Below are 72,089 nucleotides of genomic sequence, written 5' to 3'. Positions count from 1 at the left end.
AGTCTAAATCCATTCATCTTCATCTAAGCCTGCATCTTTCATAATTCTTAGAGAGGGAATCTGAACTTCCACTGGTAAAATGGCTTCCATTCCGTAGACTAAAGAGAAAGGAGTTTCCCCTGTCGAAGTGCGTACTGAAGTGCGATAACCATGAAGAGCAAATGGTAACATCTCATGCCAGTCTTTGTATGTTACTGTCATCTTTTGTATAATCTTCTTAATATTCTTATTAGCAGCCTCTACGGCGTCATTCATCTTTAGCCGGTACGGAGAAGAGTTATGGTGTTTTATTTTGAACTGCGTGCAGAGTTCAGTAATCATCTTGTTGTTCAAATTAGTACCATTATCAGTGATAACTCTTTCAGGGATGCCATACCGACAAATAAGACTATTCTTGATGAATCGTGCCACCATATTCTTGGTGATAGAAGCAAATGAGGCTGCCTCTACCCACTTTGTAAAGTAATCAATAGCAACAAGAATGAAACGATGTCCATTAGAAGCAGTAGGTTTAATCTCTCCAATCATATCAATGCCCCACATTGTAAAGGGCCAAGGGGCTGTCAACACGTTCAATGGAGCAGGAGGTACATGTACTTTGTCCGCATAGATCTGGCACTTGTGACAAGTTCTGGAGTGATGGTGGCAATCAGCTTCCATGGTAGACCAATAATACCCTGATCTCAGAATCTTCTTGGCCATCGTATGTCCACTAGAATGAATCCCAAAAATACCGTCATGCATGTCTTCCATAATCTTTTCTGCTTCCTTTTTATCCACACAGCGAAGCAAAGTCGAATCATGATTACGTTTGTATAATACTCCATTACTCAACAAGAATTTAGCGGAGAACTTCCTCAGAAATTTTCTGTCATTGATGGATGCCCCTTCAGGGTATTCCTGAGTTTCTAAATATCTTTTTACTTCGTGGAACCAAGGTTTCTCTTCTACTTCATCAGTATTAAGTTCATAACAATATGATGGTTCATCTAATCGTTCAATGGTGATCATGGGAGCTTCATTGTCCCATCTGACTCTGAACATAGATGACATGGTAGCCAATGCGTCTGCCAACTGATTCTCTTCTCGTGGAATATGTTCGAATGTAATCTCTTCAAAGTATGGGATTAATGTCAACACCCTCTCTCGATAAGGGATGAGATTCGGATGTTTAGTGTCCCATTCTCCTTTGATCTGACTGATTACTAAGGCTGAGTCTCCGTACACACTCAAAAACTTGATTCTCAGGTCTATAGCAGCTCTGAGTCCCAAAATACATGCTTCATACTCAGCCATATTGTTGGTACAATCAAAACATAGTCTAGCAGTGAAAGGCGTATGGCAACCCTTGGGAGAAATAATTACAACACCAACACCATTGCCCAATGCATTAGAAGATCCATCAAAAACCATATTCCATCGGGATCCCAGTTCGGGTCCTTCATCCGGTCCAGGTTCTTCATAATCAGTAACAAGCATAAAATCCTCATCAGGGAACTCAAAATTCATAGATTGGTAATCATCAACTGCTTGATGATCCAAATGATCAGCTAACACGCTTCCTTTGATAGCTTTCTGCGTAGTATACTGGATATCATACTCTGTTAAAATCATCTGCCATCTTGCTATTCTTCCGGAGAGAGCAGGTTTCTTAAATATATCTTTGATAGGATCCATCTTAGAAATCAATAAAGTGGTATGATTCAACATATACTGTCTTAGTCGACGAGCAGCCCAAGCCAAAGCACATCAAGTTTTCTCAAGCAGTGAGTATCTTGTTTCACAGTCGGTAAACTTTTTGCTAAGGTAGTATATTGCATGCTCTTTTCGACCAGACTCGTCATGTTACCCCAGCACACACCCTATTGAATTTTCTAACACAGTCAAATACATGATTAGAGGTCTTCCTTCAACTGGTGGCATCAGAATTGAAGGTTCTTGGAGATACTTCTTGATTTTGTCAAAAGCTTCTTGACATTCATCATTTCATATTATCTCTTGATTTTTCCTCAGTAATTTGAAGATGGGTTTGCAAGTAGCAGTCAAATGGGAGATAAATCGGGCAATGTAATTCGAGCGTCCCAAGAAACCTCTGACTTCTTTATCTGTACGGGGAACTGGCATTTCTTAAATAGCTCTCACCTTAGACGGGTCAACCTCAATTCCTTTACCACTGACAATAAAGCCCAAGAGTTTACCGGATCTTACTCCAAAGGTGCATTTGTTCGGGTTCAATCTCAACTTGTATTTCTTCAACCTCTCAAACAGTTTGTATAAATGATCGAGATGTTCTTCTTCAGTATGAGATCTGGCTATCATGTCATCCACATATACCTCTATTTCATGATGGATCATATCATGGAACAAAACCACCATAGCACGCTGGTATGTTGCCCCTGCATTCTTTAAACCGAATGGCATTACTTTGTAACAGAAAGTGCCCCATTGCGTCACAGACGTAGTTTTCTCCCTGTCTTCAGGTGCCATCTTAATCTGGTTATAACCTGAGAATCCATCCATGAATGAGAATACCTTGTGTTTAGCGGTGTTATCTACCAGAACATTGATGTGCGGAAGTGGAAAGTCATCTTTGGGACTTGCCTTATTCAAATCTCTGTAATCTACACACATTCGCACCTTACCATCCTTCTTTGGCACTGGTACCACATTAGCAACCCATTGAGGATAAGAAGTAACAGCTAGAAAACCTGCATTAAATTGTTTCATAACCTCGGCTTTGATTTTCTCAGACATTTCAGGATGCATGCGACGAACCTTTTGCTTAACAGGATGACAATCTTCCTTCATCGGCAAACGATGTACTACTATATCAGTATCCAGTCCTGGCATGTCTTCATAAGACCAAGCAAAAATCTCTACATAGTCATGTAACATCTGAATCAATCTTTCTTTGACACTGTTTTCCAAGCCTGCTCCTATTTTAACTTCTTTCTTGTCTACTTCAGTACCCAGATTTATAATTTCAATTGATTCCTCATGCGGCTATATAGTCTTTTCTTCTTGCAGTAATAGTCTGGCAAGCTCTTCAGGCACTTCGCAATCTTCCTCACTTCCATCCTCGGCTTGGTAGATCGGATTTTTAAAGCCATAATTAACAGTAGCAGAATTATTATCAACAGGATCCAGAGTGGATATGGATCTGCAATTTGTTACGTGAGTGTGTGTAAGAAAACATAACTTATTTGAAAGATGACAGGAAAGATAAAGAGCGCAATATTTGAATGCAAAAAGTCCATTGATTTATTGAATGTGAATATGCTTATGAAAATGACAAAACCCTTAACAAATTAGCTATTGTGCCCCGGGCATAGACACAATGCTTTAAGAAGTTCAATTGTTCATAATAAAAATTACAAAATTTGAAACACTAAAATAAGCAATAACAATTACTCCTGACGAAAGGAAATCGGGATAGTGTCTTCAGCCTTCCAATTATTGAGTCCGTCACCAATTGTTGGGAAAATCCAGCTATCCAAGTCGCAATCGCTATCAGCATCTTCTACAGTATTAATCTGATCTTTGACTATCTTTTCAGAGCTAAACCCCAGGCCAAATTTATCAGACTTGTACGGTACATCGATCAGTTGACCCCAGCCAGTACGACCACCATCTTCAACCACGGCTTGAGCATCTTTAAGAGAAATCATAGCAGGAGGAGCACGAATAACCTTGGGCACACGGGACGTTGGCTTAAGGATAGGACTGGTCGGAGGAACTACTTCAAATGACTGAGAAGGAGTCTCAAAGAATTCACCATCCATCTCGACGTATCTGAAGGTATGCACACTACTGGCAATATACTCTTCTTCTCCACACACAGTGGCAATCTTGCCCTCTATTGGATACCTCAGCTTTTGATGGAGAGACGAAGCTACAACACTTGCCCCATGGATCCAAGGGCGTCCCAGCAAGCAGGAATAGGCAGGACGAATGTTCATTACGTAACAGGTAGTGTTGAAGACTTGAGGTCCTATCTTGATAGGGAGAACCACTTCACCATGGACAACACTTTTCGCACCATCGTAAGCACGCACCACAACGTCACTAGGTTTCAGTTCAATGCTTTTACAGTCAAGCTTATCGAGCACAGCTTTCGGTAGCACATTCAAAGAAGAGCCATTGTCGATCAACACATGAGACAAGGTGATCCCCTTAAACTCAATGGAGATATGCAGAGCTTTATTGTGATTCTTTCCTGCTGGTGTCAGGTCAACATCAGAAAAGCCTATGCCATTATCAACAGCCAAGTTAGCAACATAATTTTCTAACTGATCGACAGATGTCTCCTGAGGTACATGAGCGGTCTTCAAGAATTTTATCAACGCATTGGCATGAGATTCAGAAGATAACAACAAGGATAACATCGAAATTTTAGATGGAGTATGCCCCAGCTGTTCTACCACATCAAAATCACTCTTACGGATGATTTTCAGCATTTCTTCCATTTCCTGCTTGGCAACATCTTCGGTAGTAACTTCGATTGGTGTCTTTGACTGAGAAGGATTGATTACTGGTCCCTTTCCTCGAGTTTCAGGGGCAGGAGGTGAGATTTCTGGAGAGAAGATCCTTCCACTTCGAGTAATTTTACTAGTCCCAACAATGTCAACGTCATTAGGATTAGCAGAATTATCATCTTGCTTTATGCCGTGGATGTAAACATCACCTCCATAATTCCACGTAATGGCTTTGCTTGAGGAATACGGTACTGGGCCAGGTGCAGTAATAATTAGGGGAGCTACCTTGGGCTCAACAGTAATCTTCACAGGCACTCTAGTAGCGGTAATCTTCACTGGAACTTTGGACCTAGCAATCACAGATATTTCTTCAATAGGGTTTTCCACCTTAGGAATCTTTTCAAAGAGAATTGTACGATCATCCATCAGCCATTGAATACCATTCCTCAACTTCAAGCAATCATTGGGTCGGAGTATACAGAGATCGCAATTTTCAGCACAACTTGGAAATAAACCAGCTTGCAATAAATTCTTCTTGATGATCAGGAGAGGAGATGCTAAGTCAGCTACATTAGTAATGTGAGATTTGTCATCCACAGCATTAACAGTCTTGTCATGATTAGGCATAGGAGCAGTGATGACATTAGGAGTCTCCAGAGGATCAAATTCAATTTCTCCAGCGTCGATCATATCCTGAATCTTATTCTTCAACAACCAACAATCGTTTGTATCATGCCGGGGGCTATCGGAGTGATATGCACACCTGGCATTGGGATTATAACGAGGATAAGTAGTGTTGGGATTTGCAGGAGGATCTCTGAGGGTAATTAAATTTGCTTTTAGCATACCCTGCAGTGCTTGTGCTAAAGTCATATTGATCTTGGTAAACTGCCTTCTTGGCCCGTCTTGTCTGTGTTGGAAGTTTTGAGATGGCGGTGCTGCAATTGTAACTGCTCCAACAGTATGGTCACGATTTTTCTTGTTATGACCCATTTGACCGTACACAACATTTGATTCATTCTTCCCCTGATAGGACTTTTTGGTGCTTGCAGAGGTAGCCGCCTGTATCTTTCCACTCCGAATGCCGCTTTCAACACGTTCACCCATCAATATAAGTTCAGTGAAACCCGATGAGGAACTTCCCAATAGATGGTTGTAGAATGGGCCAGTCAGTGTACCCATGAACATGTCCACTAATTCTCGATCAGTCATAGGGGGTTTGACTCTGCCAGCCAAGTCTCTCCATTTTTGAGCATATTCTTTGAAGCTTTCTTTAGAGGCCATAGTCATATTCTGCAGCTGTAGCCGAGTAGGTGCTAATTCAGAATTATACTGGTAGTGCTTGTAGAAAGCTATCGCTAAATCAGTCCAGGTGCGGATGCTAGAGCTCTCGAGTTGATAATACCACTCTAACTATGTGCCAGACAGACTCTCTTGGAAGAAATGGATCCATAGCTTCCTATCAGTGGTATACGGCTGGATCTTTCTCACATAAGCTCTCAGATGCATTTGAGGACAAGACGCACCATCATACTTAGTGAAAGCGGGGACCTTGAATTTGCGAGGAATGACCACATCAGAGACCAGACCTAAGCTTTCGAAATCCAGACCGGGCGCCTTCTGACCCTCCATAGCTAGCATACGTTCTTCCAGCAACTTATACTTATCATCTTTCGGAGAGTACTGTTCATTTTCATAATTTTCATAGTCGTCCTCATGGTTGAAGGGATCAGCATTCTCATCTTCCGAATCATTTTCTGTCTCATCTTCTTTATCCTTCGGAATTCCAATCTTGACTCCTGGAGCCTGTCCTTTAAGCCTTCTTCCCAGGTTAATATAACTCACAGATTCCTTGTCTTTCTTCTTCTCGAGCAATAGAGTCTTCAGTTCCTCCTGCCCCTTGGATAAGTTCAAGATCATCTCTTGGAATTGAGCATTCTGAGCCTGGAGATCCTTGACAGTTTGTTCGAGGGCCATTTTTCTGTTTGAGAGGAAGACCGTGAGAACATTGATCCTTTAGAGTACCTGTTATGCAATGTTATGTTATGCTATGTAATGTATGAAATGTTTTCAAGGACTTTTGGAATTTAACTTTGCGTAAACCACCAAAAAGGGGAACTTTTATTAATAATTTCTTTAATCAATGTTCATTACAAGAAAAAATGAAAGCTCAAGTCTCCCAGGGACGACTTCTTTTTGGGCGGAGATATGCATTGAGACTTCGTTCCTCATTAAGCTGGCTGGTGAGCTCTAATACTTTCTTCCTTTCAGCACAGAGCTGAGCTTCAAAAGTATCCCTTTCCTCTCTCAACTGGATCCAAGATTTCTTCAATTCTTCATTATTGGTAGGCATATCTGGATAAGGAATGATCTGAGGGGTACCTCCTTCAACTTTTGGTTAAACAATTAGAGGTCCGATTGCAAGATATGGCATGATAAGCTCACGAGCTCTGGCGCGTACCCATTTGAGATAAGGTTCCATAGGAATAGAGTTTTTCTATCCTAAAGTACTTCTTTTCACCATGTCCCAAGCTCGTACAAACCTTTGACGGAGACCTTGAGAATCGTTGTCATAGTCAAACACAGTGCCTTGGATAATTATTTCATGTGGACCATCTCTTCGAGCATAACTAAACTGACGTAGGGCTAAAGCAGGATTATAAGTAATACCTCCTCTTATCCCCAGGAGTGGTACGTTAGAGAATTCTCCACAACGGTCAATGATGATAACATTTTCTTTGGGTTGGGGACACCAATGGATGTCTGAATGGGAGAGCGACATTATCCTTTGAGACCATTTCAAATTTTGCTCATTCTTCAAGACTGATTGAGGAAGGTGCAAAATAAACCACCTAGATAATAAAGGTACACAGCACATGAGAGTCCCTTGCCTTTTTATAGTACGAGTGTGAAGGGAATGCAAAATGTCTCCAAGCAAGGTGGGCACAGGGTTATGAGTGAGAAATATCTTAACAGCATTCATGTCTATGAATTGATCCGGATTAGGAAATAACACCAAACCATAGATTAGTAATGCTAGAACATCTTCGAAAGCGTGGACACTCATAGCTTTTAGGAATTCTCGGGCCTTATTTATCAGAAATTTGGCAAGTAAACTCTTAACTTCACTTCTTGTTACCCAATTACTTTCAATGTCGGACTTTGTCATGTGTAAAGCCGCGGCAACCTCTTCAGACCTCAGAATCTTTTCTAAACCACTGAAAGGTGTTTGATCAAGGATAGGTATCCCAAGCAACCTGGAAAATTCTTCTAATGTGGGTACCAACTGATAATCTGGGAAAGTGAAGCAATGATGTTTAGGATCGAAGAACTGGAATAGAACTCTCATCATATCTTCCTTGAAACCGGTGGTAACTAAATTGAGGAGATAGCTATGTTTCTTGATGAACTGAGCATGATCGGGAAGTTTTGACACTAAATCCTTGAGTTGAGGAGAGGTCGCTACAAAATTGATCCGGATGGTCTTCCTGGAAGCCACAGCCCTACAAAACAGAGCAAAGTTAAATCCCTAAGTCCTCGAAATGGTTAGTACAATGCCATGATGTCATGATGTTATGATGTTATGATGTCAAGTAAGTAACAAGCACAAACAAGTCACACCACAACCATTCCTAGGTTTTAAGGCTTGCATGAGTTCCATAGGTAAGTACCCTCCCCACTGAAGTTTGGTTGGTTCAACCTGTCCTAGAATAGTAACCGGGTTCTAGAAGGATCTCAAATCATTGACCTTTCCTTAAGTCCACTTCAGTGCAACACCAAGCGGTTGACCAAAATTTCCCTAAAGTCCAATCTCAAAGAGTGTAGTATCGAGTATCAACCAACCCCAGTCGGAACCGAAGTCAGTTATCTCACTACTTTCTAATGGCTAGGATGAGTCAATTAGGGTTCTAACGGTCTGGTTAATGCTTTGATGACACCACGCAGACGCCAAATTTTTCCTCAAGTAAACATGAGGAAGATCAGAACATCCAAAGTGTCACATTAACCGTAGCCATCATTTTAACCATTCCAGTATATGCTGGACAGTCGCGATGATCTCTTGCTACTTACCTAAGGTACACTAGATCCGGGTGTAGGATCTTTCGCTCAAGCATAGAATACCCAAACAATCCCTTAAAAGTAAATCAGACAAAGAAACAATTCGAAAACATAAGTGATCTTATCTTTAAGGTAACCTCACTTTTTAAGAGTCCCCAGCAGAGTCGCCAGTTCTGTGATACGGTGAACTGACTTTGTGTTTTTGCTTTGAAAAGCAATGTTGCGGACAGCAAGAGTCGCCACCGACTTTTCTTTTATCCAATAAGGAAAGGCGGAAAAGAACATGAAAGACCTTGATTAGATTTTGAGTTTGGGAGGTACATTATACAAAGGGAAGGTGTTAGTACCCTTTGCATCCATAGTTATCCATGGGCTCTTAATTGCTTAACTCACTTATGTTTTCCTTGTTTGAGAAAGTGTTTGAGAAATGTGGTGTGTTTAGAAAATATTTTGAAAGGAGAGTTTAACTTTGTAATGATTCTTGTACGAATGTATACAAAGTGTATATCTCGTTTGATTTTGAAAGATGTTTAGAAAAATATAACTCGGCGATGATTCTGGTGCGAATGTATACCAAGTGGTGATTTTCTAAAAGATGTTTTGAAAAGTGTGAGGTGTGAAAAGTATTTTAAGCTGTGAGCAAGCATTTAAGAGTTATACCTAACCAAGGTCTTTATAGGTATTTCCTATCCTTAGGAGGGTAAAATTGTCCTTACTATTGAGAAGTAAGTAGTCTTATCCTTTGGATGTAAAGGGACATCGTGGGGTCGTCGATTGGTCATTGAAGGCAACATTTGTAAGGATACCTTAGCATTCGAAGGGACGATCATCATTTAATCGTAGGCTACAACGAAGGGTCATCGAGGGACAAAGTCATATATTCGAAGGCAACGTTCGAGGGACAAGGTCATATATTCGAAGGCAATGTTCGAGGGACTATGATTTATCTTGTAGGGACATTGACCTTTTGATCGAAGGGACTATGACTTATCTGTTTATGGATGATGATGATTTAATCGAAAGGGTCTTTGTTAAGGGTATCCCCACATTCGCGGGACATGACCGTAATATCGTAAGGCAACAAAGAGAGGGTTACCCTAGAGGTGCAAGTGTGGAAATGATTGGATTCGGATATATTATCTTGAATTAATTTATCTAAGTTCGATTATTTATCTTTCCATGCAATCCTATTAGCATACATCTAGACAGTTATATTCACAGTACGGAAAAATTAAAGTGCAAAGAATAAGACTACGCTATTACATGGCTTCGGGATGGGGGTACATAATTTAAAAGGGGATATAAAATATCTAAATCTTAATTAACGAATACAAAATTAAAAGGGCATACAAAAATAATAAAACCTAATTAAACTAAAAAGAAAGAAATACAAAAAAATCCAGATTAAATCTATTACATAGAAAGTTCATGACAAATGAAATAAATAAACTAGATTTAAGAATGAATTAACAATATTTTTAGTCTATAATAATAGAAACTTTTTTTTTATGAATTTATGGAAAAACTTAGACTAAATTGATAGAACTTTGAAAAGAAAAGAGAAAAAGAAAAATATAATTAGATTTTTATTATTCAAAATAGCCCATTTTAATTAATTAAGTGATATATGAAAATTTAATTAATAAACTAGATTACTAATATAATATATTAATTAGAAAATTAATTAATGGGTTTTATTTTAATAATAGAAAAATAGTGGTGAATTAATTATAGTGGAAAGGGAGTAAACATAGTAAAAACACTGAAAAGCTAAAAAATAGGTCCTGGGGGCTCAAACCCAAACCTCTACATTGCAATGAGGGGGGAGCTACCAACGAGCCATATTAGTCCATTCGTTATTTATTCGCCTTCATTAAAATATATATTAATTCTACATGGATTTTTTCGACACAACACTACCATGCATGTTACAGCTTTCTCTCTTACGGCAAGCTACTTTATTTTTTCTCATGTTGTTTCTTTCATGTGAATACAACAAACCTGTAACTTCATCTTATATCAAACCACACACATAAAAAAAGATCATATGTAATCATCATGAAATAATAAAAATAGCCATGCACAAATCAACAAGCTTATATTATTTTACTCATGTATTAGTTCTCTTTACTACAAGTTGTAACACCTCAAAATTTGCCCTCCTCTCTTGGGACTAGCATTATCATTATACATATCATTTTAGGGCATTAGGCATCTCATATTGCATATCATGTGGTTACATTGTGTAAGCCATCTTCCCGAGTCTTGATCAGAAGATGAGGAAGTCAGAAGGTGTAAGCCTAGGGTTTATTGATAGATCATGGCCATCTGAGGATTGGGCTGTGAATTAGGGTTTCATGATTCTCAAGGGAGATTGGTCTTCATCTTGATTTAATTGATACGTCATCATCATCATGGTTGGATGTCATCAGGAGATTGGAGAAGATTCCTTGAGATTAGGGTTTTGACCACTGGTCAACCCTAATCAGTTGTATTGGGCCAATCAGGGCTGGATCAGGAGATGGGGTTTATGAAGGAGATGAGGATCATTTTGTGACTATATGGTGCTTATGGAGGCTAGGGTATCACCCTTGAGCCATTTCAGTTGAAGATTGGGGCTCAGTTTGATCTATGCATTGCCAGATTCATCTATCAGATGAAAAGTCAACTGTGGTCAACTGTACATGATCTGGTGGATTTGGAGGTGGAAATGAGTTAGACACACTTCATTCATGTTGGAACAAGTGTTATATGACATCTCAAAGCTTAAGAATGAAGAAAATCAAGTCAGGACAAAAACTGCCAAAAATAGAAAGTGACTTGTAGCTGAAGTTTCCAAAAATGGAAAGTTTTTGACCTCAAAAACAGAAGTCCAAGGAAGCTTCAAATGAAAAATTGTTCAACATGACAGATGTAGATCTTGTTCTCACCTTTCCAAAAAGTCCAAGAACTTGAAAATCCAATGTACGGTTTGCAAAATATGGCTCAGTGAATTTCAGAAAAGATCCGTAATCAGGAGGCCATAACTACCACATACTTTGTCCAAATTGCAAGTTCTTTATATGCACAAACTCCATTTGACATGTACTTTGAGGGTGCATCATTGGATTTTCCCAAAAATGGCCAAGGCAAAAAGTCACTTTTCAACTGGACAGCTGAATTGGACCAGGGGCAAAATCGTCCAAATGTCAAAATAATTGGAATTTTTGAATGGGACTTTTTCCAACACCTCAGGAATGGCATTTAGAGTGTGTTTGAATATTCATTTCATGGCTAAGGCATGAGAATTGGATTTTGGCTTGAAAAGTGAAATGATGAAAATTGGTCATTTTGCATACACATGTGATTTTGAGAAATACTCCACCAATTGGAATGAAACAAGTTTCTACACATTACATATGTCATTTGGAGTTTGCATGAGCTGTCAAAACAGCTGGCAATGAGCTGTACATGGAAATTCCACTTTTGCCCTTATTTGCAAAATAACCACTTTCATTAACAAAGCCAATTTGCATAATTACTTGATTAGAGTTGGATTAAGCTTCCATATATATTCATAATCTCTTGCTAATCACAACAGAATTCACACACTCCAAGATTGGATCTCAAAACCATTCCAATTCTCTCAACTTTTATCAAGAACACAAAAACTTCAATTCCAAGATTCATCACCAATTCTTGATGAATCTCCAAAATTCTTTTTGCATTGAACTCCATTCACCTTCATCCAGATCTGTTTTGGTAGTTTGAGGAGAAAGAAGCCTTGAATCTCGACTGTTCCAAGAAGCATCTTCCATGGTGAATCGCGGATTCGTGCGCTAGGAGTGGAATTGATGGAACCTGAGCATGGCATTCGATTTACTGAAGTTTGTTTCGCACCTGTTTGAAGGAAAAAACACACGAAGGACACCGATTGCAGCACTGCCATCGCCGGTATGTCGAAAATTCGAATCTCCTGTTTTGTTCGATTGATAGGTGCTTTGTGTAGTGCGTTTCATGTAGAATCCAATGGTGCTTGTGGTTTATAGAATGGTGAATCGTAGGTTACGAAATCGAGATTTAAAGTTTCGAACTAGAACCCTAAGTGAGTCGATCCGTGCGATTTAGGAACTTTTAGGTTGTAATAATGTGATATTCGTGTTGTGCTCGATGAGACGGTTCCAACGGATCCTTGTTTGCTAATTTCCATTGAGTTTTGATGTTCATCATGATTTTGCAATTTCTGGAAATTTTTCAATGAAAACGATGCTGAAAGTGATGCTAGATCCGTTTTTCTATTTGAATTTTTGAAACTTGTGTTTCCCGCCAGCGCCAATTATAATTACTCATAATTTTCTGATATTTCATTTTAATGCTTAAAAAATATTTAACACTTTAAAAATTCATGAAAAATAGTAAAAAAAATCAGAAAAATATGAAAAAAATTGTGTTGACTTTGTCTTTGAGTGTAGGATTTTTTTGACCTATTGGTCAAAGTTGTGCATGGTATATTTTTGGTTTGACCTAAGGTTCTTTCACATGTATGACATTTCGACACACTGTACCATTTTAATTGTGAAATGCACATGCTTGCAAATAAATTCTTGAAAATTTTTGTGGTGGTTCTTGACTCATTGAGGATTATTTATATGTAAATTTCATGAATTTTTGATACCTGGTTAGAGAGCAGCAAATTCTGGAACTTAGGTGTGACAATTTGTGTCACACCTCTTGATGTCAACTTGTTGAATTTAATTGGATGACCTATGCATGTTGGAATTGGCTGAAATTTTGCATGATGACTTGTTGATATGTTAGGATGTTGTATGAATTTTTGTAGAATTTTTCACTGCCTTTTCTAATTGATCATGATTTTTCATTTCTGGTGATTGAAATTGCAAGCTCATGTGATACATGTTGGTAGATTGATTGGGAAATCCTCATATTGTATTGTATGGCCATGAAATTTGATATGCATGAACTAGACACATTGTGTGACCTCCCTGTTTTGGTCTCATCCATTTCTTTGTTGTTTTCAATGAGATATGAATTTTTGAATTGGATGTATGCATTGATGGTGTGAATTGAAGCATGAAATTGTGTCTGTTTTTGTTGATTTTCATTGACGTGGTTCCATTTGCCCAATTAAGCCCAAATTTGACATGGTAGACCTTGATTATCCCCTATTTAGGTGTATTTAATTTGAGAATTTTTGGATGTATTTTGATAGGGATTTGAATGCAATACTTCTGTTTGTATGTTTGGTGCTTCATTTGAACCAATATGGATTGTTTTGTGCATGAATTGAACATGATGGATGATATAAACATGAGACCAATGATGTTTGCTTGTGTTTGATGATAATTTGATGTTGGATGGTGGATACCTTGCTGTTTTAATTTTTTTTCTTGCTTTGGGACCCTAGGCTTGGCCTAGTGGTCTAGTTGCTAATATTTGCTTGATTTTTCAGGATCAAAAAAGCAATGTACATGGATAATGATACAAGTTGGTTTTAATTGATGTTGTGGATGTTTGTACACTAACATAGCATTGTTTTGTAGGTGTTGGAGCTTGGGCTTAAGCCTTGAGCTTGCTTTGTGTTGTATTGTTTAAACTGTTTGATTGTTTGCTGTATAGTTTGTCTGATTGAGTACTAACTGTGTTTGACTGTTTCCAGGTACTTTAGTTGCTCAGTTCCTTGTGAACTATTGCTTTGCTTTGCTTAAGCAATTGGCATTGAGGTAAGTCTTTTTGACTTCATGTAGTCTGGAGACCCGGCTGTTACCGGGCCGGGCAAATAAATGTCTGAAGTCCTCCTTAAGAGGCAATGATTGTGTATGTTTATTTTTCAAGCCCAAGCAGGAAAAGCCCTTCAAGTAAGGCAATTGGTGGAAGGTAGGGACAAGCAACCTGTCCCCCACTATTCAGTGAGTCTTCTCCTTGCTCCCATTACATGGTTGTAGCATTGAGATCAAAAGCCCAAGATCCGTGCAGTGCACAATTGAGTCGGAGTCATCGAGTATAGAAGGGTTCCCCTATTCTGGACCCATGCTCATTTGTCAGCTCTCCCTGGTTAGGGATAAGAGCTGTGAGGTCTGATCCTCACTTCACCCATCATCTGCTTCACCTTAGCCTCGTGATGGCAAGGTTAAGAGCAAACATAGCCTGTACAGACGATTGCTTAGGCAGTCAAACCTGATTGATTGAGCCCCTTGTTTGGCTATAGTGCGTGTTATGTGGATATCTGATTGACATGATTGTGTGAGATGCCTGTTCTCATTTGATGTATGTTGATTGGTATGCTTGTATGCTTGTGTGCTAGCTTCTTTCCTGGTTAGGTTAGTTTGCTGATGCGAGTAGGATAGAAAACCGAACTTAGGGCGACTTTGCATGACAACATTAGGCTCGAGTCTCAGCTCCCTAGTCGTGTGTCTTTCCCCGGTTTCTGGTTAGCAATTTAGTCCCTTTCAGGGGAACTACATCGCCCTGATCCTTGTTCCAGACAAGGTATGTAGGCAGGTGGTCGTGCGAGACCACTCCGGGCAACCTTTTTTCTTTTTGCGTGTGTTAACTTGCTATTGATTGCTTTGGGTTCGGATGCCGACGTAAGCCCAGTGATTGGCAGTCGGGCTCCACGTTTGCCCTTTTGAGTGTGTCTTGGTTCGGATGCCGACGTAATTCCATCCAGTGGTTGTCGGGCTCCATGTTTGCCACCCTTGCTTGTTTGTATGTTTTGTGTTGTTTGGCGTGCGTAAGCCGAACTACAGTGGCTCTGATTCTTGTTCCAGACAAGATATGTAGGCATAAGGTGCGATACCTTATCGAGCCCGTTCCTCTTAACCCCACCTGCGTTCCCCGTGTGTGTGTGATGTTTAGCAACCTTTTCTTTATTCTAGGACGTGGATCCCGTCGAGTACGACGGACGTGAGGGGTGCTAATACCTTCCCCTCGCGTAACCGACTCCCGAACCTTTTCTCTCTGGTCGCGAGACCATGTCTTTCCAGGTTTCTCTGAGCGTTTCCTTTCCCTATCTTGGGATAAATAACGTTTAGTGGCGGCTCTGTGTGTTTTATTTTTAGGCTCGCCGGTTGATTTTTCGCAGGATGCGACAGCTGGCGACTCTGCTGGGGATCGTCTGGATGTAGACCTATGCTGGTCCATCGTCCCTAAGCGAGTCCTTCCTAGCGTTCTAGGATTGGTTTTGGTTGCTTGTTTTGTGTTATTTATTGCATTTATTATTCTAACCTGTGTATATATTTACATTAATGTTTGCATGCATCATACTATCATGCTGTTGCCGTCCTCTATGCAGGTGGTTCTGTTATTTGGGGTGGGTGTTCTGAGTGGGGCTAAAACCCAGGCCCGAGTGTACACCTAGGATTAGCGTGGTCTCATGTCGCTCATGTGTCGGTTGGGCATATTGTTGCGACGTGACATACCACAAGTCGGACGAGGTTCATCTGAGAAGTGCTCTTCCAGTGGGGTTCTCCACTTTGGTTGGGTTATCTCTTTTGGGCTGTTGACTCTGGTGACCGATCATTTCCCGGATCTTTGGTTTAGACGATCTCAGGAGAGCTACAATGGCAGACCCGCAAGGGCAAACCCATTGAGTATCTCCGCCCGATTGTCGAGACTATTATCCGCCTTAGGATGACCTGTTTAGAATTTACCTGTGAGGGGAGGGCTGATTCTTTCAGATGCATGTTCAGATGGTGATTCAGATGGTGACTATTTGTTCCGTGGGTCCTATTTATGAGTCGGATTTATGGTTATTTGTTGCCGTGACGCCGGAGTGCTGTCCGAGATTTATCAGTGGGGATTCGTTTATTTCGGATTCCCCGGGCCGAGGTATTTATCAGTGGGGACCCGTTTATTTCGGATTCCCTGGGCCGATTCAGATGGTGATGGTGTGTCTGATCAGAGACCAGTGGTGATGATGATGTATCTGTCTTCCGTTTATTTCGGAACCCGTGGGTCAGAATTGTGATTGTGTATTCCTCAGATGGTTATGATCAGTTCAGAGCCCAGATTCAGTGCAGATGATCAGATGGCTTGGAGGATGGCAACGCATTGCATTCATTCATCAGCATCATTGCATCTTGCATTAATTACATCTAACACATGTTTACCCATATGCAGGGACCCTTTGGATCGAGATCTTGGCTGAGAGACTTTCTATTCAGAGATGAGAAGACCCGGCTTGAAGGATGATGTTGCTTACAGTTTCTTTGACCCGGATATCAGTGTGCTGAAGGATATGATAGCGTTGATTACACCTGACCATGTGGGGTTGTTTCGTGAGGTGTATGGGGGTATTCTGAAGACAGTTTTCAGGCTCATGGACAGAGACAGGAGCGCCATCCATACTCTACTTCAGTTTTACGATCCCGAGCTGAGATGTTTTGTCTTCCCAGATTATGTGCTAGGGCCGATGTTGGAGGATTACGCTGATATTTTGGGTATCCAGATCAGGGATCAGGTTCCTTTCCGTGTTACTAAGGAAGAACCTGATATTGGTGGGATTTCTCGTGCCTTCTATCTGAGTCCAGAGGAAGTGAAGAGTAATCTGAAGGAGAAGGGTAAGCTGCCTGGTTTTCATCTGAGTTTCCTAGAGGCTAAGGCTAAAGAGCAGTCAGAATTGGGGAATTGGGAAGCTGTTTGTGCTTTGGTTGCTGCGAGCATTTATGGGATCATTCTGTTTCCGAACCAGAAGAACTTTGTGGACATCAATGCCATCCGCTTGTTTATTCGAAGGAATCCTATCCCTACATTGATTGGAGATGTCTATTATTCGGTTCATAACCGGAATGAGAAGAGGCGTGGGGGTTTGATTCGATGCTGTGCGCAGTTATTATTCAAGTGGTTTATGGGTTACTTACCATCCAAGGGTGCTTTTGCTCTTCTAGGTCAGAATGTTAATTGGGCGACCAAGCTGATGGGTTTGAGGGCTAAGGACATAGATTGGACTCACAGTAGTGGGGTTGGCCAAGATTTCATATGCAGTTGCAGGGGTTTTCCCAATGTGCCGCTTATAGGGATCCAGGGTTGCATTAATTACAACCCGACACTCCTTAAGAGGCAGATGGGATTCGCTATGGAGCTTCCACCATACAAGAGTGATGTTCAGGAATCTGTGTACTTCCCAGTTGAGGGTAATCAGGATAGGGTGAAGCAGATAGCTGAGGCATGGCGCAGTATTCAAAGGAAAGGCAAGGCTTCTTGGGGTAGAGCTAACAACAGATCTTTTCCTCCGTTCGATGATTGGCTCAGAAAGAGAGTGGAGCTTACTTGTCTACCATTTCCTATGGTCGATCCGTGGTATCCGTTGGTTGAGGAGACTCCTTCTACTGTTAGTATGGATGAGTTCTTAGAGATGAAGCGGGAACGAGATCAGCTACTTGCAGAGAAGACGGAATTGGAGATGAGTGTTGCTCGGGTTCAGAGAGCTAATCAGGAGCTCAAGGCAAAGATGGAAGATCAGAATAAGCGGCATGCTTTGGAGACCAAGCGATTTGAGATGGATACAGCCTACTATGGGAAGATCAGCCAGGCTTTAGCATCATCCAACCGGGAGCATGACATCACAAAGGAGAAGCTGTTCAGAGCATCCCAGGTTATTGAAGATGAGAAGAGGAGGCAGATCCTTGTCAGAGAACAGAGGGATGAGAGAGCCAGAGTACTTGCTGCAGAGTGGGAAGCAGAGAAAGCAAAGATCAGGGCTGAGAGAGATCATTACCTAGCTGAGAGAGATCATTACTTCAGGCAGATGAAGATTCATCAGAAGGAAGTTGGAAGACTACAGCAGGAGAACACCGAGCTCAGGTTCGCCGTAGAGTTCGCGAGGATGGAAGGCGAGATGGGGCCACCTGCGGGACCCTCATCTGGATAGATCTTTCATTTGTGTTGAATTACCGTCAGGCTTGTTGACGGAATTCACTTGTCTGTATTTCTTTCCTATTTTGGAGGATTGTATTTGATATTTGATCTGATGTATGACTATTGCACTGATTGTGCACTCTTTTGGTTATGTGATGGCGATTTTCATTCAGTGATTGGTTTTCAAGCTTTATTTGCTTGGCCGTATGCACTTACACAAGCACACACATGGTTGGGGGTATTCTTGTTAAATCACATATCTCCGATCTGCACAACAAAATCAAACACTGCTAATCAGAATGTTAATGCCGGCTTATTATTTGTCTCAATGATGCCAGGGTCGAGAGACAAAGTGTCCTTCATATGGATAGACACTGCATCCATGCATTAATCATAATAACTGTGCTTTATTTTGCAGGTGTTTGTTACTAACGTGTTTGTTTGTAAACAGGAATCATTGCTCGCGCTCGAAGAGTAGTACCCTTGCACTCAACTCGCCCTCACAGATATTACACAAGAAGAAACACTCCCAGACTCATGGAGCTTCCCAGTGCTGATATGCTGGAATTGAAGGAGAAAATGACCGAACTGATCAATATAATGCAAGGTTTTGCCATTGGTCAGAAGGCTCTCGCAGATAAAGTTGAGAAACTCGAGCGAGTTTCTGCTCAGAACAGTGGGGTCAACCTGGATGGAGTCTCCAACCAGGGGCAGGGATCTCGTGATGGTGGAAAGAGGACAACAGTTGGTCTGGTGAATAATGCTGGTGCTGCTGGTCAACCTGGGCCTAGTCAGAACATGAAAGACAACTTTGTGCCTCCGTTTTATGGGTTTGATGAAGATCAGGAGGAAGATAGAGAGGCTGACCAGTTCTCTATGCGAAATGAGCCTTTTGTGCCTTACGACATTCCTCCTCAGAATAAGGAAATCCAGCTGCTGGCTGAGAAGATAAAAGTGCTTGAGAGCTATGCCACTCCTGGGGTGGTAAACATGTCCAACATGGGATTGGTGGAGGGAATTGTGATCCCTCAGAAATTCAAGGCGCCCGCATTCGACAAATACAATGGCAGTTCTTGCCCGGAAACTCATCTCCAGGCATTTGTCCGCAAAATCTCAGCATACACCGCGGATCAAAAACTGTGGATGTACTTTTTCCAGGACAGCCTGTCTGGAGGCTCCTTGGAATGGTACACCAAACTTAAATCCTCCGACATCAAGAGCTGGCAGGATCTGGGAGATGCTTTCTTTAAGCAATACCAATTTAATGCAGACATGGCTCCGAGCCGTACCCAGCTGCAGGGTATGTCTCAGAAACATAATGAGGGCTTTAAGGAATATGCGCAAAGGTGGAGGGAACTGGCGGCGAGAGTCCAGCCTCCGCTTGTCGATCGGGAAATGTCGGATCTGTTCATGGGGACCCTGCAGGGGCCATTTGCTGAGAGGATGGTAGGTTGTCCTGTCACCAACTTCTCCGATATAGTGATAGCTGGGGAGCGTATTGAGAGTTGGCTGAAGATGGGCAAAATTCAAGGTAGTGCGTCTTCTTCTTCTTCTGGTACGAAGAAACCATTCGGCAATAATGGTGGGCAGAGAAAGAAGGAAGGAGACACCAGCGCAGTGTACACGCAGCGAGGACCCGGTAGGGAACGTTACTTCCAGCACAATGCTGCAGTAACAATTCCTGCTGAGTCTCAGTCAGCACAACCGCAACAACAACAGCAGCAACAAAGACAACCGTTCCAACAGAGGCCCCAGAGGGCTGGATACCAGGTCAGGGGCAGAGCAAATGATAGACAATTCGACAGGCCTCCGGTGACTTATTCGTTTCTGTTGAAGAAGCTTCTGGATCTCGGGCTGGTGCAACTGAGGACGCTGGCGCCTCTGAGACCTGATCAGAGACCGCCCAGTTACAATGAAAATGCTAAGTGCGAATTCCACTCGGGTGCGCCCGGACATAATGTTGAGGACTGCAAAGCTTTTAAGCACGTAGTCCAGGACCTAGTGGATTCCAAAGCGATCAACTTTGCGCCTTCTCCCAATGTAAATGCAAATCCCATGCCTGCGCATGGTCAGAGGGGAGTAAATGCTATTTCTGTGGAAGATAGAGTGGGGCTGTATGAGGTTGATCAGTTGAAGACGCCTTTGGCTGAGTTGAAAAGACAACTGCTGATGAATGGGGTTTACCCGGGCTGTGGGTTAGAGTGTGTTGAGTGCACTATTTATGCAAATGGTTGTGAGCTTCTGCGGAAGCATGTCCAGGGTCTGATGGACACAGGGGTCGTTATGATTGAAAGGGCTGAAGGAAAGAATGAAGAGGTCTCCACCATAACTATATACTATGATCCGGTGGATTTGTCAAATCTGGTGGAGGAGGCTCCGGTTACCATCACGATACCTGGACCGATTCCATATGACAAAGATGATGCCGTGCCATGGCATTATGGGGGAGAGGTCTACTGTAACGGTGAGAAAGTTGAAGAGCAATCTGCTAGTGAGACCACCGTGCTAAAGGTGGATAATGCCGGTCCCAGCGGTTTCACGCGCAGTGGAAGATTGTTTGCTCCTGATGCTTTGAGGAGGGGGGAGGAAGAAAAAGATAAGAAAGAAAAGGCCGAGGCTTTAGCCAGGGCAAAAGGAAAATCTGTGGTGAATAATGAAGGTACTCCTGTGACGACACCGACGCCTGCGGGGTCGGATAATAAATTTGATGATGAAGCTGAGGAATTTCTGAGGATCATCAAGAAGTCAGAGTATAAATTGGTGGATCACTTGCAGCAAACTCCTTCTAAGATCTCGATTCTTTCACTGCTGTTGAGTTCAGAGGGGCATAGGGAGGCCTTATTGAAAATTCTGAAGAAGGCATATGTTCCTCAAGAGATCACCATCAATCAGTTGGAGACGGTCGTATCCAACGTGCATGCCAGCCATGGGTTGGGCTTTACTGATATGGATTTGACCGTGGATGGGAGAAATCATAATCGAGCTTTACACATTGCAATGGAGTGTAAAGGAGCCGTGCTTTCGCATGTGCTGGTTGATACCGGCTCCTCTTTGAATGTGTTGCCTAAGAAGGCCCTGGCAAAGCTAAACTGTGATGGGCTGATTTTGACCCCGACTGATCTGATTGTGCGGGCATTTGATGGGTCAAAGCGGGCTGTATTTGGGGAGGTGGAATTGCCAGTAAAGATTGGCCCGGAAGTGTTTAAGTCGACCTTTTATGTTATGGACATCCAGCCAGCCTACAGTTGTTTGTTGGGTAGGCCGTGGATCCATGCTGCGGGAGCAGTTACATCGACTTTGCACCAGAAACTGAAATATGTCTGGGGAAGCCAAGTCGTTACTGTCTGCGGAGAGGAGGACATTTTTGTCAGCCACCTGTCTTCGTTCAAGTACGTGGAGATGGACGGCGAGATCTGGGAAACGCCGAGCCAGGCATTTGAAACCGTCAGGGTGGAGAATGCTCTGTTTGCAAAGCAAGAGGAAGAGAAACCGTCCATCGCTTCCTATAAGCAGGCTGCTGAGGTAGTCAAGAGCGGAGAAGCTCCAGGCTGGGGCAGAGTAATGGAGGTTCCCGAGAAGAAGGACCGGTTTGGGGTTGGATATAAGCCGAGCCGAGGCTCTGGGCCGAGCAGAGGGGGTCGTGTGCCTGTGACTTTCACCAGTGCTGGAATGCTAGATCCAGACCACATCTGCATGATGGGTGAAGATACTGACAGCGACTGTGATATGGATCGATGGATAACGCCGTGCGAACCAGGGATGGAAATCCACAACTGGAAGGCCGAAGAAATCATCCGGGTCACTCTCCTCGAAGAGTAATATTTTTCTTGTTTTCTTTCTTATTTGCATGCAAACCATACGTGTTGCCCGACACGTAATGGTCCATTGTAAGGGCCCCCTCATGTCATAAAATTGCAAAATTTTGCATCATAAATAAAAGGATGTTTTTTCAGTTAAAAGCAGTGTTCCCTGTTTTTCATTTATTTTTGCAGTTTAAAAAATAAAAACAAATAAAAATGGCAATGTTTTCATTTTTCTTCTTTTCAAATTTTTCACACCGGTTCTAAAGCAATGCATGAATCAACATTCATGCAGATGCGATTCCTCTCCGGATCTCAGTGATAACAATCCTGTTACACCCTTGTATGACTTCGACAATCCGATCTATCTTGCTGAAGAAGAAGACGAAGAAGATTGTGAACTGCCAGGGGAATTAGCCAGGTTGTTAAAACAAGAGGAGAAGGTGATTCAGCCGCATGAAGAACAGATTGAGGTTGTAAATCTGGGTACCGACGAGGTTAAGAAAGAAGTGAAAATCGGGGCTGCTTTGGAGGAAAGTGTCAAGAGCCGAATGGTGGCGTTGTTGAAAGAGTATGTCGACATCTTTGCCTGGTCTTATCAAGATATGCCAGGGTTGGATACCGATATCGTTGTGCACAAGCTACCGTTGAGAACAGATTGTCCTCCAGTAAAGCAGAAGTTGCGCAGAACTCGACCTGACATGGCGATGAAGATTAAGGAAGAAGTGCAGAAGCAGTGGGATGCTGGTTTCCTTGCTGTCACTAATTATCCGCCATGGGTTGCGAACATCGTGCCAGTCCCGAAGAAAGATGGGAAAGTGAGAATGTGTGTGGACTACCGAGATCTGAACAGAGCTAGCCCGAAGGATGATTTTCCACTACCTCACATTGACATGTTGGTAGATAATACAGCTCAATTCTCGGTGTTTTCCTTCATGGATGGCTTTTCTGGCTATAATCAGATCAAAATGTCGCCAGATGATATGGAGAAAACAACGTTCATTACACCATGGGGTACCTTTTGTTATAAGGTGATGCCATTCGGTCTCAAGAATGCCGGTGCTACTTATCAGAGAGCCATGGTGACTTTGTTTCATGATATGATTCATCATGAAATTGAATGCTATGTTGATGACATGATAGCAAAGTCCCAGACAGAAGAGGGGCACTTGGTAGATTTGGCCAAACTGTTTGACCGGTTGAGACTGTTCAGACTGAGGTTGAATCCGAATAAGTGCACGTTCGGAGTGCGGTCCGGTAAATTGCTGGGGTTCATTGTAAGCGAGAAAGGAATCGAGGTTGATCCTGCAAAGGTAAAAGCGATAAAAGAAATGCCTGAACCGAGAACAGAGAAGGAAGTTCGTGGTTTCTTAGGTAGATTGAACTACATTTCACGGTTCATATCTCATCTAACAGCCACGTGCGAACCGATTTTCAAGTTGCTGAGAAAAGATCAAACGGTTAGGTGGAATGAGGATTGCCAAGCGGCATTTGAAAAAATAAAGGAATATTTGCAGGAGCCTCCGATTCTGATGCCTCCTGTGGAGGGAAGACCGTTAATTTTGTACCTGACAGTCCTCGAGGGGTCTATGGGGTGTGTATTGGGGCAGCATGACGAGTCTGGTCGAAAAGAGCATGCCATATACTACCTTAGCAAAAAGTTTACCGACTGTGAAACAAGATATTCACTGCTCGAGAAAACTTGCTGTGCTTTGGTTTGGGCTGCTCGCCGACTAAGGCAGTACCTGCTGGTTCATACCACTTTATTGATTTCCAAGATGGATCCAATCAAGTACATTTTCGAAAAGCCAGCATTGACCGGACGGGTTGCGAGGTGGCAAATGATTTTGACAGAATATGACATACAGTACACCTCTCAGAAAGCAATTAAGGGGAGTGTATTGTCTGATTACCTCGCCCAGCAACCCATTGATGATTATCAACCGATGAAGTTTGAATTCCCTGATGAGGACATCATGTTTCTCAAATCGAAAGATTGCGAGGAACCAATCCCGGAGGAGGGGCCTGACCCTGAATCCGAATGGATTCTGATGTTTGATGGGGCCGTTAACGTGAATGGAAGCGGTGTTGGTGTTGTTTTGGTTACGCCGAAAGGATCTCATATTCCTTTTGCTGCCCGGCTAACATTTGAGTGCACCAACAACGTAGCTGAATATGAAGCTTGCATATTGGGTATCGAGGAGGCGATTGATTTGAGAATCAAGAACCTCGTGATATATGGAGATTCAGCTCTGGTGATAAATCAGGTTAACGGAAAATGGTATACGCATCAATCTCATTTGGTTCCGTATCGAGATTATACGAGGAGATTGTTGACGTTTTTCACCGAGGTGAAGTTGCATCATGTGCCCAGAGAGGAGAATCCTTTGGCGGATGCTTTGGCTACTCTAGCTGCCTTGATTAAGGTGCAGAGGTGGAATCAGTTCCCCAGTGTTGAAGTGGGACGTCTGGATAGGCCGGCTTATGTGTTTGCTGTTGATACAGCGCCTGATGATGAGAAGCCGTGGTATTTTGATATCAAACGCTATCTTGAGACGCAAGAGTATCCTGAGGGAGCATCTAAGAAAGATAGAAAGACTCTGCGGAGGTTAGCCATGGTGTTTTATCTGAATAAGGATGGGGTTTTGTACAAAAGAAATTTTGATTGGGTCTTGCTCAGATGTGTTGATGATGCAGAAGCAAGCCAGTTGATGAAAGAGGTTCATGAGGGATCGTTCGGTACCCATGCCAGTGGGAATGCAATGGTGAAGAAGCTGCTGAGAGCAGGTTATTATTGGATGACAATGGAGGCCCAATGTTTTAATTTTGTGCGGAAGTGTCATAAATGCCAGATTTATGCTGATAAGGTGCACGTGCCTCCAAATCCATTGAGCTTAATGTCGTCTCCGTGGCCGTTTGCTATGTGGGGCATTGATATGATTGGAAAGATAGAGCCTACGGCTTCGAACGGGCACCGGTTCATATTAGTGGCTATTGATTACTTCACTAAGTGGGTAGAAGCAGCCTCTTATACGAACGTGACGAAGCAGGTTGTGGCCAGATTTCTCAAGAGAGACATCATTTGCCGATATGGGGTTCCCGAGAGAATCATTACTGATAATGGTTCTAACTTGAATAATAAGATGATGGCAGAGCTGTGTCGGGAATTCAAGATTGAGCATCACAATTCTTCTCCCTATCGTCCGAAGATGAATGGGGCGGTTGAGGCAGCCAACAAGAATATAAAGAAGATTGTGCAGAAAATGGTGGTAACCTACAAGGATTGGCATGAGATGTTGCCGTTCGCATTGCATGGGTATCGAACGTCGGTACGCACATCTACTGGGGCAACTCCGTTCTCGTTGGTATATGGGATGGAGGCTGTACTACCTGTCGAGGTTCAGATTCCCTCTTTGAGAGTCCTGATGGACGTAAAATTGCAAGAGGCTGAATGGGTAAGGACCCGGTACGAAGAGTTGAGCCTGATAGAGGAAAAGAGGCTAGCAGCCATCTGTCATGGGCAGTTATACCAGCAAAGGATGAAGCGTGCTTTTGACAAGAAGGTGCGACCTCGGGTGTATCACGTAGGTGATATGGTATTGAAAAGGATCCTTCCTCCTCAAAACGATCGAAGGGGCAAATGGACACCGAATTATGAAGGTCCATTCGTGGTCAAGAAGGTCTTCTCAGGTGGAGCCTTGTTGTTGACGACCATGGATGGTGAAGATTTTCCATCCCCTGTGAATGCGGACGCAGTTAAAAAATACTTCGTATAATAGACCCGCTGGACGAAAAGAATAAAACAGTCCAGGCAAAAATGGGCATCCCGGCGAACCAAAAACAAAAGAAAGGTTCGGGCAAAAATTAGGGATAAAATGAAAAATGTACACCCGGCAAGTCGAAAACCTGAAAAGGCGACTTGGGCAAAAAGGGGTATCCCGGTGGACTGAAAACCCGAAGGGGCGGTCCAGGCAAAAGAGGGATTGAAACGAACGACTGCGTCTAGCATGATCGTTTGCGCTTTGGTTAAAACATCTTGGATAATACCCGGTAGGGATCAGTCGGAAACGTCTTGTTCAGAAGGCAGAAAGCATGGAGAGTCTGAGAACATATGGGGTGTAACCGAGTTGGAACTCGATGAGATCACGGGTTTCACATTGCCATTAGGATAGATTTTTCCTTTTGAGCGCAATTACCTCTTTTCAGGAATTGCTTCCTTTTGTATTGCTCATTTGAGCCACACTTTTTCGAATCAATAAAATGCACATTCAGTCAAATAATTTTGTTTTTGTTTTTCATTACTGCTTTGATTGCAAAAACATCCAGAAATTTTTGATAAAGAATCTTGCATTTTAAGACATACAATTTCCTCCCAATGCATGTTTATAAGATTGAAAACTTGAAATCTTATTTGGAAGGTTAGGTGACCCAAGTGTTGAAATCTTGACACGCCTGGGGCACGGTTTTATCTAACGATCTGTTTTGCAGGAACTGTTAGATATTTTCACTCAATTGCAGGTTGTGATGTGGAAGCTTTGTAACAAATCCCCAGGGAGTTTGCTCAGGAATGAAAGAAATGATGAAGACGTTGCGGCGTACGACGATCCTTGATGGTAATCAAGAAGACTCTTCAAAGTCGGAAGACTTGAAAGTTTGTAATTCCCCGCAGAGTTCGATCAAGGACGAAGGAGGAACGGAGAGATGACGGAGGGACGTCCGACGACCCTTGAAATTAATCAAGAAGACTCTTCAAAGTCGGAAGATTGAAATTCTGTATAATCCCAAGAGTGCGTCTCTCGTCGAGTGCAGAGCGACTTGGAATACAAAATGATGGAGCAGAAAAGGTCCAGACGAGTCTGGAAATTCCCCAAAAGTGGAAAGCTGATATGAGTATTGGAGGCAGATACCGTGGTTCGATGAGTCGACGGGTGTTCTATGCCAATTATTCTCATTTTCCCAGCTAAGTCCCCAAGCAGAGTTATAGGGCTAGCTCCCCAGCAGATCCAAGGTCCGTGGACTTCTCCAGCCGAGTCAAGATGGTTATCCCCGGCAGGTTTAAAGTGGTGTTTCCTCCGCAGCCAGGTCTGGAGGTCTCTATTCCCCGAGTGGAGCGGGTTTCAATGAAATATATCTCCAGCAGTGTTCATCCTAACAGTGGATCGAACAGGTTCCCGTAGCGGACGAATTTCTGCATCCCCAGCTGAGTTGATGCTACCTAGGGATTGCATGGGTTGTCCCCAGCGGAGTATCTGTGAGCATTTCCCCAGTGAAGGCAGTAGGTATCTGTGAGGGTCTTCCCGAAGCGGAGTCAGGTTTGATATTCCCCAGCAAGTCAAAGATGGCTGTATCCCCACAGAGTGTTGGTGGTGCTTATCCCCAGCGGTTTCTTGAGTGGATGGGGTGCAAAGGAGGTTCTTCCCCAGCAAGGGTTGCCTTATTCCCAGCAGCAGTACTTATTCCCCGGCAGGGTGGAATCGGAGCAGTGACGAGTTCCTCAGCAGAGTGTCTTGTGCTCCCCAGAAGAATTCCCCAGAGGGGGATATTTCTTTTTATGCATTCATCATGAAAGATAGCATGGCATATTGCATAGAAAAATAAATAAATCGCGTAGCATTTCCATGTTTATGGAGCATTACGCAGAAAAATCAATCATACATCATTGCAAGCGTAAGCTAGTTCCAAACCGTGGTTACCGTTTGAGGGGTGGTTTCGCCGAAAGATGAAGGTGTTGCTCCGAGGAGTTTAGCCTCATGATTTGATCAAAGGTATTGTCCCAGTGGTATGACACTGGAAAAGATTTCTTCCGTCGGACAGAGATGGAAAGGTGATGCGTTCAACGCGACTCAAGCCGTGGTTACCGCTTGAAGACAAGGGTTAGGTGGTACTCTGAGGAGTCTATCATCAGAACGTCAGAGCAGCAGTGTTCCCCAGTAGTGCGATATTGGAGGAGATGTTTCCGTCGGACAGAGAGGGAAATAAAATCAGAGGACGTTACACGATTAGCAGTTTTCCGGAGTTCAGACCGAGGCGGTATCCAGACCGAAGTGGCGTTCAGGCCCAGTTTCCGATTCTCAGATCGAAGAAGTTTCCGACGATCAGGTTGATGTACTTGTGGTATTCAGGCCCAGTTTCCGATTCTCAGATCGAAGAAGTTTCCGACGATCAGGTTGATGTACTTGTGGTATTCAGGCCCAGTTTCCGATTCTCAGATCGAAGAAGTTTCCGACGATCAGGTTGATGTACTTGTGGTATTCAGGCCAGTTTTCCGGAGTTCAGACCGAGGCGGTATCCAGACCGAAGTGGCGATCAGGCCAATTTCCCGGAGTTCAGACCGAGGCGGTATCCAGACCGAAGTGGCGATCAGGCCGATGTCCCGGTGTTCAGACCGAAGGGGTTTTCAGACCAAGAATTATCAAAAGTTCCGGGGTTCAAATGCAGAGATCCGAGGATCGTTTGCGCGGAGAAAGTTTCGGGGTTCAAGAAAATGAAAAAAGATAAAGAAAATTTCGGGGTTCAAGAAAAGAATAAGAAGAAAGAATAATACTCCCGAGGGGATGTGCGGTGTTCAGACCGATTTTCTCCGTACCAGACGGATTTTTGTTCAAAGTTTGTTTCCTCGCCGATGCTGACAGGCGTTGTTAATTATTATCCCATCAGAGTGCAAATTGTTCGTCTGTTCTTGGTATTCAATCACTCTTCATCCTGATCATCCGAAAGCCGAGGCTATTTCGTATCGACAGGTTCACAGTGGATTGAATAGGGGCAGCTGTAACACCTCAAAATTTGCCCTCCTCTCTTGGGACTAGCATTATCATTATACATATCATTTTAGGGCATTAGGCATCTCATATTGCATATCATGTGGTTACATTGTGTAAGCCATCTTCCCGAGTCTTGATCAGAAGATGAGGAAGTCAGAAGGTGTAAGCCTAGGGTTTATTGATAGATCATGGCCATCTGAGGATTGGGCTGTGAATTAGGGTTTCATGATTCTCAAGGGAGATTGGTCTTCATCTTGATTTAATTGATACGTCATCATCATCATGGTTGGATGTCATCAGGAGATTGGAGAAGATTCCTTGAGATTAGGGTTTTGACCACTGGTCAACCCTAATCAGTTGTATTGGGCCAATCAGGGCTGGATCAGGAGATGGGGTTTATGAAGGAGATGAGGATCATTTTGTGACTATATGGTGCTTATGGAGGCTAGGGTATCACCCTTGAGCCATTTCAGTTGAAGATTGGGGCTCAGTTTGATCTATGCATTGCCAGATTCATCTATCAGATGAAAAGTCAACTGTGGTCAACTGTACATGATCTGGTGGATTTGGAGGTGGAAATGAGTTAGACACACTTCATTCATGTTGGAACAAGTGTTATATGACATCTCAAAGCTTAAGAATGAAGAAAATCAAGTCAGGACAAAAACTGCCAAAAATAGAAAGTGACTTGTAGCTGAAGTTTCCAAAAATGGAAAGTTTTTGACCTCAAAAACAGAAGTCCAAGGAAGCTTCAAATGAAAAATTGTTCAACATGACAGATGTAGATCTTGTTCTCACCTTTCCAAAAAGTCCAAGAACTTGAAAATCCAATGTACGGTTTGCAAAATATGGCTCAGTGAATTTCAGAAAAGATCCGTAATCAGGAGGCCATAACTACCACATACTTTGTCCAAATTGCAAGTTCTTTATATGCACAAACTCCATTTGACATGTACTTTGAGGGTGCATCATTGGATTTTCCCAAAAATGGCCAAGGCAAAAAGTCACTTTTCAACTGGACAGCTGAATTGGACCAGGGGCAAAATCGTCCAAATGTCAAAATAATTGGAATTTTTGAATGGGACTTTTTCCAACACCTCAGGAATGGCATTTAGAGTGTGTTTGAATATTCATTTCATGGCTAAGGCATGAGAATTGGATTTTGGCTTGAAAAGTGAAATGATGAAAATTGGTCATTTTGCATACACATGTGATTTTGAGAAATACTCCACCAATTGGAATGAAACAAGTTTCTACACATTACATATGTCATTTGGAGTTTGCATGAGCTGTCAAAACAGCTGGCAATGAGCTGTACATGGAAATTCCACTTTTGCCCTTATTTGCAAAATAACCACTTTCATTAACAAAGCCAATTTGCATAATTACTTGATTAGAGTTGGATTAAGCTTCCATATATATTCATAATCTCTTGCTAATCACAACAGAATTCACACACTCCAAGATTGGATCTCAAAACCATTCCAATTCTCTCAACTTTTATCAAGAACACAAAAACTTCAATTCCAAGATTCATCACCAATTCTTGATGAATCTCCAAAATTCTTTTTGCATTGAACTCCATTCACCTTCATCCAGATCTGTTTTGGTAGTTTGAGGAGAAAGAAGCCTTGAATCTCGACTGTTCCAAGAAGCATCTTCCATGGTGAATCGCGGATTCGTGCGCTAGGAGTGGAATTGATGGAACCTGAGCATGGCATTCGATTTACTGAAGTTTGTTTCGCACCTGTTTGAAGGAAAAAACACACGAAGGACACCGATTGCAGCACTGCCATCGCCGGTATGTCGAAAATTCGAATCTCCTGTTTTGTTCGATTGATAGGTGCTTTGTGTAGTGCGTTTCATGTAGAATCCAATGGTGCTTGTGGTTTATAGAATGGTGAATCGTAGGTTACGAAATCGAGATTTAAAGTTTCGAACTAGAACCCTAAGTGAGTCGATCCGTGCGATTTAGGAACTTTTAGGTTGTAATAATGTGATATTCGTGTTGTGCTCGATGAGACGGTTCCAACGGATCCTTGTTTGCTAATTTCCATTGAGTTTTGATGTTCATCATGATTTTGCAATTTCTGGAAATTTTTCAATGAAAACGATGCTGAAAGTGATGCTAGATCCGTTTTTCTATTTGAATTTTTGAAACTTGTGTTTCCCGCCAGCGCCAATTATAATTACTCATAATTTTCTGATATTTCATTTTAATGCTTAAAAAATATTTAACACTTTAAAAATTCATGAAAAATAGTAAAAAAAATCAGAAAAATATGAAAAAAATTGTGTTGACTTTGTCTTTGAGTGTAGGATTTTTTTGACCTATTGGTCAAAGTTGTGCATGGTATATTTTTGGTTTGACCTAAGGTTCTTTCACATGTATGACATTTCGACACACTTTACCATTTTAATTGTGAAATGCACATGCTTGCAAATAAATTCTTGAAAATTTTTGTGGTGGTTCTTGACTCATTGAGGATTATTTATATGTAAATTTCATGAATTTTTGATACCTGGTTAGAGAGCAGCAAATTCTGGAACTTAGGTGTGACAATTTGTGTCACACCTCTTGATGTCAACTTGTTGAATTTAATTGGATGACCTATGCATGTTGGAATTGGCTGAAATTTTGCATGATGACTTGTTGATATGTTAGGATGTTGTATGAATTTTTGTAGAATTTTTCACTGCCTTTTCTAATTGATCATGATTTTTCATTTCTGGTGATTGAAATTGCAAGCTCATGTGATACATGTTGGTAGATTGATTGGGAAATCCTCATATTGTATTGTATGGCCATGAAATTTGATATGCATGAACTAGACACATTGTGTGACCTCCCTGTTTTGGTCTCATCCATTTCTTTGTTGTTTTCAATGAGATATGAATTTTTGAATTGGATGTATGCATTGATGGTGTGAATTGAAGCATGAAATTGTGTCTGTTTTTGTTGATTTTCATTGACGTGGTTCCATTTGCCCAATTAAGCCCAAATTTGACATGGTAGACCTTGATTATCCCCTGTTTAGGTGTATTTAATTTGAGAATTTTTGGATGTATTTTGATAGGGATTTGAATGCAATACTTCTGTTTGTATGTTTGGTGCTTCATTTGAACCAATATGGATTGTTTTGTGCATGAATTGAACATGATGGATGATATAAACATGAGACCAATGATGTTTGCTTGTGTTTGATGATAATTTGATGTTGGATGGTGGATACCTTGCTGTTTTAATTTTTTTTCTTGCTTTGGGACCCTAGGCTTGGCCTAGTGGTCTAGTTGCTAATATTTGCTTGATTTTTCAGGATCAAAAAAGCAATGTACATGGATAATGATACAAGTTGGTTTTAATTGATGTTGTGGATGTTTGTACACTAACATAGCATTGTTTTGTAGGTGTTGGAGCTTGGGCTTAAGCCTTGAGCTTGCTTTGTGTTGTATTGTTTAAACTGTTTGATTGTTTGCTGTATAGTTTGTCTGATTGAGTACTAACTGTGTTTGACTGTTTCCAGGTACTTTAGTTGCTCAGTTCCTTGTGAACTATTGCTTTGCTTTGCTTAAGCAATTGGCATTGAGGTAAGTCTTTTTGACTTCATGTAGTCTGGAGACCCGGCTGTTACCGGGCCGGGCAAATAAATGTCTGAAGTCCTCCTTAAGAGGCAATGATTGTGTATGTTTATTTTTCAAGCCCAAGCAGGAAAAGCCCTTCAAGTAAGGCAATTGGTGGAAGGTAGGGACAAGCAACCTGTCCCCCACTATTCAGTGAGTCTTCTCCTTGCTCCCATTACATGGTTGTAGCATTGAGATCAAAAGCCCAAGATCCGTGCAGTGCACAATTGAGTCGGAGTCATCGAGTATAGAAGGGTTCCCCTATTCTGGACCCATGCTCATTTGTCAGCTCTCCCTGGTTAGGGATAAGAGCTGTGAGGTCTGATCCTCACTTCACCCATCATCTGCTTCACCTTAGCCTCGTGATGGCAAGGTTAAGAGCAAACATAGCCTGTACAGACGATTGCTTAGGCAGTCAAACCTGATTGATTGAGCCCCTTGTTTGGCTATAGTGCGTGTTATGTGGATATCTGATTGACATGATTGTGTGAGATGCCTGTTCTCATTTGATGTATGTTGATTGGTATGCTTGTATGCTTGTGTGCTAGCTTCTTTCCTGGTTAGGTTAGTTTGCTGATGCGAGTAGGATAGAAAACCGAACTTAGGGCGACTTTGCATGACAACATTAGGCTCGAGTCTCAGCTCCCTAGTCGTGTGTCTTTCCCCGGTTTCTGGTTAGCAATTTAGTCCCTTTCAGGGGAACTACATCGCCCTGATCCTTGTTCCAGACAAGGTATGTAGGCAGGTGGTCGTGCGAGACCACTCCGGGCAACCTTTTTTCTTTTTGCGTGTGTTAACTTGCTATTGATTGCTTTGGGTTCGGATGCCGACGTAAGCCCAGTGATTGGCAGTCGGGCTCCACGTTTGCCCTTTTGAGTGTGTCTTGGTTCGGATGCCGACGTAATTCCATCCAGTGGTTGTCGGGCTCCATGTTTGCCACCCTTGCTTGTTTGTATGTTTTGTGTTGTTTGGCGTGCGTAAGCCGAACTACAGTGGCTCTGATTCTTGTTCCAGACAAGATATGTAGGCATAAGGTGCGATACCTTATCGAGCCCGTTCCTCTTAACCCCACCTGCGTTCCCCGTGTGTGTGTGTGATGTTTAGCAACCTTTTCTTTATTCTAGGACGTGGATCCCGTCGAGTACGACGGACGTGAGGGGTGCTAATACCTTCCCCTCGCGTAACCGACTCCCGAACCTTTTCTCTCTGGTCGCGAGACCATGTCTTTCCAGGTTTCTCTGAGCGTTTCCTTTCCCTATCTTGGGATAAATAACGTTTAGTGGCGGCTCTGTGTGTTTTATTTTTAGGCTCGCCGGTTGATTTTTCGCAGGATGCGACACAAGTGATAATGATAAAACAAACCTTACACATACATGTTAGAGACAACCAAGGATTTATATTATCACCATTATATCATCATCATCATTATTATGTAATAACAGCCTGTGAAATAAACATAATCATGCTAGAAATAACACTCATATAATAATAATTAAGTTGCAGATATAATTCTTTAATCATGCAAACAAAATTTCTCCAACATGCTATGACATATCAAGAACAGATGCATACTTGAATAAAGCAATATCAACATCCACCAAACCATGAATACATCATCTCAATATATATATATATTAAACCAATATTATTCATGCATGAATTAAGAAGTATTGCAAGGTAATCATGCTGGATGCAAATTCCATAATGAATACTTACTGGGGATTTGATTCTTCTAGCTTGCTCACTGTATGTGTGTTGTTCTTATTCAGGCTATGAGTGCTTTATGGTTGCTTTTCTTTTCCCTGCCCGTGAATCTTCTTGCTTCTGTCTTGCTATGTGTATCTTCTTCTGCTGTATCTCTCCTCTTTTTCGTCTTCCCCCTCTCGCTGCAGCCATATAAAATATTTATAATGGTGTGGATTAGGGTTTAACCTTGCTAAATATTTGGATCCCTTCCTATACTTTAGGGTTTAACCTTGTTAAAAATATTTGGATCCCTTCCTATACTTTAGGAGAGTTAGGGTTTAACCTTGCTAAATATTTATTAAATACAAATATTATTAATAAATAATGAATAATTTAAATGACTTTTAACAAATAAAAATTAATTTAAATTTTAGTTACATAATTGAATTAAAATTTAAACCTATTTCTATTTTTACTTTCATCATTAAAAAAAAAAATCAAAATTATTCTTACTTATATCAACCAAAATTATTTTATAATTTATGGGCTTTTAAAAAAATGTTACTCTTATAAATAAATTTTATTAAGTAAAAAACGTGAATTACTAAATAAATACTAATTATAAATAATGAATAAATGGAACATGAGTCACTAAATTATAAAAAATAGTTATTATAATTTAATGAGCTTTAACAAATAAAATTAATTTAAAATTTTAATTATACAATTAAAATTCAAATCTATTTTTATTTATCATTAAATTAAAATTATTTTATTTATATATATATATTTATTTATATCATACAGATAACCAAAATTATTATTATTTTTTATATCTGTATCACATAATAAATAAATTAAAATTTATAATTTATATGAGAATGTATGCTAATGAATGAATGCAAATGTGAAATGAATGCCATGCATGAATCAATTTATCATAAAAATTAACAGACAAATTTTGGGGTATGACACCTCCCTATAGAGAAAATGTGTTTGCTCCTATACTTATCACTAACTAATATTGCCATTATCTATGTGTTGGTTTAGGAACTGAGCGACGATGAAAAGTCGGCCTACTTTGTAAAAACAGTATTTAAAGGAGTATAACTAAGGTATAGTAAAATGGAAAGGTTAGCCTTAGCGATAGTTACACCATCGAGGAAACTAAGGCCATGCTTTCAAGGTCATAGAATCATGGTCAAAACTCACTGTATAGTTCACAAAGCTCTGAAGAAACCAGATATGACAGAAATAATGGTATCACATTCCATATAACTATTTGAATATGGTATATAATTATCCATATAACAAGCAAATTGTTTTGAAGAGTTCAACTCACTTGCAGGAAAAAACACTAAGCATGTGTGAATCTTGTCAGTGGATGGAACGTCAAAAGTGAAAGGAAGTGAGGCCAAAGTAGTACTAGAAGGCTCAGACGATATTCTTATTGAACAATCACTGCGATTCAAATTCAAGGCTGGTAATAACTAGGAAGACTATAAAGCCTTAATTGAAGGAATGATTTTGGCAAGGGAAATTTGTGCGTTCAACCTTTAAGCAAGAAAAGATTCTTAACTTGTAACCAAACAATTCATCGGCGAATACCACACTAAAAAGCACAACTAGTGAAGTATCTGCATAAGGTTCAAGAGTTAGTAAAACATTTAAATTCTTTGAAGTAACTTACATGCCTATTAAGGAAAGTTACAAAGCCAGTTGTAGCACCTCAAATTTGCACCCCACATTCATGCATACATTTTCATTTTTTAGGTCATTAACATTACATTAACAATACCTTAACATTGCATAGTACATTGCATCTCATCAGTCAAGATTGGCATCAGGAGAACTCCTCAGTGCAAAAGAGCAAGGTTTTTCCTTGAGATAAAGGCCCCATGGTTGTTCTAGAGAGCTTATATGAACCAAGGTTCATTTTGAAGCTATTGTACCAAGTGCTAGAGGCTCAAAAGTCATCAGTACATGTCCAAGTCATCTGAGGCCCATAAAAGTCAACTGCAAGTCAACTGAGGGCTAGGAGATGGAGAAATGGTTTGATATATTTCATTCATGTTCAAGAGAGGTTTATTCAACATGTCAAACTCCTACCTTGAAGATTTTGAAGCCAGATCAAAAGTTTCCCAAAATGGAAAGTAACCTGTAATTTCAAGTTTCCAAAAATGGCAAGTTTTTGGACCACTTTCAACTTGACTTTCCAACATCAAAGAAGCTTCAAATGAAATTTTGTCCAACATGAAAGTTGAAGATATTTCTCTCCCATTTTCAAAAAGTCTAAGATCATGAGCATCTGATGAATGGTTAAAAAGATATGATCATATCATTGCCAAGTGTGCATGGAACTTCAACAAGCCATAACTTTTGATCTAAAACTCCAAATTGAGTGCCTCTTTTTGCATAATGCTTGTCATGACTCATATTTTCCAAATCCATCAAGGCATTGCATGAAATTTCATCACATGACCATTTGCTCATTCATGCTCATTTTGGAGGGAAAATCATGAATTTGAATTTGGTGCATCATATGAGTTTTTTAACCATTCTATCATGTTCATAAGATGATTTTAAGTGTAATTGCATGGTCATGTGGTACTGTTCACGTTCATGTTGCATGCATGGGTGAAAAATCAATTTGGCATAACACCTTATTTCTCACTAAAGTTTCATTAGCCAAGCCTAAGTGTATTTAGCAAATGGATTAACATAACATATAAAGCCCTAATCCTAACAGAATTGCTCACAATTCATCATTCTAGATCTAGATTCAAACTTTCCCTCCAAAATTTCTCTCCACCATAATTCAAAATTTCTCCACATAGCATAGGATTTTTATGGCATATTCTGGTTTCTTGATCATTTTTTGGTAGAATTCAAGCTCTTGATTGAAGCATTTGGTGAAGAATCAAGGTGTGTAAGCTCAAGAACATGACAATGGAGATTCAAATCTGAGCTAGATCCAAGCCATCTCAAGCTTCAATTATTGCATCAAGCTTCATAATATCAACATAGGAGAAGATCTGGATACTTGCAAGAGCTCAAAGCCACGATTCCATTGTTCTGCACTTCAAGAGGTTGGATTTTCGAGTTTCTTAATTCATGATTTTATGTGCATGTTATTGTAGCTCCCTCCATGCTGATCACACTGATGCTTTTAGAATTAAAAACGGTTGAGTATTCATTGAGTTATGTGAAATTGAAGTTTTGAATGCATGAAAGTTTTTGTTCGATTTGCATGATCCATGAGGAACTGGACTTAAATATTGCTTGATTCGTGTTCCTTGTTGCATGACCGTTCCAATGATGTATAATTTGGCTGATTCTGCAAAAACAATTGTGCACGTTACTGTTCAGCCACCGTCTTCATGAAGTAGACGGTGGAAACCACCATGGCCGGCCGCGTGTGAATAGGAACGAGGGTTTCCTGGTTCAGTCTGCAAATTTCACTGTGCAAGCGCCTGTAGTCATAGTATCCTATGTTCGAGTCCATGTGAACGCTTCTTTTTTTCATTATTTTCTCAATTAGCCAAAGCGCTGTCGTTTTAGGATGCGCGCCCATAGCCTTTAGGACCTTGGTTCGAGTCCACGCTTCTGCATTTCCATTTCCAATTCATTTTCATATTATTTTCTATGTTTCACAATTTTATTTCATTTTTATTCATGTTAATTGTAAGAATCACCAAAAATAGCATGTTAGTCCAAATAGTTCCCAATTTTTTTCTACATGATCCTTGAGATATCTAGTATTTTTGTAATATGATTTCATAATTTTACTACTTCTGGAATTTTAAATGTGATTGATTCCTTGAACATGTATGCAAATGTGACATGCCTCATTCAAATTGATGTGAAATGCTCATACATTGTCCAATTGCCATGAAATTTTATATGCTGCTTCCTAACATGTTGTAAGATGTTTGAGATTTTATTTGGCATTTTTAGCATTTTCCTTCTCTGTTTGGGACACATGATTGTATGGTGTGACAATGTGTGTCACACAATTTGATGTTGATCTTGTTCATTTTCATTGCCATATCAATTGAGCTTATCTGATCCCAATTTTTTGTATGATGATTGTGTTTAACATGTTGATTGCTCATAAAAATTTTCATGATTGTTTGAGTCATTTCTGTTTTAATATGGAATTTTGATTCTTGATGACCAATGGTGTGCTTTGAAATTGCCTTAGCATGATCATGAAATGACTTTGCCTGATGCTTTTTACTTGGTCCTTTTTAGGACATGTTCTTACTTGAATAAATATGATCCATGTTGAATATTGGTTGCTGTTTTGACTTTTTACTTTGTCTTTGACCCTAGCCTTGGTGCTAGTGGTTTGTACTCACTTTTTAAGTTTTGCATTTCAGGTTCAAGCTCCTAGTCCCATTGGTTTATGTTGATCTCATGAATTGAGATGCAAAACTACTTTGTGCACTAATCCTTTGTGTTGTAGGTTCATGGAGTGTGGTGGAATCACTTGAATTCTTGATTCATAAAGCTTGACTTGTGTGCATATTGAGTTGTAACACTGTTGACTGTTGGTTGCTTGTCTGAATAATATGCTGATTGTTTGGTTGTTTACACAGGTACTTTAGTAGCTTTAACTCATTGCTTGAGTTGCTTTGCTTTGCTTGTGGTTGGCATACCACCTAGGTAATCATCCTATTCTCCATGTAGTCTGGAAGTCCTGCTATCTTTTGGCAGGCACCTGTCTGAAGCCCTCCTTAAGAGGCCATGTTCTTGATTGTTTATATTTGTGCCATGTACTTAAAGTCCTCCTAAGTGAAGAGGCAATTGGCAGATAGAAGGGGCTAGTAGCCAGTCCCCTGCTAATCGTTTGAGTCGTCCATTATGCTCGCACTACATGTTGAGGCTCTTGGACACGTCTCCCAGATCTTGTATAGTGTCAGTCATGTGGAGTAGGGTCCCACATTCTGGACCCCCACACCTTCATTGATTCAAGCTCACCCAGGCCCGGGTTAAGAGCTATGAGGTCTAACCCTCATTACCTTTCATCTGCTCACCCTGACGGTCAATGTCAGTGGTTAAGAGCTTCTTCAGAACCCTTCCAGTGCCGGCTTGTTTGTCGAGGTTGATATGACCCCTCGACTAAAGCCTAGCCTTGTATGGGCCGCTTGTTTGCATATAGCGTGTGTTGTCGATTGCTTGTTTACTTAGCATGTTTGTTTGCTTGAGGAGTCAGATGTAAGACCAGCGATTGGCTATCTATTTCCTGTTTTGGTTTCTTGGAGTCTGATGTAAGTCCAGCCATTGGTCTTCGGTTTCCTGTTTTTGTTTTGCTTTGTGGAGTTGGATGTAAGCCCAGCGATTGGCATTCCATTTCCCATTTTCGTTGTTCTCTCTTGAGACTTGCTTGTTGTTTCCCCATAGGTTTGCTAGACTCCGTAGTCTCTCGTTTGCATGTCAACTAAGGTAGCACGGTTCCTTCGTCTAGGACTTCCTTTCTTGCATGAGCATTCCTAAAAACACAAACAAACTTGATCTTCCCTTAAGAACACATTGACTCCTTCTACTACAGGTGAGTAAGTCTCCAAAGGTCGAGCATCCGGTAGATTGCGTAGTGACGTTGTTCACTTAAAAAACACAAACAAATAGAAATAGATTAGCCGAGCTACGGTGCTCTGATTCTCAATCCTTCTTGAGATACGTATGCAGCAGGGTAGGGCCTGTGCGAGCAATAACTCTTTATTTTCCCTACTTTGATTTTCTCTCTTTTGCATTGCATATAGGACTTTTACACACACCTTTAGACATAGATAGCAATCGTGGATCCTGTGGAGTACCACAGACGTGAAGGGGTGCGATAACCTTCCCTTCACGTAACCGGCCCCCTTACCCAGGTTTCTTTGGTTCGAGACCTGTTTTATCCATTCCCCCTAGGTTATGCAGTACTACCTTTCCCCTCCTTGTGGGATAAAAGTACATAGTTGGCGACTCTATCCTTTTCCCTCTCGCCACTCTTTTTCGCGTTTGTACCTGGATCCGGGAAATCCTAGGGAGCGACAGCTGGCGACTCTGCTGGGGATTATCTTTTCCCTAGCGGGCCTTTCCTAGCGTTTGTTTGTTTACTGTCTTTTGTATGTTGTTTATTTGTTGCTTTGCATATTTATCTACTTGCATTGCATCCTATGTGCATAAGTGTTTGCATGCATCATATTATCATTGTGCTGGCTGTGTATTTGTTTCTCTGTGGGGTGGGAGTTGCAAGAGGTAAAAGGCCCAATACACAGGCTATGAGTGAGCTCTAGGATACCTAGGAATAGAGTGATTCATGGGAAGCGGGTGGTATGGCGCCACTTAGCGAAACATGATATCACGAGCAGTTCAGATTCTGATGGGGTATTATCGTTGCATACACCTGGTGTGCATATGATGATATTCTTGAAAGGGTTGTTTATCCTGCGTTTCTCTTGACCTTACCCTGACCTAGATGACACCCGTGAGTGGGGCGGGAATGAATCATTTTCAGGTACTGGTGGTGGCTATGGTGCAGATGGATTTATGGGTTTATTTCTGACACGCCGGAGTTCTGTCGTAGTATTCATCAGCGGGTTCCGTTTATTTCGGATCCCCGGGTTGCATTTAAGGGTACTGGTTCAGAGCACCTTAGTGTTATCCGTTCAGTGGATCTCCTGTGATGTGGGCGACATATCCTCGGTTCCGTTTATATCGGAACCTCATGAGTTGGATTTGTGGTTACTCGGGTCTTCAGATGTTTGTGATCAGTCCAGAGACAGAATCCAGTACAGTTGATCTTCAGATGACTTGGAGGATGCATAGTGACTTGCATTCATGCATCTGCATCATTCCCATTTCGCATTCATCTGCATCCAACCCATGTCTATCCGTACTCAGGGCCCATTTTTGATTGAGATTCTGGTTGAGAGACATCCTGATGTCAGAATGTTATTGTCAAATTATTATCCGTCTCGATGAAGCCAGAATCAAAGGACAGAATCTTCCTCATACGGATAGACATTGCATTCATGTGTGAGTCATATTAATCTGTTTGCTGTTTTGTAGGTGTCAGTTTCTAACCGGTGCACATAGCTCTTCCGCTCAGATATTTGACCAGACTCAACAAATCCAAGCTGATGGATCCACCCAACATCGACATTCTCGAATTGAAAGAGATGATGAGGGAGTTGTTCAATGTCGTGCAAGGGCTCGCCTTGGGTCAGAAGGTAATTGCCGAGAGGGTGGAGAGGATTGAAAATGGCTGATAACGGAGAAAATTCAGGTAAAGGCTCCGCCGTCTGGAGTAAAGAAGCTCTCTGGCAATGGTCAGCACAAGAAGGAGATTGAATCAAGTGGTGTGCCTGCTAGAAAGGAACACGGTAAGGATCGTTACCACCCTTATGCTGCTACAGTGACTATTCCTGCTGGTAGTTCATCCGTACAACAACAACAACATCCACCTCAACAGAGAGCACAGAAAGCTGGGTGCCAAGTGAAAAAGGGGATGACGGATCGTCGGTTTGATAAGCCACCCGTGACTTATACCCTTCTGTTTAAGAGGTTGAGGGATCTTGGGTTAGTTCAGCCGAGGATATTGGTTCCTGTAGAACTACATCGGAGGCCTGCAAATTACGATGAGAACGCCCGGTGCGAGTTCCATTCTGGGGCACCCGGACATCATGTTGAGGGTTGTAGAGCTTTTAAGCATGTCGTTCAAGATCTGGTGAATTCTAAAGCCATCAATTTTGCACCAACGCCGAATGTTGATGCTAACCTCATGCCAATGCATGGTCCTGTGGGGGTGAACGTGATGTCCAAGGACGTGAGAAAGATGGAGGAAACAAATGGGGATCAGTTAAAAACTCCAATGTCTGTGGTCCAAAGGCATCTGATGAAGAGTGGAGCTTTCCCTGGTTGTGATAATTGTTGTGCGGCTGTCGCTACAAACGGGTGTGTAATTATGAGGGAAACGGTTCAGAGAATGATGAATGTGGAAATGGATGGTGAACTATGTGAAACACCATGTCAGGCAGTTGAAACCGTCAAGGTGGAGAATGCCATTCTTGCTGAGAAAGAGAAGAAGCTATCCATTTCTTCTTACAAACAGGCCATGGAAGTGGTGAAGAACGGCGAAGCCCAAGGCTGGGGAAGAATAGTAGACATTGTGGTAAAAGCTAATAGGTTCGGGGTTGGCTATCAGGAAGGCCAAGACTCGTCTGGGCAAAACAGAGGATGTCGTCAACCGTTCCCGTTCATCAGTGCTGGAATGTTGGATCCAGGTCATGCCTGTGCGGTGGGTGAAGAGATTGACAGTGACTGCGAGCTGGACTCGTGGATAAAATCGTGCGTACCAGGGAACTGGAAGGCCTCAAAGAGCATCACTGTCACTCATCCGGAAGAGTAATATTTCTGTTTTTCAATTCTGTTTGCATGAAAGCCATACGTTTTGCCCGAAACGTAATGGTCCATTGTAAGGGCCACCTCATGTGTTTCATTTTGCAACATTTTGCATCATCAATAAATGGATTTTTTTGTAATAATAGCGGTGTTCCTTGTTTTTCATTTATTTTTGGCAGTTTAAAAAAATAATAAAAATGACAATGTTTGTTTTCATTCACCTTCCTTTTGATTTGTCTTGTTCCGACCTCAAAAGCAACCATGAATCAATGTTCATGTAGATGCGATCTTTCTCCTGATCTCATTGATAACAATTCGGTTACACCCCTGTATGACTTCGATAATCCGATCTATCATGCCGAAGAAGAAGGCGAGGAAGATTGTGATCTGCTGGAAAATTAGCCAGGTTGTTGAAACAAGAGAAGAAGGTGATTCAACCACACGAGGAGCGAGTTGAGCTTGTTAATCCAGGCACCAAGGAGGTCCGAAAGGAAGTAAAAGCTGGGGCCGCTTCAGGAGGCAAGAGTCAGGAACAAAATGGTAGCACTGTTAAAAGAGCATGTTGATATCTTCGCCTGGTCTTCACAAGATATGCCAGAGTTGGATACCGACATTATTGTGCACGAGTTATCATTGAAAGAAGACTGTCCTCCGGAGAAGCAGAAGCCGGTGCTGAAAAAGGATGGTAAAGTCAGGATGTGTGTCGATTACTGAGATCTGAACAGAGCTAGTCCGAAAGAGGAATTCCCGGTACCCCACATTGATGTGTTGGTAGATAATACAGCTCAGTTCTCGGTGTTTTCCTTCATGGATGGCTTTGCTGGCTATAATCAAATCAAAATGTCACCAGATGATATGGAGAAAACAACGTTCATCACACCATAGGGCATTTTTGTCAAAAGGCGATGTCAGTCGGTCTCAAGAACGCCGGTGCCACTTATCAAAGAGTTGCGGTGACTTTGTTTCATGATATGATTCATCATGAAATTGAATGCTATGTTGATGACATGATAGAAAAGTCCCAAGCAGAAGAGGGGCATCCGGTAAACTTGGCCACATTGTTGGACCAGTTGAGACAATTCAAACTGAGGTTGAATCCGAATAAGTGCACTTTTGGAGTGCGGTCCGGTAAGTTGCTGAGGCTTATTGTGAGTAAAAGAGGAATCGAGATCCTGCTAAAAAAAAAGAAAAAAAAGAGGAAAAAAGCAATACAAGAAATGCGTGAACCGAGAACAGAAAAAAGGGTTCGTGGTTTCTTAGGTAGATTGAACTGCATTTCACGGTTCACATCTCATCTAACAGTCACGTGTGGACCCATATTCAAGCTGTTGAAAAGGAAAGATCAAACGGTCAGGTGAAATAATGATTGCCAAGGGGCATTTGGAAAAATAAAAGAATATTCGCAGGAGCCTCTGATTCTGATGCCTCCCGGTGGAGGGACGACCGTTAATTCTGTACTTGACAGCCTTCGAGGTGTCTATGAGGTGTGTACTGGGGCAGCATGATGAGTCTTGTCGAAAAGAGCATGCAATTTACCTTAGCAAAAAGTTTACCGACTGTGAAACAATACATTCACTGCTCGAGAAAACTTGCTGTACTTTGGCATAGGCTGCTCGCCGACTGAGACAGTATATGCTGGTTCATACCACTTTGTGGATTTCCAAGATGGATCTGATCAAGTATAAATTTGAGAAGCCAGCATTGATCGGACAGGTTGCGAGAGGGCAAACGATTTTGACTGAATATGATGTTCAATATACCTCTCAGAAAGCAATCAAGGGGAGTGTATTGTCTGATTACCTCGCCCAGCAACCCATTGAGGATTATCAACCGATGAAGTTTGAGTTCCCTGATGAGGACATCATGGTTCTCAAATCGAAAGATTGTGAGGAACCAATCCTGGAGGAGGGGCCCGGCCCTGAATCCGAACGGATTCTGATGTCTGATGGGGTCATTAACGTGGATGGTAAATGAGTTGGTGTTGCTTTGGTTACGCCAAAGGGATCCCACGTTCCTTTTGTTGCCCGACTGGCATTTGAATGCACCAACAGCGTGGCTGAACACGAAGCTGGTATCATGTGTATCAAACCTCGGTGTGTGCGTCTACTGGGGCAACGCCTTTCTCGCTCGTATGAGATAGAAGCCATGCTACTAGTTGAGGTCTAGACTCCGCCATTGAGAGTTCTGATGGATGAGAAATTGGAAAAGGCTGAGTGGATAAGGACTCGGTACGAGGGGCTGGACCTGATTAAGGAAAAGAGGCTGACAGTTATTTGTCATGGGCAGTGGTACCCAGTGAACGAAACGTGCTTTGGACCGAAAAGTGCGACCTCGTGTGCATCATGAGAGATGTGGTGTTGAAAAGGATCTTTCCTCCTCAAAACGATCGTGGGGCAAGTGGACACACAATTATGAATGCCCATTCATGGTCAAGAAGGTTTTCTCTAGCAGAGCCTTGTTGTTAACGACCATGGACGGCGAGGATTTTCCATCCCCTGTGAATGCGGACACAGTTAAAAAATACTTCGTAAAATTGACCCGCTGGACGAAAAGAATAAAATAGTCCAGGCAAAAAAGGGCATCCCGGCGAACCAAAAAAAAGAGAAAAAGGTTCGGGCAAAAATTAGGGATAAAATGAAAAAACTGTACACCCGGAAAGTCGAAAACCCCACAAGGGCGGCTTGGGCAAAAAAGGGTATCCCGGTGGACTGAAAAACCGAAAGGGAGGTCCAGGCAAAAGAGGGATTAAAACGAACAACTGCGTCCAGCATGATCGTTTGACTATTGGTTAAGACACCATGGATAATCTCCGGCAAAGATCGATCGAAAGCGTCTGGTTCAGAAGGCAGAAAGCGTGGAAAGTATTAAGGGCATATGGGGTGTAACCGAGTTGGAACTCGATGAGATCACGGTTCCACATTGCCATAGGGATGAAGTTTTTCCTTTTGTGCGCAATTACCTCTTTTCAGGGATTGCTTCCTTTGTGTTGTTCAGTTACGAGCCACTTTTGGTTCATTCAATAAATGCATGATCAGTCAAATAATTTCGTTTTTGTTTTCATTACCGCTTTGATTGCAAAAACATCTGTTTATTTTGATAAAGAATCTTGGCATTTTGAGGCATAGAGGTCCCTTCCGATGCATGCTCATAGGATTGAAATCTGGAAATCTTATCCGAAAGGTTGAGTGACCTAGGTGTTGAAATTTTGGCACGCCTGGGGCACGTTTTTATCTAATGATCTCTTTTGCAGGTGCTGTTGGTTGTTTTCACTCACTTGCAGGTTGTGATGTGAAGCATTTTGACAAGAGATCCCCGCAGGGTCCAATCAAGGACGAGGGATAGAAGAACAGTGAAAAGACGGTGAAAGAATGGCGACGATCCTAGAGGGTAATCAAGAAGACTCTTCAAAGTCTGAGGACTAGAGAGTTCGCCCGAATCTGAGGAGATCGATTGTCTCGAAGCAGAGAAAAGCCGAGAATACAAGGTGATGAATTAGAGGAGACCAGACGAGTCTGGGAGCTCTCAAAAGTGGAAAGCCGACACTGTGGTGGGAGGGTGAACACCAATGTTCGACGAATCGACGGGTGTTCCGTGTCAAATAGGGCGTATCTCCCCATCGGGTTGAGAATGTAATCCCCAGCAGGGTCGAGAAGAGTATTTCCCTAGCAAGTCTGAGGACTGTTAGTGTCCCCAGCGAGCCTGAAGGTTGCCATAACCCCATCAGAGGTATCAGTGGGTTGAGTTTGTTCCCCCCGCCAGGTCCGGAGTTTGCTGTAATCCCCAGCAGGGTGGAGACTGTTAGTTCCTGAGCAAGTCTGAAGGTTGCTGTTTCCCCAGCGGAGGTTGGCGTTGGTTGTTTTCCCCAGCGAAGTCCCCAAGTGGATCGGGTTCAGTGAAGGTCATCCCCAGCGAGACTATCCTTTCCCCAGCAGCAGTGCTATTCCCCAGTGGGTTGGAAATTGGAATGATATTGAGCTCCTCAGCAGAGTCCCTCGAGCTCCCCAGTGTTGTCCCCGGAGGGGGATATGGTTTTATGCATTCATCATTTAGATAAACATAGCATATTGCATCATTAATTGCGTAGCATTTCCATGATTATGGAGCATTACGCTAAAAAAACTCATGCAGGAGAATTGCAAGCATAGACTAGCCCTAAGCCGTGGTAACCATCCGAGAATGGGTCTGGTCAGTTAGTAAAGATGACGCTCTGGAGTTTAGCATCGCAACGTTGGGGCATCTGGGTCGATGTCAGAATTGGTTTCCCCAGCATAGTTGAGGGGAAGATTGAACCTACTGCTTCTAATGGACATCGCTTCATCCTGGTCGCGATTGATTACTTCACCAAGTGGGTGGAAGCAGTTTCCTATGCCAATGTTACCAAGCAAGTGACTCCCTAGTTGAGTGGGTTTCTGTGCCGTTCCCAGAATGTCAGATCAGTAAGCATCCCCAGCAGTGCTAATCCCCACAGAGTTGGAAGATCGAATCAGAATCGGGTATTCAGCAAAGTGATCGCTTGCTTTCCCAGCAGGAGTTTTCCTCCCTGGCATCTGGCAGATTGGATCATATCCCCCAGCAGAAGTGGACCATTGTTCAACATCTGTATGGCTCGTTTGCAAGTGGTTGCTCTTGGCAGCATTCAGGATTGATAAGCCCTAGTGAGGTTTATTTCCTCACCCGTCAGTGAAAGGAAAGCTTGACTCCCCAGGGTAGTCCCCGGCAAGTGTCTGGTCTTGTCTTGACATATGTAGATGTCCTTCTTACGATACCAGTAGGTGTCGTGTTGATCCCCGTGTGGGTCTTCTTTCTTTTTTGGCGTCAGTAGACATCATCTTTCGATGTCCGTAACATCGAGTCTCTCCCATTCATCCGTTGGCGTCTGGTCGTGGTTTCTCTTCCCATTCATCATCTTTCGATGATTGATCGTGGTTTCTTTCTCCCATTCATCCGTTGATGTCTGGTTGAGTCTTTCCCATTCGTCCGTTGGCGTCTGGTCATGGTTTCTCTTCCCATTCATCATCTTTCGATGACTGGTCGTGGTTTCTTTCTCCCATTCATCCGTTGATGTCTGGTTGAGTCTTTCCCATTCGTCCGTTGGCGTCTGGTCGTGGTTTCACTTCCCATTCATCATCTTTCGATGTCTGGTCGTGGTTTCTTTCTCCCATTCATCCGTTGATGTCTGGTTGAGTCTTTCCCATTCGTCCGTTGACGTCTGGTCGTGGTTTCTTTCTCCCATTCATCCGTTGATGTCTGGTCGAGTTTTTTCCCAGTCATCGGTAAATGTCTGGTCGTCCCTTCTTTTGGTGTCGGTAAACATCATCTTTCGATGTCGGTAAACGTCGAGTTTTTCCCATTCGTCCGCTGACGTCTGTTTGTGCATCCTTTTTCCAGTCATCGGTAAATGTCTGTTCGTCCCTTTTTCGGTGTCGGTAAACATCATCTTTCGATGTCGGTAAACGTCGAGTTTTTTCCCATTCGTCCGCTGACGTTTGGTTGTGTATCTTTTTTTTCCAGTCATCGGTCAATGTCTGGTCATGTATCTTTTCAAAATCCCCAGTAGAGTCGTCGGCAAACGTCTTTTCTGGTTCCAGTTGTAAACATCTTGTTCCTCCCCGGTCGAGACCCCGCTTTCCTTGATACCAATGTATATCAAGTCGACTGTTCCACAACCGCCATCGGTAAATGGCCCCGCTTCCCTTGATATCAGTGTATATCAAGTCGACTGTTCCATAGCCGCCATCGGTAAATGGCCCCGCTTTCCTTGATATCAATGTATATCAAGTCGACTGTCTCTTTGTTCATCCCTCCGCATAGTGCAAATTCCAGGTTCTTTTGGTATTCAATCCCTGTGTACCTTGAAGGTCTGACAGCCGTTGCTCTCATCTGTTCAGGTTCTCAGTTGATTGAATAGGGGAAGCTGTAGCACCTCAAATTTGCACCCCACATTCATGCATACATTTTCATATTTTAGGTCATTAACATTACATTAACAATACCTTAACATTGGATAGTACATTGCATCTCATCAGTCAAGATTGGCATCAGGAGAACTCCTCAGTGCAAAAGAGCAAGGTTTTTCCTTGAGATAAAGGCACCATGGTTGTTCTAGAGAGCTTATATGAACCAAGGTTCATTTTGAAGCTATTGTACCAAGTGCTAGAGGCTCAAAAGTCATCACTACATGTCCAAGTCATCTGAGGCCCATAAAAGTCAACTGCAAGTCAACTGAGGGCTAGGAGATGGAGAAATGGTTTGAGATATTTCATTCATGTTCAAGAGAGGTTTATTCAACATGTCAAACTCCTACCTTGAAGATTTTGAAGCCAGATCAAAAGTTTCCCAAAATGGAAAGTGATCTGGAATTTCAAGTTTCCAAAAATGGCAAGTTTTTGGACCACTTTCAACTTGACTTTACAACATCAAAGAAGCTTCAAATGAAATTTTGTCCAACATGAAAGTTGAAGATCTTTCTCTCCCATTTTCAAAAAGTCAAAGATCATGAGCATCTGATTAATGGTTAAGAAGATATGATCAAATCATTGCCAAGTGTTGATGGAACTTCAACAAGCCATAACTTTTGATCTAAAACTCCAAATTGAGTGCCTCTTTTTGCATAATGCTTGTCATGACTCATATTTTCCAAATCCATCAAGGCATTGCATGAAATTTCATCACATGACCATTTGCTCATTCATGCTCATTTTGGAGGGAAAATCATGAATTTGAATTTGGTGCATCATATGAGTTTTTTTAACCATTCTATCATGTTCATAAGATGATTTTAAGTGTAATTGCATGGTCACGTGGTACTGTTCACATTCATGTTGCATGCATGGGGTGAAAAATCAATTTGGCATAACACCTTATTTCTCACTAAAATTTCATTAGCCATGCCTAAGTGTAATTAGCAAATGGATTAACATAACATATAAAGCCCTAATCCTAACAGAATTTCTCACAATTCATCATTCTAGATCTAGATTCAAACTTTCCCTCCAAAATTTCTCTCCACCATAATTCAAAATTTCTCCACATAGCATAGGATTTTTATGGCATATTCTGGTTTCTTGATCATTTTTTGGTAGAATTCAAGCTCTTGATTGAAGCATTTGGTGAAGAATCAAGGTGTGTAAGCTCAAGAACATGACAATGGAGATTCAAATCTGAGCTAGATCCAAGCCATCTCAAGCTTCAATTATTGCATCAAGATTCATAATATCAACATAGGAGAAGATCTGGATACTTGCAAGAGCTCAAAGCCACGATTCCATTGTTCTGCACTTCAAGAGGTTGGATTTTCGAGTTTCTTAATTCATGATTTTATGTGCATGTTATTGTAGCTCCCTCCATGCTGATCACACTGATGCTTTTAGAATTAAAAACGGTTGAGTATTCATTGAGTTATGTGAAATTGAAGTTTTGAATGCATGAAAGTTTTTGTTCGATTTGCATGATCCATGAGGAACTGGACTTAAATATTGCTTGATTCGTGTTCCTCGTTGCATGACCGTTCCAATGATGTATAATTTGGCTGATTCTGCAAAAAAAGTTGTGCACGTTACTGTTCAGCCACCGTTTTCATGAAGAAGACGGTGGAAACCACCATGGCCGACCGCGTGTGAATAGGAACTAGGGTTTCCTGGTTCAGTCTGCAAATTTCACTGTGCAAGCGCCTGTAGTCATAGTATCCTATGTTCGAGTCCATGTGAACGCTTCTTTTTTCATTATTTTCTCAATTAGCCAAAGCGCTGTCGTTTTAGGATGCGCGCCCATAGCCTTTAGGACCTTGGTTCGAGTCCACGCTTCTGCATTTCCATTTCCAATTCATTTTCATATTATTATCTATGTTTCACAATTTTATTTCATTTTTATTCATGTTAATTGTAAGAATCACCAAAAATAGCATGTTAGTCCAAATAGTTCCCAATTTTTTTCTACATGATCCTTGAGATGTCTAGTATTTTTGTGATGTCATTTCATAATTTTACTACTTCTGGAATTTTAAATGTGATTGATTCCTTGAACATGTATGCAAATGTGACATGCCTCATTCAAATTGATGTGAAATGCTCATACATTGTCCAATTGCCATGAAATTTTATATGCTGCTTCCTAACATGTTGTAGGATGTTTGAGATTTTATTTGGCATTTTTAGCATTTTCCTTCTCTGTTTGGGACACATGATTGTATGGTGTGATAATGTGTGTCACACAATTTGATGTTGATCTTGTTCATTTTCATTGCCATATCAATTGAGCTTATCTGATCCTAATTTTTTGTATGATGATTGCGTTTAAAATGTTGATTGCTCAAAAAAAAATTCATGATTGTTTGAGTCATTTCTGTTTTAATATGGAATTTTGATTCTTGATGACCAATGGTGTGCTTTAAAATTGCCTTAGCATGATCATGAAATGACTTTGCCTAATGCTTTTGACTTGGTCCTTTTTAGGACATGTTCTTACTTGAATAAATATGATCCATGTTGAATATTGGTTGCTGTTTTGACTTTTTACTTTGTCTTTGACCCTAGCCTTGGTGCTAGTGGTTTGTACTCACTTTTTAAGTTTTGCATTTCAGGTTCAAGCTCCTAGTCCCATTGGTTTATGTTGATCTCATGAATTGAGATGCAAAACTACTTTGTGCACTAATCCTTTGTGTTGTAGGTTCATGGAGTGTGGTGGAATCACTTGAATTCTTGAGTCATAAAGCTTGACTTGTGTGCATATTGAGTTGTAACACTGTTGACTATTGGTTGTTTGTCTGAATACTATGCTGATTGTTTGGTTGTTTACACAGGTACTTTAGTAGCTTTAACTCATTGCTTGAGTTGCTTTGCTTTGCTTGTGGTTGGCATACCACCTAGGTAATCATCCTATTCTCCATGTAGTCTGGAAGTCCTGCTATCTTTTGGCAGGCACCTGTCTGAAGCCCTCCTTAAGAGGCCATGTTCTTGATTGTTTATATTTGTGCCATGTACTTAAAGTCCTCCTAAGTGAAGAGGCAATTGGAAAATAGAAGGGGCTAGTAGCCAGTCCCCTGCTAATCGTTTGAGTCGTCCATTATGCTCGCACTACGTGCTGAGGCTCTTGGACACGTCCCCCAGATCTTGTATAGTGTCAGTCATGTGGAGTAGGGTCCCACATTCTGGACCCCCACACCTTCATTGATTCAAGCTCACCCATGCCCGGGTTAAGAGTTATGAGGTCTAACCCTCATTACCTTTCATCTGCTCACCCTGACGGTCAATGTCAGTGGTTAAGAGCTTCTTCAGAACCCTTCCAGTGCCGGCTTGTTTGTCGAGGTTGATATGACCCCTCGACTAAAGCCTAGCCTTGTATGAGCCGCTTGTTTACATATAACGTGTGTTGTTGATTGCTTGTTTACTTAGCATGTTTGTTTGCTTGAGGAGTCAGATGTAAGACCAGCGATTGGCTATCTATTTCCTGTTTTGGTTTCTTGGAGTCTGATGTAAGTCCAGCGATTGGCCTTCGGTTTCCTGTTTTTGTTTTGCTTTGTGAAGTTAGATGTAAGCCCAGCGATTGGCATTCCATTTCCCGTTTTCGTTGTTCTCTCTTGAGACTTGCTTGTTGTTTCCCCATAGGTTTGCTAGACTCCGTAGTCTCTCATTTGCATGTCAACTAAGGTAGCACGGTTCCTTCGTCTAGGACTTCCTTTCTTGCATGAGCATTCCTAAAAAACACAAACAAACTTGATCTTCCCTTAAGAACACGTTGACTCCTTCTACTACAGGTGAGTAAATCTCTAAAGGTCGAGCATTCGGTAGATTGCGTAGTGACGTTGTTCACTTAAAAAACACAAACAAATAGAAATAGATTAGCCGAGCTACGGTGCTCTGATTCTCAATCCTTCTTGAGATACGTATGCAGCAGGGTAGGGCCCGTGCGAGCAATAACTCTTTATTTTCCCTACTTTGATTTTCTCTCTTTTGCATTGCATATAGGACTTTTACACACACCTTTAGACATAGATAGCAATCGTGGATCCTGTGGAGTACCACAGACGTGAAGGGGTGCTGTAGCGGTGTATTCGTTGCTATATGATCTATCGATTAAATCATAAGCTAAGAGATACATGAAAAATTTCGAGTCGCCACCGCACTTTTATTTATCCAAAGGACTGGCTAAAAAGCGAACAAAAGCCTAAGAAGTTTTACACGTAGAAAACTAATAAAAAGATCAGAGAGTCTGGGTAAGGGGTAAATTACGCAATGGGAAGGTGTTAGGCACCCACTACGTCCTAGGTACTCCTAGGGAGCCCTTTTCACACTTGTTGTAAAAGATTATTATTTATTATGACAAAAATATTGTGCAAACATGATTGGAATGGTGAGAAAAGAATATACAATTTTATTATTAGTTATTGGGTTCGAACGGATGAACCCGTTGCCTACGTACCTTCCATCAAAGGTAAGGATCAGAACGCCGTAGTTCGGCTAAAAGATTTCCAAAAGTGGGTTAGGTTCAATTTTAAACACAAACCCCAGGTCTTACGTTATCCACGGGAGAAAACTCAACCTTATACAAACAACAACGTCCACCATGTGAGAACAGCTTCAACTGGCCAGAGAGGGGTTAACCCTATAATAGGCGAGGAAGACTTACAATTCAATCACTAAAGACAGAAGGTGAGATTAACATCAACCACTAAGATAAATCAAACCTATAGCTCATGTATGAAAAGATTAATGGACAAAGCCAAAACAAGTGAATGAGTGGAGTTACTGATTATGATTATGAAAATGAAGTCAAAATATGATTAAGATCAATTCAAATAAGTATTATGAAATGAAGTTTGGAAAAAGGTCAAGGACTTGAGTCCAGGTTTTTAGTTAGAAAAACATGAAGATGTTTGCATAACACTTATGTCAAAATTTAAAAGGTATAGTGTGAAAAGGTTCTAAGACGTAATGAGTGATGAATGGATGAAGGATGAATAGTAAAACTTCTCAGAAGGTTCACTTCTTGAAATCATATAGGAGATGATTCAAGTGTGTCCTTTGGAATAGCAATTAATCAAACAAACAAAGCAAGCAAAAGCGGATATCGGATGCCAATCACTGGTCTTATACCAATCTCCTAAAACAGAACGGGATATCAGATGCCACTCAATGGTCTTACACTAATCTCCACAGGCAAAGAAATAAAAAGCGGATACCGGATACCAATAGATGGATTTACACCAGTCTCCTAAAACAGAAATGGATATCAGATGCCACTCAATGGACTTACACTAATCTCCACAGAAGAAAACAAGAAATGAGATATGAAAGTCAACTGCCAATCTGTCTGGACTTAGGTTAACTCCACAGTATGGTCCTAGGAAATCCAATGCCACATTACAGGGACTTACAATGGATCCTCACATACAAGAACAAAAGCAACAATATGATCACAGGAATGCAAATGCCAACTTACAGGGACTTATAACTGCAACCTCACATACACAGATGAACAAACTATGATCACAGGAAAGCAGATGCCAACTTACAGGGACTTACAACTGCAACCTCACATACAACATCAAACAGATCAAATTATGATCACAGGATAACAGATGCCAACCTACAGGGACTTATAACTGTATCCTCACATACACACAGGTGAACAGAAGATATGAGTGACCAATGAGGTCTTACACTCTATCCTTCCATATCACAGGAGCAAATGCCAAAGCAATGGACTTACAATTGTCCTCAATGGGCAAACAACAATGATAGCATCACAAAACAGATGAGATGATCATGCATTAATGGCAATTGATGAGGATGATAAATGCATAGCATACAGGCAAGCAAGTGTACATGAAGCAATCAATCAATCAATGAATATCAAACAGCACACTCTATAGCCAAATAGTGGGGGCTCACACAAGAGGGTTTGACTTTAACAGTCCACTGTAATAGGTAAAGGTCGCTCTTAACCTGGCCATTGAGGGACTCAGGTGAAGCAGATGAATAGGAGATGAGGGGTGTGCCTCATTGCTTCAATCTCAAATCAGAGAGAGCATTAAAGAAAGTGTGGGAGTTCAGAAAGTAGGAACTCTCTCCACATTAGTGACTCGATTAGATCTTGGGTATTTATCTCATTGCTTCAACCAGGTACTGAGAGCAAAGAGAGGACACATTGAATAGTGGGGGATAGATTACTTATCCCTACCTTCCACCAATTGCCTTACTTGAAGGACTTTTCCTGCTTAGGACAAAATATAAACAAACACAGGCATTGCCTCTTAAGGAGGACTTCAGACAGTTTGCCCGGTCAAATAACAGACCGGGTCTCCAGACTACATGAAGAAGAAGTATTTATACCTCAAAGCAAATGCTACAAAGCAAAGTAAGCAATCAAGTTCAAAGAACTTAGGCAACTAAAGCACCTGCAAAAGTCAAACTCATTAGTAAACAGGTCAACAATCAAAAGCAAAAGAAAATGAACCAATGGTCACACAGAAGGACCCATTGTGCAAGGCACAAAGACTCAAGCATATGAGTCACCTACAAAACAAGTGTTAGCACAATATAAACAATTCAAATCAAGTCCATTGGAGTGATCCTTAAAGCATGGGTGCTCAACCTGAAACAACAGCTCAATTGTAAGCTTACAAGACCACTAGGACTAGCCTAGGGTCAAAGATGAAAGAAAAAGTCAAGGCAGCAAGCAATGGTCAATCAAAGTCAAGTTCAATCATGTAGGAATCAAACACAATTGGGATTCAAACTTATATCATGCATCAAGGTCATTTCATAAGCCAAAGAATGCAAAGCATAGCAAAGGAGGCATACAAAAGTCAATAGCAAAGACTTCATCCAAAAGTCAACTCAAACATTTTCAAAAATTATGAAATAAATCACACTCAATCCTAACATCTAACATGGCATACATGCAAAATTTCATGGCATTTGGATGAGAGGAAGGCGGTCAATGAAATTCATGAAGTCAAATCAAATTCAAGTAAGCATGGTGAAAGTCAACAAGCATAGGTCAACTTCAAAAAATCATATCAATTTGAAAACAGAAGAGAAATGAATGAAATTTACACCAATGCAAAGCTTGAGATGTCTAGTTATCACATATGAAATTTCATGATCATACAAAAAGATTTGAGAATTCCACAAAAGATTTGGCAAGGTATAGCACAAAAAGTCAACAAATGACCACATATGGAAGAAAATTCTCAATCAAATGGAAAACAGCAAGATTAATTCCAAGAAAAATCATACATCAATTAGACATACAAGGGATCATTCATGCAAAATTTCAAGTGATTTGGATAAGAGGAAGCATGTGAACAAAAATCATACATTTGCAAATCATTGGTGTGACACAAATTGTCACACCCTAATTCAAAAATTCATATCTATCAAACCACAAATGGGAAATCCACAAACTTTATATGGAAATGAAGATCAATGTGTCTAGTTTTACCACAAAAAATTTCAAAGGCAATGGATGCAATATGACAATTTCACAATTGAAATGGCACAATGTATCATTTTGGCATACATGTGAAGAAATCAATTATCAATTAAAATTCAGCCAACCAAAAATTAATTAAAAATCATGATTAAATAATAGACATCTTTGTGATCATCATGCAAAAAAAAATCATAATTTTTGAGTGAAAATTGAATGAGAAATGAATTGTTTAAGTTGAGTGAATAATTGGAACAAGTATGAACAAGAGCATGGTCAGACAAGGTCAACAAATGGCATTGCTGTAATTTCTGTCTCACTAATCCAAACGGCTGTGTTTTGGCAAACAAAATGAAATGTTCTCATTGGATGGAACCAATGGAACAGTGCTCACGGCTAAAAGCAAAAACCTGTTTTTTCACATAAACCCTTAGGGTTTCTAACATACATGGCATTGCAAGAACAACAAGACAACAAGCTCGACCAGCATACAACAACAATCAAATCCATGTATCATCAACCAACCACAGCATACAACCAATATCATCATCCAAAGAATAACCAAACAACAGCAATATTCATTTTTTAAAACTGCAGCAGGATTTTATTGAAGTCATGGCAAGTTTCGAAACAGCAGCATGGCAGCAGCAACACTTATCATGTCAAATAAAACAAACAAAAGCAACAACATGTAGCACCATCAAATGGATTTTCTCATGGCAAGTTCAAAACATCAGTAAGGCATGTGCAGCATGGTGATCAACAAACAGTCAACAGCAACATCACAACATGCAGTAGCAACATCATACACCCATACCATAATCAAGCATATGCGACCCAACACAACAAACATGTAACAGCATGGTATTGACAGCATAGTATTGATCATTCAACAAACAACAACAGCCAAACAGCTCCAACATTCTGGGAATTATCATGCATTTAGGGTTTTGGCAATGTGATTCATGCAAACAGCATCAAGTAAGCCAATTTCGATCAAACAAACACGACAGCATGGCAGGGAAATGTATTATGCAACATGAGCAATAACAACAGCCAATGTTCATGCAATCATGAAAGCATGCCTTCTGGAAGGAAACAGCAGGTTTCTAACAACATCATCATACAAAATTTGGGCAAGCAATCACAACATCAAGGCCTTGGTATCATGTTCTCATAGCAAGCAAACCAACAACAGTACATCATTCAGCAATACACAAGCATGATCATGGAAAAATCTGGTGCAGTTCACATAGCAAGGCACTTCATGTAATCCACAAACATGATCTCAACCAAGCATCAAACAAAATATGATTCACTTAAACCACACAACAGTACATAACAGAACCAATATAACAGCAGCAGGGTATGCTCATCAAATCATGTAATCATCAAGAACAATAGCAAGCTAGCAGCATGGTGTCCAACATGTTATCCATCAACACAAAATCATTTAGCATGGTAAACAAACAAGGTTCAGCAATTACTACCATCACCTAAACTCAAACCAACAACAAAACACTTAATCATTCATGAGAAAAAACTGGGCAGGGTTAAGTTTGGCATGAACAGCATACAGTCACAGTCTTCATGCAACTCGAAAATTTATTATGCTCAGAAATCAAAATTAGGTGTGCCAATCTCATCATCATTCATCCAATATCACAAATATGTCAATACATTCCATCAAAACAACTCCAAAAATGCAAATCGAGCCAAATCATTTTTGAGCATAAACAATGAAGTTCATTTTCCTCACAGCACACCCAACCATTTAGCATGATATAAACATCAATGAACTCAGCAAGTTAAGATATACATTAATCATGTGATAGTTTGGCAAAGTGAAGGATTCGAAAAAAATACCAATGATGAAGCAAGTTGATGATGCAGTGTTGTATTGGATCCTTTAGCTCGAAACAGGTACTCTTTTGACCTTGGAATGGTAGATGGTGAAGTATGTGAGCTCAGCAAGGCATGAAAGTGTTCCAACCACAAATTGCCATTGTTATTTGCTTGAAGATGCAGAATGAAAAAGAGTGGTTACAGCAGGGGAATGGAAGCTGAAAACTCTTCCAAATGTTGCTCAGATGAAGGATTAATGATGGAGGCTTATGGTGTTTTGAGAATTTTTTTGCAAAAAGGTTGCTCGAGCCAAATTGCAATTGAGAGAGAGGAGAGTGTTCTGCCTGGTAGGCTGCAGTCTAGGGTTGTGGAATTGCAGAAAAATGACCTTATAAAGGTCTGTTTAACACCTTTTAATCCAATGGTAAACTGGTTTAGTTTGAATGAAACCAAATGCACATTGCTAATTTTGGTCATAAGAAAATGGAGGGTGTAAGTTGTGCACGATAGTGGGCCTCAAACAGGCTGCTAGTGACCTTTAATCCATCTGCTTTTGGTCTGCTCAAAGGATGGTTAACTTGTGTTCACTCAATGAAGCTAAATGCATTTTGCCAAGTTTTGTGCATAAGTGGAAATGGAGGGGTATACTGTCACGAATTGGGCCTGTGGAATGCTGCAGAAAGACCATGCCAGTTGCTATTTGTTGTTGTACAAAAGCTGCTGTACCTTGCTTTTACTTAATGCTACCAATTGTACAATTTGCCAACATTGCTCTTTGGTCCAAAATGGTAGTAACATGGTGATATGATGATGGTTTTAAGCTTTGAGCAAGTTTCAAATATGGTTTAAAACATTTCCCAATTGGCAAAATGATGAAAAAGTCCATAAATCAAAAAGTCAAAGTTTGGTCAAACTTTGAATTTTAAAGGAATTGGTCCAAAAATGCCATTTTGATTGGCAAGGTTTTGATGAATGAAATTTATATTTTTGGAAAGAGGATGAAAAATGTGGTGTGTAGGAAAAAACCCCACCAAATTTGGCTTTATGGTTTGAGAGTTATGGCTTGTTGAAGTTCAAAAATTGGTGAAAATGATTTGATCATATCTTGACAACCACACATGGGATTTTGATGTTCTTGGACTTTTTGAAAATGGGAGAACAAGATCTTCAACTTTCATGTTTGGCAAAAATTCATTTGAAGCTTGTATCATGATGTAAGTTTAAGATCAAAAAGTTTCCATTTTTGGCAGTTGAAATTACAGGTCCACTTGCTATTTCTGGAAAATTTTCTGATTGACTTGATTTTCTTCCATGATGAGGTTGAACATGATAGATGAGACTTATACAAGCATGAATGAACTCCTTCAAATCAATTCTATCCATCAAATCTTGATTAAAACAACTGTTGACCAAGTTTGACTTTCTGTTGACTTTTTCTAGGGTTTTGGACTGATTGAACTTCTTCTGATGATTTCCAAACCCTAATTTCTTGAGACCTTGACTTCAAATGATGTCTCAAGATGTGTGAACTTGTGATTAATGATCATGATGCCCAAATTCTGCAAGAATGGCCATCATCCATTGCTTTGACTGATCAATGACTGTCTTTGACCTAATTGCTGATGATTGCTTCCACTGCAAGCAACAAGGTTAGACTGACAATATTTTTTGTACTTTTTGAATGATAAACATATGAAAGCAAAGATATACAAATGCACAGTATGCTTGGTGATCAAGAAATCAACCCACAAGGCAATCTAATCCACTAGGAGGGGACAAAGACATGCAATGATCCTTGAGGTTATGATATGAATGATATGGGCCATGAGGGATCTTAGGGCCCAAAATTGGGGTCTTACAGATGCCCCTATTTAAGGTCATTCTAGCCGGAGAAGTGAAGTTTAGAAATCTTCATCTCGACGCGGTAGAATGGACTTAAATAACAGTAATGAGACAAATTTTGGTCCCTAAGAGACCTCATGATGCAAATGTATGCGTGCAAAAGACAAAAAATTCTGTGGGGAATGTAATTCACACAGAAGAAAAGACGATCCATCGGAGTAGTACACTCACCAGGAACAGAGACTCTAACAAGACTCTATGGGGATAATAAAAGAAAAGAAATGTGTGAACAAAACACGACTCCAAATTGGGGAAAAACAAGACTGACAATAACGTGAACAAGACACGACTCTGATTAGGAAAACAGACTGGAGAACTCACTGGGGAGTGAAGGACTCACACTGGGGAAAAGAATTCCAAAGGAAAATAAATCCATTGGAGAAACACAAACTGACTCCTGAGGAGAAGCAACACAAAGTTCCACTGGGGAAGTAACAAAGAGATGAGATGTTACCAGGCATACGGGTAACAAACTCAGGAAAAATCTGACTCCACAGGGGGACCGAGGTCATAATAGGGAGCAGAAAGGAGGGAACACCAGGGATACCGGTTACTGGGTATATAATAGGTGACCGACCAAAGCGTGAATTGGATTTCACTTCCAAAACACTCATCATCCTGAAGAGAGCTAGAAAAGCAGACTTGTTTATAGGATGGACATTCAATTTCACAAGGAAAATGAATCTTACTCTGAGGGGAAAACAATCAAAAGATTGACTCAAGAGTGAACGAGATATAATATCCATTACCGTCAGAACGTGGATAGAATACTCAGATGAGACATATTATTCATTACCGGCAGACCGTGAATAATATACTCGAAAGGGAAAATTATCCTGAACCGGTTACTGGGTTGTTTATAGGATAAAATCCGAAGACGTGAATTGGTTTTCACTTCCAAAACACTCATCATCCGAAAGGAGGGCTTGAAAAAGCAAAACAACTTAAAGGATGGACATTCGAATCCACAACGGGAAAACGAATCTTACTCAAATGGGGACACAAACCCAAAGAGTGCATGAGATATAATATCCATTACCGGCAGACCGTGGATAAGAAACTCGCATGAGATATATTATCTATTACCGTCAGAACGTAGATAATAAACTCGCATGGTAAGAAACACCAGAGATACCGGTTACTGGGTATATAATAGGTGATCTACCGAAAACGTGAATTGGTTTTCACTTCCAAAACACTCATCATCCGAAACACAAACTGGTTAAAGGATGGCTATTCGATTCTACAAAGAATACGAATCTTGCTCAGTTGGGGAAAATCAACAAAGGATTCCAACTAAAGAGCGCATGAGATATATTATTCATTACCGGCAGACCGTGAATAATACACTCGAAAGGAAAAGACACCAGAGATACCGGTTACTGGGTATATAATAGGTGACTAACCAAAAAGAGAGACAATCGATACCAAGCATACGGGTAAACGAAAGACAACCCAAAGGGATAAATTGCAAGCATCCGGCAATTATCCAACAACAAGAAATATTCGACTCCGCAAAAGGGAAATAACGAATCTTACTCGACTGGGGAAACACAAAAGGCTTCGACTGAAGAGTGCATGAGATATATTATTCATTACCGGCAGACCGTGAATAATATACTCGCATGGAAGATTATCCACAACCGGTTACTGGGTTAATAAAGGATAAATCAACCGAAAAGAAAGGCATCGGGATACCAAATTAGGTATATAATGATAACCAATCAAAAGGAGCAACAGACATTACCAACAAAAGGGTAAATGAAAGGCGATCTGCTGAAGATAAATTGCAAGCATCCGGCAATTATCGACAGAAGACTAGCTGGGGATACATTGATAAACAAACAATGATCCGGGGAACAAATCACTAGCATACGGTGAAAAGACCCACTGGGGATAAAATTGCTAGCATACGGCAATTATCCGCAAAATATTTGCTAAAGATATAAGTGCTGATCTGAGCAACTTATACAAGCAAAAGAAAACCATCATCAAATATTGAATGAAGATAACCACAAAATTAGGTTTTACATCTACCGAATACGGGGTAGAAGACCAAAAACTCCGCGTGGGGATAGAACAAATCACAAATCCGCACGGGAAACCAAAAATAAGGTTTATAACAAACCACAAACTGCTGAAAAGCAGGAAAAAAGGATTTACAACTACCGGGTATGAGGTAGAAGACCAAAACTCTGGCTGGAGAATAAAAGGTGTATAACCACAAATTCTGTTAAGAAAGCCAGGAAAAGTAGGACTTAGAACTGCTAGTCTGTAGGCAGAGGCCCAAAAACATTCCACTGGGGAAAAACCCACTGGGAAGCACAAGATATCTGACAAATAGCCGATTCGGGAATGATCCGAAAAGACAGACTGAATAAAGACACGTCCTAATGAGGATATAACTCAAATAGGAAAATCCATCCCAATATATGTGTTGGGAGGATACGGAAGAAGCCGTCATCCACGAGGATATATCTCAGTGGGGAACTGCAGAAGAAAAGACAACATTTTCTGCTTACGGGGCTGACTCTATATGGAGAGATTTATAACACCCAAAATCTGCTTGGGGAGACCTGTAAAGAGATCTATATCACCATAGCAGGAGACACGACAAACAAAAGATATATGGCAAGAAATGCAACATGAATATCTGAATGTTTATGAATATGCATGAATATGCGTGATTCATGTTTGATGAATGCTGACAAAACAGACAATTCTAACACAAACAGGTTCAGGAACAAACATCCGGTATTATACTTCCAGGGGAAAAACCAGCTGGAGAGCCAATCTGCGGAGATCTTCATGCTGTAAAGCAAAGATCTGCAGGTACTGCTGAAGAAGCAGAGTATCAGAAAATTTCAGGAAACAAACCAATCAGGGTACAGAAAGTCACAACGGGCATAACAGCCACCAAGACGAATCTGTAGGGGAACAAGAGAAATCCCAAAGTATATCTGTAGGGGATCCCAGTGTCAACTGAGAAACAAAGGGTGCATTGCACAAGCACAAACTGCTGTAGAAGCAACTCCACACAACTCCACTGGGGAACAACCCACTGAGGGAGGATGATATCATCCAAATAGAGTGTAACTGCATAAGCAATTCTATTGGGGAAAAACCGTCGGCTACTCTCTTGGGAACAAACCACTGAGGGAGGACAGATCAAACAAATATATTCTGCAACGGACCACTCCACTTGGGGAGAATATACAGCAAATTGATCTCAACAAGTAGATTCTGCAATATAAGCCACTCTACTGGGGATCACAAACAGTCAGGAAATCAATCCGTTCACTGGAGGCAAAAGCCATCATCCGACTATACGGGGATTGAAGGGAGTAATCAACAGGCGAAACTGCCACAACAAACATTCTGCAGACTAAGCTGAGGAAAAGATGATTGCAATACTGGGATGTCAACCCAAACAACCACTGAGTAGGAAAATAAATCCTGCTCTGCTGAAGAGAAAAACTCTGATGGAGAGATAGCAACAAATCCACAGACGACTTCGCCGGGGAGAAGGTAAAGTACTGGGTATCAAACCACTGACTTACCGAGTCTTCAAAAAGACAACAATCGTGCTGAGGAAACAGACAATTCCTACTGGCACACTGCATGGGGAAAAGAGGTAACAACTCTTCTTGCAACCCTGGTGGGGATGTTAATAACAGCTCTACTCGTGACTCCGAGGGGAGTACCAATCAACAGCTACACTCATGACTATGCTGAGGAGACAAATAAAGTCTGGGGATATGACCCACTGGATAAAGTGACGGGGCACCAAGATGATAAAACATCAACCACCGAAACTTCATAAGAAAACGCCCATGCTGGGGGAAAAACTGCTGCTGGAGAGAACGAAGTCTTCAACAACACTCTTGCAACTGTACTGGGGAACAGCCCCAACAACAACTCTGTTTGAGGAACAACCCCAACAAAGATCTGAAGAAAGAAGATACCACTAAACTAGGAATATGAACAAATGTATTACCTGTTGGGAATCGTGCCACCCTCGGGAGAGCACTGAGATATTCTTGAGTATCCTTTCAATCTTGTGAATGTTCACTTTGTTTAAAACAAAAATTTTGAAAAATTTGATTTTAAACAATGACATTTTATCAATTAAAAACATGCAAAACATTTGTTGAATTGAAAACAAATAAGAGTGCAAATAATTGGATAAAAAGCTCAAATTGATTTGATGGAATGGTAGTCTGCAAATGGCAAGACTCCATAGATCTGTACAAATTTGAAATCAGTGATATATATTGGAAGAGGGCTACATTGAACATAATGATCCTTTCTCTACCAATTTGAATCTCGATGTATCCGAAGCTTCAGTTGACGACGAATCGAGAATCTTCTGACGAAATGACGACTGATGAACCAGAAAGTCTTGTCAGGATGCAGTTACTTGCCAAATCCCTAATTTTTGCCTAGATTGCCCCAGAGTGAGGTACTCAATCTAGCGGGATGCAAATATATTTATTTTCAAATCTCTAATTTTTGCCTGAATTACCCTTGCGGGTTCTCCACCGAGACGCTCATTTTTGCCTAAGCCGCCCTTTCGGGTTTTCAACTTAGCGAGCAATTCTATTTTTTTTCACTTTTTCATTTGCACATACTTTTTTTTATTAGGCAAAGTATCTCTTAACTGCATCTGAATTCACAGGACGAGTGAAATCCTCCCCATCCATTGTTGTGAGCATCAAAGCTCCGCCTGAAAAGGCTCTCTTAACAACATATGGACCCTCGTAGTTTGGAGTCCACTTGCCCCTGGAATCGGGCGCGAAAGACAAAACTTTCTTGAGCACGAGGTCACCTTCTCGGAACACGCGAGGCTTGACCTTCTTGTCGAATGCTTTCTTCATTCTCTGTTGATATAACTGACCATGACACATGGCAGTTAAACGCTTCTCTTCAATCAGATTCAACTGGTCATAACGACTCTGAATCCATTCAGCATCAGTCAACTTGGCTTCCATCAAGACTCGCATTGATGGGATCTCCACCTCTACTGGGAGAACGGCTTCCATGCCATAAACAAGAGAGAAAGGGGTTGCCCCTGTTGAAGTGCGTACAGACGTACGGTATCCATGCAAAGCAAGTGGCAGCATCTCATGCCAATCTTTGTAGGTGACAGTCATCTTCTGGATAATCCTCTTGATATTTTTGTTAGCAGCTTCAACAGCCCCATTCATCTTAGGTCTGTAAGGAGAGGAATTATGGTGTGCAATCTTAAATTCAGCGCACAACTCATCCATCATCTTGTTGTTCAGATTGGATCCATTATCAGTAATGATCCTCTCTGGCACACCATAACGGCAAATCAACTGGTTCTTGATAAACTTCACAACCACCTGCCTGGTTACGTTCGCGTACGAAGCGGCTTCAACCCATTTGGTGAAGTAATCAATGGCTACGAGAATAAACCGATGTCCATTGGACGCTTTCGGCTCAATCATACCGATCATGTCAATTCCCCACATAGAGAAAGGCCATGGTGATGAAATCACATTCAGAAGTGTCGGAGGAATATGAATCTTATCCGCATAAATTTGACACTTGTGACATTTCTTCACATACTTGCAACAGTCAGACTCCATTGTCAGCCAATAGTAGCCTGCTCTCAACATCTTCTTAGCCATGGCATGTCCATTGGAATGAGTACCAAATGAACCCTCATGGACCTCAGTCATCAACAGGTTTGCTTCGTGTCTATCCACGCATCTGAGCAAAACCATATCAAAATTTCTCTTGTACAGCACTTCACCACTGAGGTAGAAACTGCCTGACAACCTTCTCAAAGTTTTCCTATCTTTCACAGATGCCCCAGGCGGGTAGACCTGGTTCTGGAGGAAATTCTTGATATCAAAATACCAAGGCTTGTCATCTTTCACTTCTTCAATTGCAAATATGTGAGCGGGTCTATCCAAACGCATCACAGTAATGTTGGGGACATCATTCCACCATCTGACAACAATCATGGAAGCAAGTGTTGCAAGGGCATCTGCCATCCGATTATCCTCTCGAGGAATATGATAAAATTCAACTTCTGTGAAGAAAGTTGAAATTCTCCTTGCATAATCTCTGTACGGGATGAGACCTGGTTGATTTGTCTCCCATTCACCTTTGATCTGATTGACAACCAAAGCTGAATCACCATAGACGTCAAGATATTTGATCCTTAAGTCAATGCATTCTTCCAGTCCCATAATACAGGCTTCATACTCCGCCATGTTATTCGTGCATTTGAAGGTTAGCCTTGCTGTAAATGGAATGTGCGAACCCTGGGGATTAACAATTACTGCCCCAATTCCATTTCCATATTGATTAACAGCGCCATCAAACACCATCGTCCATCTGGAACCAGGTTCTGGACCTTCATCAAGTGTAGGCTCATCGCAATCTTTCATCTTCAAATACAGAATTTCCTCGTCAGGGAAGTCATACTGAACAGACTGATGATCTTCAATTGGCTGGTGCGCTAGGTGGTCAGCCAAGATACTACCTTTAATAGCTTTCTGAGCTCGATACTCGATATCATACTCAGATAACAACATCTGCCAACGGGCAATCCTCCCAGTTAAAGCAGGCTTCTCGAAGATATACTTAATTGGATCCATTCTGGATATCAACCAAGTTGTATGATTTATCATGTACTGGCGCAAACGCTTAGCTGCCCAAGCCAAAGCACAGCACGTCTTCTCAAGCATAGAGTACCGAGACTCACAATCAGTAAACTTCTTACTGAGGTAGTAGATAGCAAACTCCTTCTTCCCTAATTCATCTTGTTGACCGAGTACACAACCCATCGAGTCTTCAAGAACTGTTAAGTACATAATCAGAGGTCTTCCTTCTACAGGCGGAGACAAAATCGGAGGTTCGGACAGATAATCCTTGATACTGTCGAAAGCTTTCTGGCAATCCTTGGTCCAATCATGAGACTGATCTTTCCGGAGGAGCTTGAATATCGGCGCACATGTGGCAGTCATGTGGGATATAAATCTGGAAATGTAGTTCAAACGGCCAAGAAAACCTCGAACTTGCTTCTCAGTTTTGGGTGCGGGCATCTCTTGTATTGCCTTGACCTTTGCAGGATCAACCTCAATACCTCTTTCACTTACCACAAAACCCAACAACTTTCCGGAACGGACTCCAAAGGTACATTTGTTCGGATTCAGGCGAAGCTGGAATTTCCTCAAACGCTGAAAAAGCTTCAACAAATGCTCAATATGCTCAACTTCCGTTCGGGACTTAGCAATCATATCATCAACATAGACTTCTATCTCTTTGTGCATCATATCATGAAACAAGGTAGTCATAGCTCGTTGATACGTGGCTCCGGCGTTCTTCAAACCGAAGGGCATCACTCGATAACAGAATGTTCCCCAAGGTGTGATGAATGTTGTCTTCTCCATATCCTCTGGTGCCATCTTGATTTGATTATATCCGGAAAATCCGTCCATAAAGGAAAAGACTTTGAATTTAGCTGTATTATCTACCAACATATCAATGTGTGGTAGAGGAAAATCATCTTTTGGGCTAGCTTTATTCAAATCTCTGTAGTCAACGCACATACGGACTTTTCCGTCCTTCTTAGGAACAGGCACAATATTGGCCACCCATAGAGGATATGTTGAAGTCACCAGAAACCCCGCATCAATTTGCTTCTGAACTTCCTCTTTGATCTTCACTGCCATATCTGGATGAGTTCTTCTGAGCTTCTGCTTCACAGGCACGCACTCAGGCTTCAAAGGCAGGAAATGTTGCACAATATCTGTATCTAAACCCGGCATGTCTTCATAGGACCAAGCAAAGATATCTGAATATTCTCGTAGCAAGCTGATCAAATCTTCCTTAACAGACCCTTCAAGAAGTGCCCCAATCTTCACCAGGCGCTCACAATCTTCAGATCCCAAGTTGACTGTTTCCAAGTCTTCGAGATGCGGCTGAATGATCTTCTCTTCGTGCTCAAGGAGACGGGTGATCTCATCAGGAATCTCTTCAACGTCATCTTCTTCTGCCTCAAATACAGGGAATTCAAAATTGGGAGATGGCGTTGGATCATTATGTTCAATGGGTTTTAGGATCAACCTGCATAATGATTTTGGTTAAGAAAAATTCCGCATTTAAACAAGCAAATCATTATGCAGATGAAAGAATGTTGCTTTTACAGCTTTTATTTTGTTTTTATGTTTTTTGTGATCACTGATTTCATAAAGAAAAGCAAAAAGTGAAAACAAAGGAAAAACAAATGTTTAACAATGCGAAAATTGAATGAAAATATCATTGTATATATGCTTTGCCAACAATGTCATCACTTCTCCTTTTGGCATGGGAGAAGGGTTTTAAACAAAAGTGAACAATTACTCTGATCTATGGATAACTGTAGGAACATCCACAGCGACCCAATTGTGGCAGACACCACCAGGAATAACAAAATTGTTCAGATCTTCTGCATCTTCTTCTTCAATGATAGCGGCAGCTTCCTCTTCTGCAGGCTGATCAGCATGGATGAATCCTCCACTCGTGAACAGACCTTGCTCGTTGCATGCCCCAGAACCAAAGCCAATGCCTGCCCGGGATCGATTATCTTCAAGTTCAAGCACTTTTCCTAATCCAGCGACTGCACCACATTCAATGGCCAGCTTAGCATCACGGTAGGAAGTGAATGAAGGAGACTTCTTCTCGATTGGTTTATCAATAGATAAAGCTTGGAACTGAGTTCCAACTTCATCCTCTGCATCAATGTACGAGAAAGAGGATAAATTACTGACCAGGAGAGCCTTTTCTCCCCCTACTACAACCAATTTCTTGTTTTTCACAAACTTCAACTTTTGGTGTAGGGTGGATGTCACGGCGCCAGCCTCATGAATCCATGGTCTGCCCAAGAGACAGCTGTATGATGGGTGAATATCCATTACTTGAAAAGTAATCTGGAAATCACTTGGTCCTATCTTGATTGGGAGGTCAACTTCCCCAATCACGGTCTTGCGCGACCCATCAAAAGCTTTTACAACAACCCCACTCTGCCTCATAGGAGGACCTTGATACGACAATCGAGAGAGTGTGGATTTTGGCAATACATTCAAGGACGATCCAGTGTCCACCAATACATTGGACATTGCATCAGATTTGCAATTCATGGATATGTGTAAAGCCATGTTGTGGTCTCTTCCCTCCTCAGGGAGATCAGCGTCACAAAAGCTTAGAGTGTTGCAAGCGGTAATGTTTGCAACGATGCTATCAAATTGTTCCAGGTGACGTCGTGATCAACGTATGCCAGGTCCAAGACTTTCTGCAGAGACTCCCTATGAGGCTCTGAATTCAGCAACAAAGAAAGAATGGAAATCTTGGAAGGCGTGTGTAGAAGTTGGTCTACAATATTGTACTCACTCTTTCTGATGAGCCTCAGCATCTCATCAGATTCTTCATCAACAACGCCACTCGGGCCATCTGAAGAAACAGGAGTCTTTTGTACAGACGAGGAGGGTTTGGCAACATCAAGTGCCGGATTCTGAACATTCACAGCAGTCCCCACAGGACGCTCAACAGATTCAGAAGCAACAGCCTTAGCAGGCGCAGAAAAGACACGACCACTGCGGGTCAATCCACTAACATCAGCGATAGTGGTCACGGAAGTAGAAGGTAAAGGTACCTCGACCCCATCCTGGACAGCAACAGGATTGTACCGGAAAGGTACGGCTTTATCAGATGAATAGGGCACAGGGCCGGCTGGCTTGATAATCAAAGCAGGGGAAGCCTTCGGCTTGTTGCTATTGTAGCGAATAACAACGGGCTCAGGTAATTTGAACACCGGGGAGATGACACTCACTTCGGGCTCAACTACATCCACATTGCGATTCTGGAGAATCTCAATGGTACCTTCATTCAACATCATCTGGAGTTCTCGGCGAACCTGATCGCAACCCAAGCGATTAACAGAACAGACACGGCACTGGTCATGGTTATGCTTCAAATAGCTGTGCTGACACAACATCTTATGTAATCCAACCAATGACTGCCGGATATGGCTGACATATTTCACTTTGTATTTCCCAAGGTCTTCCTGGATCATATTGACAGACTTCCCATGCGAAGGCAATGGGTTCCTGGTAACATTAGGGTTTGAGTCTTCAAAACTCAGAATTCCACTTCTCATAAGGTCTTGAACCTTATTCTTCAGCGGGAAACAGTTCTCTACATTGTGGCCCGGAGCACCGGAATGGTAGGCACAATGCTGGTCTGGTTTGTACCACCATTGTGGATTGGCAGGAATTGCAGGAGGATCCCTGGGAGAAACCAACTTTCTCTCCAACAAGGAGGGATAAAGCTCTGTATATGTCATCGGAATAGGGTCGAAGCTGACCTTCTTCCTATCATAGTTCATATTCGCTTGGTTGGTTGTACTTCCACGAGGCTGGTAAGCCTGTTGCTGTGGACGCTGCTGTTGCTGTTGATATTGTGGTTGTGGATATTGCTGCTGATGCCGATATTGCTGAGCGTTATCCTTGAATACAGGAGCCACACTAGCCACCTGATGCTGATGTCTGGAATGATGTGCAGGCTTCCTCTGAACAGAGGGTCTTCGATGCTTGGGCTGAGACTGCACAGCATGCGCTTCACCTTCTTTCCTCTTGAACGCTCCATACCGCTTAGAGGAAGAGCTATCATCTTTTGTTAACCGTCCTTCGCGGACACCTTCTTCAAGACGCATCCCCATGTTCACCATCTCGGTGAAATCAGAGGGAGCGCTGGCCACCATTCTCTCATAATAGAATGACCCAAGAGTCTTCAGAAAGATCTTGGTCATCTCTTTCTCTTCTAATGGTGGAGTGATCTGAGCTGCCAGCTCACGCCATCTCTGGGCGTACTCCTTGAACGTCTCTTTGTCCTTTTGTGACATAGACCTGAGTTGATCTCTGTCAGGCGCCATGTCAACGTTGTATTTATATTGCTTGACGAAAGCTTCGCCAAGATCATTGAAAGAGCGGATGTTGGCACTGTCCAAACTCATGTACCAGCGGAGAGCAGCACCAGACAAACTGTCTTGAAAGTAGTGGATCAAGAGTTGATCGTTGTCGGTCTGCGTGGACATCTTTCTGGCATACATAACCAAGTGTGCCAAAGGACAAGTGTTCCCTTTATACTTCTCAAAGTCTGGGACCTTGAATTTGACTGGTATTTTCACACCGGGAACTAGACAAAGTTCGGCTGCTGACTTGCCGAAGAGATCTTTGCCTCTAAGAGTTCTCAATTCCTTTCTCAGCTCGAGGAATTGATCGTTCATTGCATCCATTTTCTCATGTACATCTGAGCCCTCAGACGCTTCAGAGTGATAAATGGTGTCGTCTACCTCGGCATGGTATGCACGACAGGAGGTACTGGTATAGGGACCGGGCTAGATGCCGGCATTTGAGCGAATGTAGGAGCTGGCCGATCAGGCATGAAGCCAGGAGGCATCCCCCAAGGAAAACCGGGAGGCATGGCATTTGGCTGCTGGGCACTAACAGGCACCGATGTAGTAGCTATCTCAGATATAACCGTCCGCTGAACCGGAGTTGCTGGCTGAGGAGCAGGCTGATTCTGGGCAGCAAGAAGTTGCTCCATCAATGCGCCAAGTCTGGCGACTTCATCTCTCAGACTCTGGTTCTCTTGTTCCAATTGCTCCATAATCCTTGCAGAGTTGACCCTTGTATAATACCGGTGAGTCAGCTTGTCTTCAAAATAAATGAAGAACAGGAGTTAGAACCGGAAGACCAGAAAAAGATGGGTACCTGTTTATGCAAGAATGATGCATGAAATGCTTGTGCAAATGTTTTGATTTTCAAGGAATCCTTAGGGTACATTTGCAATATTTCGAATATTTAAACATTTTGATTGCTCATGGAAAATATTTTCATTCAAAATATTAGGTCAAAGAAGTACAGCATTCTTTTAATCTATTACAAAGAGAAAAGGTAAATGACATCCTATGGATCCCTATTAGCTCGGGATGCTGGAAGACGAGAAGTGTACAACTTCTTGATCTCTCTCTCATAGGCAGCCTCCATATCAGCTTTCTCCTTTGCAAGTTGATCATACTTCCTTTTCCAGAATTTGGATGACTGAGGAAGCAGAGAAGTCCAAGCGTCGTTCAGATCATCGATCACTCGGTGCTCGAGAAATTCAATCATATCATCCTTCTCCTTGAGTTGCTGCAGCAATTCCTCTCTCTCGCGGATCCAGGCACGCGAAAGGTCTTCTTCTCTCAA

Source organism: Lathyrus oleraceus, chromosome 3, assembly GCF_024323335.1.
Source record: "Lathyrus oleraceus cultivar Zhongwan6 chromosome 3, CAAS_Psat_ZW6_1.0, whole genome shotgun sequence".
NCBI classification, from domain to species: Eukaryota; Viridiplantae; Streptophyta; class Magnoliopsida; order Fabales; family Fabaceae; genus Lathyrus; species Lathyrus oleraceus.
The sequence above is the reverse complement of the archived record's forward strand: the minus strand, read 5'-3'. Positions refer to the sequence as shown.